The 72089-nt window shown below is 41.9% G+C and overlaps 1 protein-coding gene and 1 long non-coding RNA gene across 2 annotated transcripts; one reads left to right on the top strand and one right to left on the bottom strand.

Annotated features, from left to right (window-relative positions):
• The first annotated feature begins 25838 nt into the window (after positions 1-25838).
• LOC123101239 (uncharacterized) lies at positions 25839-31857 on the top strand. The gene is made up of 7 exons (XM_044522779.1): positions 25839-25937; positions 26990-27067; positions 28072-28236; positions 28329-28382; positions 28477-28626; positions 30324-30620; positions 31843-31857. The coding sequence occupies exons 1-7, from the start codon at positions 25839-25841 to the stop codon at positions 31855-31857; spliced, it is 858 nt and encodes a 285-aa protein (XP_044378714.1).
• A 7480-nt stretch (positions 31858-39337) lies between these two features.
• Positions 39338-44077, bottom strand: LOC123106647 (uncharacterized). The gene is made up of 4 exons (XR_006451423.1): positions 43825-44077; positions 43343-43730; positions 40823-40937; positions 39338-39680 (listed from the first exon to the last, which is right to left on the bottom strand). It is a non-coding gene; the product is annotated as an uncharacterized lncRNA (long non-coding RNA).
• Positions 44078-72089: the final 28012 nt, after the last annotated feature.

The raw sequence follows: 72089 nt of genomic DNA, 5'->3' as shown, positions 1-72089 counted from the left end.
AAAAATTCTGAATCATTGGGACACCTTTTAACTAAAGTTGACTCATCTCCAGTCCCATCTTTATCAAGATTTATATTGGAAAACAAAGATTCAATAGGAGTCACATCAATCACTTTAAGATCTTCATCATTATTTAAAGATTTTGGTTTATCGGTCATCTTATTTACCAAGGTAGCTTGCTGATGACCCACAAGTATAGGGGGTCTATCGCAGTACTTTCGATAAGTAAGAGTGTCGAACCCAACGAGGAGCAGAAGGAAATGATAAGCGGTTTTCAGCAAGGTATTCTCTACAAGTACTGAAATAATTGGTAACAGATAGTTTTGTGATAAGGTAAATTGTAACGAGCAACAAGTAACAAAAGTAAATAAAGTGCAGCAAGGTGGCCCAATCCTTTTTGTAGCAAAGGACAAGCCGGAACAAACTCTTATATAAGGAAAAGTGCTCCCGAGGACACATGGGAATACCGTCAAGCTAGTTTTCATCACGTTCATATGATTCGCGTTCGACACTTTGATAATTTGATATGTGGGTGGACCGGTGCTTGGGTGTTGTTCTTACTTGAACAAGCATCCCACTTATGATTAACCTCTATTGCAAGCATCCGCAACTACAACAAAAGTATTAAGGTAAACCTAACCATAGCATGAAACATATGGATCCAAATCAGCGCCTTACGAAGCAACGCATAAACTAGGGTTTAAGCTTCTGTCACTCTAGCAACCCATCATCTACTTATTACTTCCCAATGCCTTCCTCTAGGCCCAAATAATGGTGAAGTGTTATGTAGTCGACGTTCACATAACACCACTAGAGGCTAGACAACATACATCTTATCAAAATATCAAACGAATACCAAATTCACATGACTACTAATAGCAAGACTTCTCCCTTGTCCTCAGGAACAAACGTAATACTCAAAAAGCATATTCATGTTCATAATCAGAGGGGTAATAATATGCATATAGGATCTGAACATATGAGGAGTAATCAACACTACTAGCAACCTACTAGCACCAATCCCGGACTTTGAGACAAGAATTGGATACAAGAGATGAACTAGGGTTTGGAGATGAGATGGTGCTGGTGAAGATGTTGATGGAGATTGCCCTCTCCCGATGAGAGGAGCGTTGGTGATGACAATGGTGATGATTTCCCCCTCCCGGAGGGAAGTATCCCCGGCAGAACAGCTCTGCCGGAGCTCTAGATTGGTTCCGCCAAGGTTCCGCCTCGTGGTGGCGGAGTCTCGTCCCGAAAAGTTCCTTCTTATTTTTTTCTCATCGAAAGACTTCATATAGCAGAAGATGGACGTCGGAGACCCACCAGGGGGCTCACGAGGTAGGGGGCGCGCCCTAGGAGGAGGGCGCGCCCCCACCCTCGTGAGCAGGGTGTGGGCCCCCTGGCCTTCATCTTTGGCGAGGATTTTTCTTTATTTATTTTAAGATGTTTCGTGGAGTTTCAGGACTTTTGGAGTTGCGCAGAATAGGTCTCTAATATTTGCTCCTTTTCCAGCCCAGAATTCCAGTTGCCGGCATTCTCCCTCCTTATGTAAACCTTGTAAAACAAGATAAAATAGCCATAAGTATTGTGACATAAAGTGAAATAACAGTCCATAATGCAATAGATATCAATATAAAAGCATGATGCAAAATGGACATATCAACTCCCCTAAGCTTAGACCTTGCTTGTCCTCAAGCGAAAAGTCGATAACAATAAATATGTCCTCATGTTTAGAGGTAGAGGCATCGATAAAAATAAAATACGGACATGAAGGCATCATGATTATTCTCATAACATCAACATATATAGATTTTGTCATATGATTACTTATGTTCAAGTGATGATCTATTCACAATGCAAAAGTATAAACCATAAACCTTATTGGGCTCCGACAAACTATAATCTCAGTCATTGAAGCAATTGCAATTTATCATAACATCGGAAAGAGTCTATGTCAGAGCTAAAAAGCAAGTCCACATACTCAACTATCATTTAGTCCTTCATAATTGCTAACACTCACACAATACTTGTGGTTATGAAGTTTTAATCGGACACAGAGAAAGATAGGGGCTTATAGTTTTGCCCCACAACCTTTTACCTCAAGGGTAATGTCAACAATAATAATTCATGCTCCCCTATATCCAATTATATATATATATATACATATATATATCATGTTCTTTCCAACATGCTGAGCTTGCCAAAGGATAAAATGAAAAAGGAAAGGTGAAGATCACCGTGACTCTTGCATAAGGTAGAAGATAATAAAAAAAGATAGGCCCTTTGCAGAGGGAAGCAGAGGTTGCCATGCGCTTTTATGGTTGGATGCACAAAATCTCAATGCGAAAGAATATCACTTTATATTGCCCCTTGTGATATGAACCTTTATTATGCAGTCCGTCTCTTTTATTACTTCCACATCACAAGATCGTATAAAGCTTATTTCTCCCACACCAATCAATCATACATATTTAGAGCAATTTTTATTGCTTTGCACCAATGACAACTTACTTGAAGGATCTTACTCAATCCATAGGTAGATATGGTGGGCTCTCATGGCAAAACTGGTTTAAGGGTATTTGGAAGCACAAGTAGTATTTCTACTTGGTGCTGAGAATTTGGCTAGCATGAGGGGGAAAGGCAAGCTCAACAAGTTAGAGGATCCATTACAACATACTTTATCTCAGATATAAGAAAGATATAACTCATTACGTTGTCTTCCTTGTCCAACATCAACCCTTTAGCATGTCATATTTTAATGAGTGCTCCCAATCATAAAAGATGTCAATGATAATATATCTATATGTGAAAACCTCTCTTTACTTATTACTTCCTATTAATTGCAACAATGACCAAAGCTATGTCTGCCAACTCCCAACAAATTTTAATCATCATACTCTCTCTATTGAAGTCATTACTCTCAATAAGATCAATATGAACTTTTTGTTTCTTTTTATTCTTTTTCTCTTTTCTTTTATTCACCCAAGATCATGGCAAAATAATCAAGCCCTTGACTCAACACTAATCTTTATTATATATAACTCACGGACTCGATTACATAGAGAGATCAAAAATCAAAACTCAAAACTAGATCATGCCATAAACTTTATTCTACTAGATCAAGATACTACTAATAGGATCAAACTAAGAAAAATGGTAAAGATAGGAGTTGTGATTGTGATACGATATCGGGGCACCTCCCCCAAGCTTGGCAGTTGCCAAGGGGAGTGCCCATACCCATGTGATTATATCTCCTTTGTCAGTGAAGAAGGTGGAGGTGACGGATAATCGCACATCGAGCGTAAAAGGTCCTCCAGCTTACGAATAATGCCCTTGAGTGCGACAATATGCTCCTTCAACAAAATATTTTCTTGTGTGAGATACTTGTTTTGTATACGAGCTAACTCAATCATCTTGAAAGCTTCGATCTCAGTTGGGGTAGGAAGGTTATGATCAAGTTAAAGGATGTCTTTTGCTGCCGGAGCTTGATCCTCCGTGGCCTTCTTGATCCTTTCATCCTTGTTGACCCTCGTGGGTTCTTCCCTCTTCAGATCTATCTTCATTAGCCAAGCATCGTTGTCACCATTGTTGGAGGAGGGAGACGACATGATGCCTAGCCTGGAAACCCTGACAGAAAACAGCTCGAAACAAGAACATAGGAGATTTGCGTGATATGGGAGTCAAAACCTTCGAGAGGTTATATAATGAATTTTTACCAACCAAAATACGTATCTTGCAAGAAAATGGAGTCCGGAAGGCACACGAGGTAGGGGGGCGCGCCCAGAGGGGTAGGGCGCGCCCACCACCCTCGTGGGGCCCTCGTGTCCCTCCTGGACTGCTACTTATTTTTCTATTTTTCTAAATATTCCAAAACGGAGAAATATTGCCTTAAAAATTGTTTTGGAGTCGGTTTACTTACCGTACCACATACCTATTCCTTTTCAGAGTCTGAAACGGTCTGGAAGGTGTCCCTTATGTATTCCTCCGGGGTTATGGTTTCAATAATATTGGTTTCAACATTTATGGGATTACCTGAGATATAATGCTTGATTCTTTGACCGTTTACCACCTTCGGATTTGTGCCCTCGAAGTTGTTGATTTTTATGGCACCGGAACGATAGACCTCTTCGATAACATAGGGGTCTTCCCATTTAGAGAGAAGTTTTCCTGCAAAAAATCTTAAACGAGAGTTGTATAGCAATACATAATCACCTACATTAAACTCACGCTTTTGTATCCTTTTGTCATGCCATCTTTTAACTTTTTCTTTAAACAACTTGGCATTTTCATATGCTTGGGTTCTCCATTCATCAAGTGAGCTAATATCAAATAACCTCTTCTCACCGGCAAGTTTAAAATCATAGTTGAGCTCTTTAATAGCCCAATATGCCTTATGTTCTAGTTTGAGAGGTAAGTGACATGCTTTTCCATAAACCATTTTATACGGAGACATACCCATAGGATTTTTGTATGCAGTTCTATAAGCCCATAATGCATCATCAAGTTTCTTGGACCAATTCTTTCTAGACCTATTAACAGTCTTTTGCAAAATTAATTTGAGCTCTCTATTGCTCAACTCTACTTGACCACTAGACTGTGGGTGATAAGGAGATGCAATTCTATGATTAACATCATACTTAGCAAGCATTTTACGGAAAGCACCATGAATAAAGTGTGAACCACCATCAGTCATTAAATATCTAGGGACTCCAAACCTCGGAAAAATAACTTCCTTAAGCATTTTAATGGAAGTGTTATGATCAACACTACTAGTTGGAATAGCTTCTACCCACTTAGTAACGTAATCAACAGCCACTAAAATATGTGTGTATCCATTAGAGGCAGGAAAAGGTCCCATATAATCAAAGCCCCAAACATCAAACGGTTCAATAACAAGAGAATAATTCATAGGCATTTCTTGACGTCTACTAATATTACCAATTCTTTGACATTCATCACAAGACAGGACAAACTTACGGGCATCCTTGAAGAGAGTAGGCCAATAAAAACCAGATTGCAATACCTTATGTGCAGTTCTATCTCCAGCGTGGTGTCCTCCATAAGCCTCGGAATGACACTTGCATAGGATCTGTTCCTGTTCATGCTCAGGTACACAACATCTAATAACACCATCTACTCCTTCTTTATAAAGATGTGGGTCATCCCAAAAGTAATGTCTCAAGTCGTAGAAAAACTTTTTCTTTTGCTGGTATGTGAAGCTAGGTGGTATAAACTTAGCAACAATATAATTAGCATAATCAGCATACCATGGAGTACTACGAGAAGTACTTATAACATTTAATTGTTCATCAGGAAAGCTATCATTAATAGGTAGTGGGTCATCAAGAACATTCTCTAACCTAGACAAGTTGTCTGCAACGAGGTTCTCAGCTCCCTTTCTATCAACAATATGCAAATCAAATTCTTGTAGCAAGAGAACCCATCTAATAAGTCTAGGTTTAGCATCTTTCTTTTCCATAAGGTATTTAATAGTAGCATGATCAGTGTGAATAGTTACTTTAGAATCAACAATATAAGGTCTGAACTTATCACAAGCAAATAGAACTGCTAAAAGCTCTTTTTTAGTAGTAGCATAATTTCTTTGAGCATTGTCTAGAGTCTTACTAGCATAATGAATAACATTTAATTTCTTATCAACTCTTTGCCCTAGAACAGCACCTACAGCATAATCACTAGCATCACACATAATTTCAAAGGGTAAATTCCAATCAGGTGGCTGAACAACAGGTGCAGAGACTAATGCTTTCTTAAGTATTTCAAATTCTTCTACACAATCATCATCAAAGACAAATGGTATATCTTTTTGCAATAAATTAGTCAGAGGCCGAGAAATTTTTGAGAAGTCCTTAATGAACCTCCTGTAAAATCCGGTGTGACCAAGGAAACTTCTTATACCTTTGATGTCCTTGGGACATGGCATCTTTTCAATAGCATTGACCTTGGCTTTATCAACTTCAATACCTCTTTCAGAAACTTTATGCCCCAAGACAATACCTTCATTAACCATAAAGTGGCACTTTTCCCAATTCAAGACAAGATTAGTTTCTTCACATCTCTGCAAAACTCGATCAAGATTGCTCAAGAAATCATCAAAAGAGGAACCATAGACGGAAAAATCGTCCATGAAAACCTCACAGATCTTTTCACAAAAGTCAGAGAATATAGCCATCATGCATCTTTGAAAGGTAGCAGGTGCATTACATAAACCAAAAGGCATACGTCTATAAGAAAAAGTACCAAAAGGGCATGTAAAATTAGTCTTTGATTGATCTCTAGCCGACACAGGTATTTGAGAGAAACCAGAATAACCATCTAGAAAGCAATAGTGTGTATGTTTGCATAATGTTTCTAGCATTTGATCAATAAAAGGTAAGGGGTAATGATCTTTCTTAGTAGCTTTATTTAATTTTTGGAAATCAATTACCATCCTATAACCTGTGATAATTCTTTGTGGAATCAATTCATCTTTATCATTAGGAACAACAGTAATACCTCCCTTCTTAGGGACACAATAGACAAGACTTACCCACTGACTATCAGCAACAAGATAAATTATACCCGCCTCCAGAAGCTTGAGTATTTCTTTTCTTACCACTTATTTCATTTTAGGATTCAGACGTCGTTGAGGATCAAGAACTGGTTTGGCATCTGCTTCCAAATTTATTTTATGTTGACATAGAGTGGGACTAATGCCCTTAAGATCATCAAGAGTATATCCAATAGCAGCACGATGCTTCTTCAGAGTTTTCAATAATCTTTCTTCTTCATGCTGTGAAAGGTTAGCACTAATAATAACAGGATATATCTTCTTTTCATCAAGATAAGCATATTTAAGATTATCAGGAAAAGGTTTAAGCTCAAACACGGGATCACCCTTGGGTGGAGGAGGATCCCCTAAAATTTCAACAGGCAAGTTGTGTTGCAGAATAGGTTCCTGTTTAAAGAATACTTCATCTATTTCCCTTCTTTCATTCATGAACATATCATTTTCATGGTCTAGCAAATAGTGTTCTAAAGGATCACTAGGAGGTACGGCAATAGAAGCAAGACCAATAATTTCATCCTTACTAGGTAATTCTTCCTCACGATGTTGTTTACTAAATTTAGAGAAATTAAACTCATGAATCATATCATCCAAGCCAATAGTAACAAAATTCTTTTTGCAATCTATCCTAGCATTAACAGTGTTCAAGAAGGGTCTACCAAATATAATGGGACAAAAGCTATCTTGCGGAGAAGTAAGAACAAGAAAATCAGCAGGATATTTAGTTTTCCCACACAAGACTTCAACATCTCTAACAATTCCAATTGGTGAAATAGTATCTCTATTGGCAAGTTTAATTGTGACATCAATACCTTCTAACTCAGCAAGTGCAATTTCATTCTTAATTTCTTCGTATAAAGTATGCGGTATAACACCAGCACTCGCACCCATATCACATAAGCCATGATAACAATGATCTCCTATTTTAACAGAAATAACAGACACGCCTACCACAGGTCTGTGTTTATCTTTAGCACAAGGTTTAGCAATTCTAGCAGTTTCACCTTCGAACTGAATAACATGCCCATCAATATTATCAGACAAGAGATCTTTAACAATAGCAATATTAGGGTCTACTTTAACTTGCTCAGGGGGTGTATAAGTTCTAATATTGCTTTTACGAACAATAGTTGAAGCTTTAGCATGATCCTTTGCTCTAACAGGGAAAGGTGGTTTCTCAACATAAGAAGTAGGAACAATAGGATCATTATAAGTGACAGTCTTTTCTTCAACTTTAATAGGTGCAACTACTTTTACTTCTATGGGGGGATGATATTTAAACCACTTCTCCTTAGGGAGATCAACATAAGTAGCAAAAGATTCACAGAAAGAAGCTACTATCTCAGAGTCAAGTCCATATTTAGTGCTAAACTTACGGAAAATATCGGTATCCATAAAAGATTTAACACAATCAAACTTAGGTGTCATACCTGACTCCTTACCTTCGTCGAGGTCCAAATCTTCAGAGTTGCGTCTAATTATATCCAATAAATTCCATCTGAATTCAATAGTCTTCATCATAAAAGAGCCAACACAAGAAGTATCGAGCATGGTTTGATTATTATGAGAAAGCCGGGCATAAAAACTTTGCATAATTATTTCTCTCGAGAGCTCATGATTGGGGCATGAATATAACATTGATTTAAGCCTCCCCCAAGCTTGAGTGATGCTTTCTCCTTCACGAGGCCAGAAATTATATATATAATTGCGATCACGATGAACAAGATGCATAGGGTAATACTTTTGATGAAATTCCAATTTCAATCTTTTATAGTTCCATGATCTCATATCATCACATAGCCTATACCATATCAATGCATCTCCCTTCAAAGATAAAGGGAAGACCTTCTTCTTAGCAACATCATCAGGTACACCTGCAAGCTTAAATAATCCACAAACTTCATCCACATATATTAAGTGCTCATCAGGATGCTTTGTTCCATCTCCTGTAAAAGGGTTAGCTAGCAGTTTTTCCATCATACCCGAAGGAAATTCAAAAGGAGTTCCATTTTCAATAGGTTCAGTTGGTTGAGGAGAAATTCTTTGCTCTACTGGACGGGGTGAAGATACCCTGAACAAGCCCCTCAGAGAATTACTTTCCATAGTAGCAAGTGACAGTAAATTTCAGCACACTATATAAATTTTTCCTTACCAAATTCCACCTACCAAAGGCGCTACACTCCCCGGCAACGGCGCTAGAAAAGAGTCTTGATGACCCACAAGTATAAGGGATCTATCGTAGTCCTTTCGATAAGTAAGAGTGTCGAACCCAACGAGGAGCAGAAGGAAATGATAAGCGGTTTTCAGCAAGGTATTCTCTGCAAGTACTGAAATAAGTGGTAACAGATAGTTTTGTGATAAGGTAAATTGTAACGAGCAACAAGTAACAAAAGTAAGTAAAGTGCAGCAAGGTGGCCCAATCCTTTTTGTAGCAAAGGACAAGCCGGAACAAACTCTTATATAAGGAAAAGCGCTCCCGAGGACACATGGGAATATCGTCAAGCTAGTTTTCATCACGTTCATATGATTCGCGTTCGATACTTTGATAATTTGATATGTGGGTGGACCGGTGCTTGGGTGCTGTTCTTACTTGAACAAGCATCCCACTTATGATTAACCTCTATTGCAAGCATCCGCAAGTACAACAAAAGTATTAAGGTAAACCTAACCATAGCATGAAACATATGGATCCAAATCAGCCCCTTACGAAGCAACACATAAACTAGGGTTTAAGCTTTTGTCACTCTAGCAACCCATCATCTACTTATTACTTCCCAATGCCTTCCTCTAGGCCCAAATAATGGTGAAGTGTTATGTAGTCGACGTTCACATAACACGACTAGAGGCTAGACAACATACATCTTATCAAAATATCAAACGAATACCGAATTCACATGACTACTAATAGCAAGACTTCTCCCTTGTCCTCAGGAACAAACGTAATTACTCACAAAGCATATTCATGTTCATAATCAGAGGGGTAATAATATGCATATAGGATCTGAACATATGATCTTCCACCAAATAAACCAACTAGCATCAACTACAAGGAGTAATCAACACTACTAGCAACCTACTAGCACCAATCCCGTACTTTGAGACAAGAATTGGATAGAAGAGATGAACTAGGGTTTCGAGATGAGATGGTGCTGGTGAAGATGTTGATGGAGATTTCCCTCTCCCGATGAGAGGAGCATTGGTGATGACGATGGTGATGATTTCCCCCTCCCGGAGGGAAGTATACCCGGCATAACAGCTCTGCCGGAGCTCTAGATTGGTTCCGCCAAGGTTCCGCCTCGTGGCGGCGGAGTCTCGTCCCAAAAAGTTCCTTCTTACTTTTTTTCTCATCGAAAGACTTCATATAGCAGAAGATGGACGTCGGAGACCCACCAGGGGGCCCACGAGGTAGGGGGCGCGCCCTAGGAGGGGGGCGCGCCCCCACCCTCGTGAGCAGGGTGTGAGCCCCCTGGCCTTCATCTTTGGCGAGGATTTTTCTTTATTTATTTTAAGATGTTTCGTGGAGTTTCAGGACTTTTGGAGTTGCGCAGAATAGGTCTCTAATATTTGCTCCTTTTCCAGCCCAGAATTCCAGCTGCCAGCATTCTCCCTCCTTATGTAAACCTTGTAAAATAAGAGAGAATAGCCATAAGTATTTGTGACATAAAGTGAAATAACAGTCCATAATGCAATAAATATCGATATAAAAGCATGATGCAAAATGGATGTATCACTTGCTTATCAGAAATTTGGCCCAATAAATTTTCAAGATGAGCAAACCGAGATCTTAGGCCATAAAATTCCTTAGACATATCATCAATTTCTTTATTCATGTAGTCCATAAAACTTTTTTTGCTCCTTGAGCTCGTTTCTAAAGAAATTATTATGCTCAAATTGCAAAGACATGAAGCTTGTAACATTAATTTCAATTTTGTCCAACCTCCTAAGGTGAGGGTCAATGATTTTTGGTGGAGCCATTGCGACAAAGCAGACAATCAAATACACGAGCACACAAAAAGCAAGCGAAGAAGACGAAAGGAAGAGGGGCGAAGAAAAGGCCAATCTTTTCGAAAATTGTTTTAGGAGTAGGGGAGAGGAAAATGAGAGGCGAATGGCGAATAATGTAATGCAAGGGATGAGAGTTTATGATGGGTACTTGGTATGTCTTGACTTGACATGGATCTCTGTAACGCCCCGAGACTGATGTGCCAGATGTCCTCCAGTTATTCGCTGCTGTTGCCTTGTCATTGCTTGCGTGTCATGCATTTCATATCATGTCATCATGTGCATTTCATTTGCATACATGTTCGTCTCATGCATCCGAGCATTTTCCCCGTTGTCCGTTTTGCAATCCGGCGCTCCTATGTCACCTGGTGTCCCTTTCTACCTCTTTTCGTGTGCGGGTGTTAAACGTTCTCAGATTGGACCGAGACTTGTCATGCGGCCTTGGTTTACTACTGGTAGACCGCATTTCAAGTTTTGTGCCATTTGGACTTCGTTTGATACTCCAACGGTTAACCGAGGGACCGGAAAGGCCTCGTGTGTGTTACAGCCCAACACCCCTCCAAAGTGGCCCAAAACCCACCTAAACCCCCTCCATCATCTCGGTCGTTCGATCACGATCGCGTGGCTGAAAGCCGCACCTCATTTGGACTCTCCTAACTCCCTCTACCTATAAATATGTGCTCTCCTCCGAAATTTCGCGCAGTCTAACCCTAGATCCAACTCCCTCCGCGCCGCGGGACATGTCCGTCCGCACCGGACACATCCACTCTGAAGGAAATATGCCCTAGAGGCAATAATAAAGTTATTATTTATTTCCTTATATCATGATAAATGTTTATTATTCATGCTATAATTGTATTAACCGGAAACATTATACATGTGTGAATACATAGACAAACAGAGTGTCACTAGTATGCCTCTACTTGACTAGCTCGTTGATCAAAGATGGTTATGTTTCCTAACCATAGACATGAGTTGTCATTTGATTAACGGGATCACATCATTAGGAGAATGATGTGATTGACTTGACCCATTCCATTAGCTTAGCACTTGATCATTTAGTTTGTTGCTATTGCTTTCTTCATAACTTATACATGTTCCTATGACTATGAGATTATGCAACTCCCGTTTACCGGAGGAACACTTTGTGTGCTACCAAACGTCACAACGTAACTGGGTGATTATAAAGGTGCTCTACAGGTGTCTCCGAAGGTACTTGTTGGGTTGGCGTATTTCGAGATTAGGATTTGTCACTCCGATTGTCGGAGAGGTATCTCTGGGCCCTCTCGGTAATGCACATCACTTAAGCCTTGCAAGCATTGCAACTAATAAGTTAGTTGCGGGATGATGTATTACGGAACGAGTAAAGAGACTTGCCGGTAACGAGATTGAACTAGGTATTGAGATACCGACGATCGAATCTCGGGCAAGTAACATACCGATGACAAAGGGAACAACGTATGTTGTTATGCGGTCTGACCGATAAAGATCTTCGTAGAATATGTGGGAGCCAATATGAGCATCCAGGTTCTGCTATTGGTTATTGACCGGAGACATGTCTCGGTCATGTCTACATAGTTCTCGAACCCGTAGGGTCCGCACGCTTAAAGTTTCGGTGACGATTGTATTATGAGTTTATGTGATTTGATGTACCGAAGGTAGTTCGGAGTCCCGGATGAGATCGGGGACATGACGAGGAGTCTCGAAATGGTCGAGACGTAAAGATCGATATATTCGACGACTATATTCGGACATCGGAAAGGTTCCGAGTGATTCGGGTATTTTCGGGGGTACCGGGGAGTTACGGGAATACGAGGAAGAAGTAATGGGCCTCATGGGCCAAGTGGTGGAAGAGAGGAGGCAGGGCGCGCGGCCCCCCTAGCCCAAACCGAATTGGACTAGGGGGTCGGCCCCCCTTTCCTCCTTTTCCTCCTTCTCCTTCCTTCTCCTTCTCCTCCTTCCTTTCCTCCTCCTAGTAGGAGTAGGAAAGGGGAGTCCTACTCCTACTAGGAGGAGGACTCCTCCTCCTGGCGCGCCCATAGAGGGCCGGCCGGCCTCCCCCCTTGCTCCTTTATATACAGGGGCAGGGGGCACCTCTAGACACACAAGTTGATCAGTTGATCTCTCCCAGCCGTGTGCGGTGCCCCCCTCCACCATATTCCACCTCGGTCATATCGTAGCGGTGCTTAGGCGAAGCCCTGCGTCGGTAGCAACATCATCACCGTCACCACGCCGTCGTGCTGACGGAACTCTCCCGTGAAGCTCTGCTGGATCGGAGTTCGCGGGACGTCATCGAGCTGAACGTGTGCTGAACTCGGAGGTGCCGTGCGTTCGGTACTTGGATCGGTCGGATCGTGAAGACGTACGACTACATCAACCGCATTGTGCTAACGCTTCCGCTTTCGGTCTACGAGGGTACGTGGACAACACTCTCCCCTCTCGTTGCTATGCATCACCATGATCTTGCGTGTGCGTAGGAATTTTTTTGAAATTACTACGTTCCCCAACAGTGGCATCCGAGCCTAGGTTTTATGCGTTGATGTTGTGCACGAGTAGAACACAAGTGAGTTGTGGGCGATATAAGTCATACTGCTTACCAGCATGTCATACTTTGGTTCGGCGGTATTGTTGGATGAAGCGGCCCGGACCGACATTACGCGTACGCTTACGCGAGACTGGTTCTACCGACGTGCTTTGCACACAGGTGGCTGGCGGGTGTCAGTTTCTCCAACTTTAGTTGAACCAAGTGTGGCTACGCCCGGTCCTTGCGAAGGTTAAAACAGCACCAACTTGACAAACTATCGTTGTGGTTTTGATGCGTAGGTAAGAACGGTTCTTGCTAAGCCCGTAGCAGCCACGTAAAACTTGCAACAACAAAGTAGAGGACGTCTAACTTGTTTTTGCAGGGCATGTTGTGATGTGATATGGTCAAGACATGATGCTAAATTTTATTGTATGAGATGATCATGTTTTGTAACCGAGTTATCGGCAACTGGCAGGAGCCATATGGTTGTCGCTTTATTGTATGCAATGCAATTGCGCTGTAATGCTTTACTTTATCACTAAGCGGTAGCGATAGTCGTGGAAGCATAAGATTGGCGAGACGACAACGATGCTACGATGGTGATCAAGGTGTCGCGCCGGTGACGATGGTGATCATGACGGTGCTTCGGAGATGGAGATCACAAGCACAAGATGATGATGGCCATATCATATCACTTATATTGATTGCATGTGATGTTTATCTTTTATGCATCTTATCTTGCTTTGATTGACGGTAGCATTATAAGATGATCTCTCACTAAATTTCAAGATAAAAGTGTTCTCCCTGAGTATGCACCGTTGCCAAAGTTCGTCGTGCCCAGACACCACGTGATGATCGGGTGTGATAAGCTCTACGTCCATCTACAACGGGTGCAAGCCAGTTTTGCACACGCAGAATACTCAGGTTAAACTTGACGAGCCTAGCATATGCAGATATGGCCTCGGAACACTGAGACCGAAAGGTCGAGCGTGAATCATATAGTAGATATGATCAACATATTGATGTTCACCATTGAAAGCTACTCCATTTCACGTGATGATCGGTTATGGTTTAGTTGATTTGGATCACGTGATCACTTAGAAGATTAGAGGGATGTCTTTCTAAGTGGGAGTTCTTAAGTAATATGATTAATTGAACTTAAATTTATCATGAACTTAGTACCTGATAGTATCTTGCTTGTCTATGTTTGATTGTAGATAGATGGCCCGTGTTGTTGTTCCGTTGAATTTTAATGCGTTCCTTGAGAAAGCAAAGTTGAAAGATGATGGTAGCAATTACACGGACTGGGTCCGTAACTTGAGGATTATCCTCATTGCTGCACAGAAGAATTACGTCCTGGAAGCACCGCTAGGTGCCAGGCCTGCTGCTGGAGCAACACCAGATGTTATGAACGTCTGGCAGAGCAAAGCTGATGACTACTCGATAGTTCAGTGTGCCATGCTTTACGGCTTAGAATCGGGACTTCAACGACGTTTTGAACGTCATGGAGCATATGAGATGTTCCAGGAGTTGAAGTTAATATTTCAAGCAAATGCCCGGATTGAGAGATATGAAGTCTCCAATAAATTCTATAGCTGCAAGATGGAGGAGAATAGTTCTGTCAGTGAACATATACTCAAAATGTCTGGGTATCATAATCACTTGACTCAACTGGGAGTTAATCTTCCTGTTGATAGTGTCATTGACAGAGTTCTTCAATCACTGCCACCAAGCTACAAGAGCTTCGTGATGAACTATAACATGCAAGGGATGGATAAGACAATTCCCGAGCTCTTCGCAATGCTAAAGGCTGCGGAGGTAGAAATCAAGAAGGAGCATCAAGTGTTGATGGTCAACAAGACCGCCAGTTTCAAGAAAAAGGGCAAAGGGAAGAAGAAGGGGAACTTCAAGAAGAACAGTAAGCAAGTTACTGCTCAGGAGAAGAAACCCAAATCTGGACCTAAGCCTGAAACTGAGTGCTTCTACTGCAAGCAGACTGGACACTGGAAGCGGAACTGCCCCAAGTATTTGGCGGATAAGAAGGATGGCAAGGTGAACAAAGGTATATGTGATATACATGTTATTGATGTGTACCTTACTAGAGCTCGCAGTAGCACCTGGGTATTTGATACTGGTTCTGTTGCTAACATTTGCAACTCGAAACAGGGACTACGGATTAAGCGAACACTGGCAAAGGACGAGGTGACGATGCGCGTGGGAAATGGTTCCAAAGTCGATGTGATCGCGGTCGGCACGCTACCTCTACATCTACCTTCGGGATTAGTTTTAGACCTAAATAATTGTTATTTGGTGCCAGCGTTGAGCATGAACATTATATCTGGATCTTGTTTGATGCGAGACGGTTATTCATTTAAATCAGAGAATAATGGTTGTTCTATTTATATGAGTAATATCTTTTATGGTCATGCACCCTTGAAGAATGGTCTATTTTTGATGAATCTCGATAGTAGTGATACACATATTCATAATGTTGAAGCCAAAAGATGCAGAGTTGATAATGATAGTGCAACTTATTTGTGGCACTGCCGTTTAGGTCATATCGGTGTAAAGCGCATGAAGAAACTCCATACTGATGGACTTTTGGAATCACTTGATTATGAATCACTTGGTACTTGCGAACCGTGCCTCATGGGCAAGATGACCAAAACGCCGTTCTCCGGTACTATGGAGAGAGCAACGGATTTGTTGGAAATCATACATACAGATGTATGTGGTCCGATGAATATTGAGGCTCGTGGCGGATATCGTTATTTTCTCACCTTCACAGATGATTTAAGCAGATATGGGTATATCTACTTAATGAAACATAAGTCTGAAACATTTGAAAAGTTCAAAGAATTTCAGAGTGAAGTTGAAAATCATCGTAACAAGAAAATAAAATTTCTACGATCTGATCGTGGAGGAGAATATTTGAGTTACGAGTTTGGTCTACATTTGAAACAATGCGGAATAGTTTCGCAACTCACGCCACCCGGAACACCACAGCGTAATGGTGTGTCCGAACGTCGTAATCGTACTTTACTAGATATGGTGCGATCTATGATGTCTCTTACAGATTTACCGCTATCGTTTTGGGGTTATGCTTTAGAGACGGCTGCATTCACGTTAAATAGGGCACCATCGAAATCCGTTGAGACGACGCCTTATGAACTGTGGTTTGGCAAGAAACCAAAGTTGTCGTTTCTGAAAGTTTGGGGCTGCGATGCTTATGTGAAAAAGCTTCAACCTGATAAGCTCGAACCCAAATCGGAGAAATGTGTCTTCATAGGATACCCAAAGGAAACTGTTGGGTACACCTTCTATCACAGATCCGAAGGCAAGACTTTCGTTGCTAAGAATGGATCCTTTCTAGAAAAGGAGTTTCTCTCGAAAGAAGTGAGTGGGAGGAAAGTAGAACTTGATGAGGTAACTGTACCTGCTCCCTTATTGGAAAGTAGTACATCACAGAAACCGGTTTCTGTGACACCTACACCAATTAGTGAGGAAGCTAATGATAATGATCATGAAACTGCAGATCAAGTTACTACCGAACCTCGTAGATCAACCAGAATAAGATCCGCACCAGAGTGGTACGGTAATCCTGTTCTGGAAGTCATGCTACTAGATCATGATGAACCTACGAACTATGAAGAAGCGATGGTGAGCCCAGATTCCGCAAAATGGCTAGAAGCCATGAAATCTGAGATGGGATCCATGTATGAGAACAAAGTGTGGACTTTGGTTGACTTGCCCATTGATCGGCAAGCAATTGAGAATAAATGGATCTTCAAGAAGAAGACTGACGCTGACGGTAATGTTACTGTCTACAAAGCTCGACTTGTTGCAAAAGGTTTTCGACAAGTTCAAGGGATTGACTACGATGAGACCTTCTCACCCGTAGCGATGCTTAAGTCTGTCCGAATCATGTTAGCAATTGCCGCATTTTATGATTATGAAATTTGGCAAATGGATGTTAAAACTGCATTCCTGAATGGATTTCTGGAAGAAGAGTTGTATATGATGCAGCCAGAAGGTTTTGTCGATCCAAAGGGAGCTAACAAAGTGTGCAAGCTCCAGCGATCCATTTATGGACTGGTGCAAGCCTCTCGGAGTTGGAATAAACGCTTTGATAGTGTGATCAAAGCATTTGGTTTTGTACAGACTTTTGGAGAAGCCTGTATTTACAAGAAAGTGAGTGGGAGCTCTGTAGCATTTCTGATATTATATGTGGATGACATATTATTGATTGGAAATGATATAGAATTTCTGGATAGCATAAAGGGATATTTGAATAAGAGTTTTTCAATGAAAGACCTCGGTGAAGCTGCTTACATATTGGGCATTAAGATCTATAGAGATAGATCAAGACGCTTAATTGGACTTTCACAAAGCACATACCTTGACAAAGTTTTGAAGAAGTTCAAAATGGATCAGGCAAAGAAAGGGTTCTTGCCTGTGTTACAAGGTGTGAAGTTGAGTAAGACTCAATGTCCGACCACCGCAGAAGATAGAGAGAAAATGAAAGATGTTCCCTATGCTTCAGCCATAGGCTCTATCATGTATGCAATGCTGTGTACCAGACCTGATGTGTGCCTTGCTATAAGTCTAGCAGGGAGGTACCAAAGTAATCCTGGAGTGGATCACTGGACAGCGGTCAAGAACATCCTGAAGTACCTGAAAAGGACTAAGGATATGTTTCTCATATATGGAGGTGACAAAGAGCTCATCGTAAATGGTTACGTTGATGCAAGCTTTGACACTGATCCGGACGATTCTAAATCGCAAACCGGATACGTGTTTATATTGAACGGTGGAGCTGTCAGTTGGTGCAGTTCTAAACAAAGCGTCGTGGCGGGATCTACATGTGAAGCGGAGTACATAGCTGCTTCGGAAGCAGCAAATGAAGGAGTCTGGATGAAGGAGTTCATATCCGATCTAGGTGTCATACCTAGTGCATCGGGTCCAATGAAAATCTTTTGTGACAATACTGGTGCAATTGCCTTGGCGAAGGAATCCAGATTTCACAAGAGAACCAAGCACATCAAGAGACGCTTCAATTCCATTCGGGATTTAGTCCAAGTGGGAGACATAGAAATTTGCAAGATACATACGGATCTGAATGTTGCAGACCCGCTGACTAAGCCTCTTCCACGAGCAAAACATGATCAGCACCAAGGCTCCATGGGTGTTAGAATCATTACTGTGTAATCTAGATTATTGACTCTAGTGCAAGTGGGAGACTGAAGGAAATATGCCCTAGAGGCAATAATAAAGTTATTATTTATTTCCTTATATCATGATAAATGTTTATTATTCATGCTAGAATTGTATTAACCGGAAACATAATACATGTGTGAATACATAGACAAACAGAGTGTCACTAGTATGCCTCTACTTGACTAGCTCGTTGATCAAAGATGGTTATGTTTCCTAACCATAGACATGAGTTGTCATTTGATTAACGGGATCACATCATTAGGAGAATGATGTGATTGACTTGACCCATTCCATTAGCTTAGCACTTGATCGTTTAGTTTGTTGCTATTGCTTTCTTCATAACTTATACATGTTCCTATGACTATGAGATTATGCAACTCCCGTTTACCGGAGGAACACTTTGTGTGCTACCAAACGTCACAACGTAACTGGGTGATTATAAAGGTGCTCTACAGGTGTCTCCGAAGGTACTTGTTGGGTTGGCGTATTTCGAGATTAGGATTTGTCACTCCGATTGTCGGAGAGGTATCTCTGGGCCCTCTCGGTAATGCACATCACTTAAGCCTTGCAAGCATTGCAACTAATAAGTTAGTTGCGGGATGATGTATTACGGAACGAGTAAAGAGACTTGCCGGTAACGAGATTGAACTAGGTATTGAGATACCGACGATCGAATCTCGGGCAAGTAACATACCGATGACAAAGGGAACAACGTATGTTGTTATGCGGTCTGACCGATAAAGATCTTCGTAGAATATGTGGGAGCCAATATGAGCATCCAGGTTCCGCTATTGGTTATTGACCGGAGACATGTCTCGGTCATGTCTACATAGTTCTCGAACCCGTAGGGTCCGCACGCTTAAAGTTTCGGTGACGATTGTATTATGAGTTTATGTGATTTGATGTACCGAAGGTAGTTCGGAGTCCCGGATGAGATCGGGGACATGACGAGGAGTCTCGAAATGGTCGAGACGTAAAGATCGATATATTGGACGACTATATTCGGACATCGGAAAGGTTCCGAGTGATTCGGGTATTTTCGGGGGTACCGGGGAGTTACGGGAATACAAGGAAGAAGTAATGGGCCTCATGGGCCAAGTGGTGGAAGAGAGGAGGCAGGGCACGCAGCCCCCCTAGCCCAAACCAAATTGGACTAGGGGGCCGGCCCCCCTTTCCTCCTTTTCCTCCTTCTCCTTCCTTCTCCTTCTCCTCCTTCCTTTCCTCCTCCTAGTAGGAGTAGGAAAGGGGAGTCCTACTCCTACTAGGAGGAGGACTCCTCCTCCTGGCGCGCCCATAGAGGGCCGGCCGGCCTCCCCCCTTGCTCCTTTATATACAGGGGCAGGGGGCACCTCTAGACACACAAGTTGATCAGTTGATCTCTCCCAGCCGTGTGCGGTGCCCCCCTCCATCATATTCCACCTCGGTCATATCGTAGCGGTGCTTAGGCGAAACCCTGCGTCGGTAGCAACATCATCACTGTCACCATGCCGTCGTGCTGACGGAACTCTCTCGTGAAGCTCTGCTGGATCGGAGTTCGCGGGACGTCATCGAGCTGAACGTGTGCTGAACTCGGAGGTGCCGTGCGTTCGGTACTTGGATCGGTCGGATCGTGAAGACGTACGACTACATCAACCGCGTTGTGCTAACGCTTCCGCTTTCGGTCTACGAGGGTACGTGGACAACACTCTGCCCTCTCGTTGCTATGCATCACCATGATCTTGCGTGTGCGTAGGATTTTTTTTGAAATTACTACGTTCCCCAACACACCCCCGCCGCCAAGTCGTTCTGGCCAATCGGCGGCCGCCATGTCGTCACCGCCGCCTCTCTCCTCCACTCCCAGGCCGCCACCTGTCCAGCATGCCGTCTCCACTGCGCCGGTCCGCCGGGCCCATCACGGACCCGCCCGGCCCGGTTCATCTCCGCCGCCTCCCACGGGCTCCCGCGTCCCGTGGAGCCTCGCGCCACCGTCCGCCGGGGCGCTTCGCCGCTGCCGCGTCGGTCGCCTCCCGCCGCCGCCCGCGGACCCGTTCGCCGCGCCGCCCGGATTCGTCTCCTGCTCCACCCACCGCCTTCCTCCTCCTCGCCGCTGGCCGCCGCCTTCACCGCGCTCTGTCGCCGCTTCGCCTCCGCTGTAGAGCTCGCTGCGCCACCGCACCACGCCGCCGCCGCGGAGCGCTGTCGCCCGCGCCTCGCCCTCCACCGCGGCCATCCTCCGGCCATCTCCGTCGACTCCAGCGAGGTCCGATGGATCGGGACAAGATCCACCGCCCCCTCCATCCAAACATGCCTCCCCTCGTCCCGATCTACTCCGTCCCGGAACCGCTCCGTCCCGCGTTGACTTTCGCAGAGGTATAATTTTGGCTAAGTCCCCAGATCCTAGTTTTATTTTGCATTTTTCATCATGTCATAACTCCGTCACCGTTGCTCCAATTCGTGCATGTAGCATATCAAAATGTTCGTCTCGACAAGTAAATCATTTCATCTCATTGCATCATTTTTATTTGAGCTCATCTTGATGCCCGAAATGCTGTTGGAAGAGGGCTATGTGATGATTATGTCAGCTTTGTGTCAGCAAATGGCCTTTTGTCATTTTTGCCATGATTAATGTGTGCATGCTATGATCCTGAGCTCTACATGTGTTTTGTTATATGCCATGCCATCTTTACAGGGGTGTATGCCATGTATTTTTGTGATCTTTGTGGTGACTAGCACAAGCATGCAAAGTAGCTTACTCGATGATGCTGATTTCAGGGACTTGGAATTTCACTAAGTCCTTGTCCTGATATTGTTTTTATGCCATATGTTCATGTTGTTTCCTAGTGATCCATGCCTCTTTTGAGGATGATCAGTAAGGATGTTTTGTTAATATTGTTGTGCTCTATCCATCCATGTCTTTGTTTGCATTTATGGATCACCCTAGCTTGAGTCAATCGAGCTCTACTTTTGCTATAAATTGTTCTTGGCAGATTGTTGACTTGTTTAGCAATTTTGCCAAGCTTGTTGTTGTTGATCCGTGCATGCTATATTGTTGTAATTGCCATGTATAGCTTCTATGACATGTCTTTTTGATGGGTGTATGCTTAGTTTGTCATGACATGCCTTGTAGTGAGTGCATCGAGCTCGTAAACATGCCTACTTGTTAACTGTTTTGCATGCTCCAGTTTTTCACTAAGTCTGAATCTGTTTATGTTTTTGCTATGTTCACATGCTTGCAATTGTATTTTCTGATCCCTTTTGGCTCATGGTCACTAAGGGACTTTTGTTATATGCTTAGTGTAGCTTCATGCCATGCCTTGATTTGCCATGATATGTTCTTGTAACATGTTGTTTCATTGCTCTAAACATTGCTTCCTGATGATAAATTCCTGACATGCTGTTAATTTCACCAAGTCTGAAACCAGTAATCTTTTGCACTTTTTCCATGCTTGTTTGAACCTGTTAATGAGTGAATTAGCCATAACTCAGTGTTCGTCTTTTGTCAAGCATCATGAGTGGATCCCTGCCATGTATTTTGTTGCCATGTTTGAGTGCTGTAGCATATTTATCTTGATGCATTTAGTTGGCTACTTGCTGTTTATCGCAGACCGGTGCCATATTTGTTTTGCTTGCCATTTCCAATCCGTGCATCCGATTCCGGTGATCCTTATATCAATTTCAACCGAAATGAACTCCCCTTTCCAGTGGCACTCTTAGATTTCCAGATTGAGGCCAGGTTCAATCATTCCTTTCCAAATCATGCATATGCATCGCATACCGCATCCCGCATATCATGCCATGTTCATGTGTGTTTGTTTACTATGTTGTGTGCTTCTTTCCGGTGTTGCTTCTTCGGGTTGGTTCCGATAACGTCACATTTGTGAGGAACCATTCGACTATGTCCGTTTGTCTTCTTCATGGACTCGGACTTCTTCCTTGCGGGATTTCAGGCAAGATGACCATACCCTCGAAATCACTTCTATCTTTGCGTGCTAGATGCTTGCTCTTTTGCTATGCCTATGCTACGATACCAACCACTTGCTTATCATGCCTCCCATATTGTTAAGCCAAGCCTCTAACCCACCTTGTCCTAGCAAACCGTTTTCTGGCTATGTTACCGCTTTGCTCAGCCCCTCTTATAGCATTGTTAGTTGCAGGCGAAGATTGGAGCTTGTACCATGTTTGGAACATGGATATTTTGTTGGGATATCACAATATCTCTTATCTTAATTAATGCATCTATATACTTGGTAAAGGATGGAAGGCTCGGCCTTATGCCTGTTGTTTTGTTCCACTCTTGCCGCCCTAGTTTCCGTCATATCGGTGTTATGTTCCCGAATTTTGCGTTCCTTACACGGTTGGGTTATAATGGTAACCCCTTGACAATTCGCCTTGAATAAAACTCCTCCAGCAATGCACAAAATTGGTTTTACCATTTGCCACCTAGCCTTTTCTTTCCCTTGGGTTCTACAGACTCAAGGGTCATCTTTATTTAAACCCCCCTGGGCCAGTGCTCCTCTGAGTGTTGGTCCGACCGAATAGACTGCGAGGCCACCTCGGGGCAACTTGAGGGTTGGTTTTACTCGTAGGATGTCTCATCTGAGTGTGCCCTGAGAACGAGATATGTGCAGCTCCTATCAGGATTTGTCGGCACATTCGGGTGGTGTTGTTGGACTTGTTTTACCATTGTCGAGGATGTCTTGTAACCGGGATGCCGAGTCTGATCGGATTGTCTTGGGAGAAGGAATATCCTTCGTTGACCGTGAGAGCTTGTGATGGGCTAAGTTGGGACACCCCTGCAGGGATTTGAACTTTCGAAAGCCGTGCCCGCGGTTATGGGCAGATGGGAATTTGTTAATGTCCGGTTGTAGAAAACCTGAAGTTTACCTTAATTAAAATACATCAACCGCGTGTGTAACCGTGATGGTCTCTTCTCGGCGGAGTCCGGGAAGTGAACACGGTGTTGGAGTTATGCTTGACGTAAGTTGTTCTAGGATCACTTCTTGATCATAGTTTCTCGACCGTGCTTTTGCCTTCTCTTCTCGCTCTCATTTGCGTATGTTAGCCACCAAATATGCTAGTCGCTTGCTGCAGCTCCACCACATAACTTTTACCCTTCCTATAAGCTTAAATAGTCTTGATCGCGAGGGTGTGAGATTGCTGAGTCCCCGTGACTCACAGATACTTCCAAAACCAGCTTGCAGGTGCCGATGATACCGTGTAGGTGACGTAACCAAGCTCAAGGAGGAGCTCGATGAAGATCTTGTCCTTTGTGTTGCTTCATTCTAGTTGATCAGTAGTGGACCCCAGTTGGGGTAGATCGGGGATCTGTGTAGCATTTGGGGTAGTCTTCTTTTATTTTGACTCCATAGTCGGGCCTTGATTGTAACTGGTTGATGTAATGCTTTATTCATGTATTGTGTGAAGTGGCGATTGTAAGCCAACTATGTATCTCTTTTCCCTTATGTATTACATGGGTTGTGTGAAGATTACCTCACTTGCGACATTGCTTTCAATGTGGTTATGCCTCTAAGTCGTGCTTCGACACGTGGGAGATATAGCCGCATCGAGGGCGTTACAATCCCAGGCAACGACGCCAGAAATTTTACCTGCTACCTCTTGAGCTTGCGTTGTTTTTTCCCTTGAAGAGGAAAGGGTGATGCAGCAAAGTAGAGTAAGTATTTCCCTCAGTTTTGAGAACCAAGGTATTAATCCAGTAGGAGACAACACTCAAGTCACCGAATACCTGCACAAACAAACACCAACTTGCACCCAACGAGATAAAGGGGTTGTCAATCCCTTCACGGTTATTTGCGAAGTGAGATCTGATAGAGATGGATAAACGGTAAAGTAATATTTTTGGTATTTTTGGTTTATGGAACGGAAAGTAAAGGATTGCAAAGGAAGTAAATAGGAAACTAAAATAGTAGATCGGAAACTTATATGATGGAAAATAGAAGATTATATGATGGAAAATAGACCCAAGGGCCATATGTTTCACTAGAGGCTTCTCTCAAGATAGAAAGTATTACGGTGGGTGAACAAATTACTGTCGAGCAATTGATAGAAAAGCGCAAAGTTATGAAGATATCTAAGGCAATGATCATGAGTATAGGCATCATGTCTGTATCAAGTAGACCGACTCCTACCTGCAATATAAAGAAAGTATACTGGTGGAGGAGATATGAACAAAGAGGAACAAAATCAATGGGAACGTGAAGGGGGTTCACAAAATATAATGATTTTGAGTATGTTATATCTATATAACTTTTATCTTCCAAGCAAGTCATAATCAATAGCTTAAGGCTGTGTGAATTGAAAAATTAACATAGGGAAAGGATACACTTGAATATTTATGGAAAATGTGTATTAGATGGTAGTATTAGCTTGGTTCCTAGGCTGCTATATGCATCTAATGAAGTGAGATTGTAGGGTGCAAAAAAACATATCAACATGGCTACCATCACGTAAACCATTAATGCGAGGAAATAATATTGCATTCAATAAACTAAAATTAATTGGTTATTTGTTCTTCCAAAGATTAAATTTTAGGAAAACTCCAGGCATATTGTGATAGTTTATAAATGTGTATTATGTGGTAAATTCCATCAAATTTTGATAAAATATGCTGGTGAACATAGTGTGGAAGTGTGCATATCCTTGTCATGGTCTTCCCAAGAAGGGTAATTGCTGAAATTGGTAAGAGAATAAATCAAGTAGGGCTACCAATCTTACCAAAAGTTCTTCCAATCCTCATTTGATTATGAAGATATGAAAAATAAATGTTTTGACCTACATTTATTGAGGGGGAAGTGCGGTGTGTTAGATTACGTGTCGATCACTAGGGGTGGCTTGATAAGTGTTTTGCATCTCCAGCTCACTTAAAAGGTGTCATATTATTTACTTGGCCAGAGGAATAAATGTTTGACCTGGGTGTACATAGAGGGGAAATATTAGTGTGGTAGACTACGTGCTTGAGAACTAGCGGTGGCATGACACATGTTGGGAGTTCCCACATTCCTTTGGCAAGTGTCATATTTTTTATGACACTTGGCAAGACAGTGTGGAGATAATATGACACTTGGATAACAAAGTCCAACACATGTCATGCCACCCCTATCAAACAAACATGTAGTCTACCTCATGGCTCTTTCCCCTCTATAAAAGTAGGCTGAACGTCTATTCTTCATCATCAAATGTGGATTGGAAGAACTTTAGGTAAGATTACTGGCCCCCCTTAATTTCTTATTTAGCCAGTTTTAGCAAATACGCACATTTCTTGGGAAGACTACAACCAATATATGCATACTTCCACACTACGGACACCATACCTTATTAGCTCTTTTGACACCATACATATATGCATACTTCCACACTATGATGACCAATATATTCATACTTCCACACTATGGCCATCCCTATGAAACCAATATAAGTATACTTCCACACTACAACCAATATATACTATCAAAATAGCCCAATGTTTTCCCAAATTTTACACTTTTGAAGATGAAGAATAACCAAGTTCTTATAAGAATATTGTTTCTCATAGCAATGGATTACATGGTCGTAGCCATGTTGATATGTTTCTTATGTGCATCTGGCGATCTCCCTTCAGTAGATGCATATGGAGACATGGGAACCAATGGGACGGTAATACTACAGTCCAATATATATTTTCTATAAATTTTCAAGAGCTATCCTTTCCCTAGGTTAATTCTTCTATTCAGTAAGGTTTAGGATATGGATCATGACTAGCATTTTCTCTTTATGCAAAGTCTCTAGGTGTTTTTCGTAAAGGGGTTGCTACTTTCTAAAAGTGAACTAATGCCATCGTGCCAAAAATACCTATGTTGTTTTAAGAAAAACAAGATACACAATTGCACAATTATAATTTTTGAATGCAATTCATATATGTACATTGCAGAATAGTACATGCACCTGCAAAATTTGAAGACCGAATCAATCCATTCACCTTCTTAAAAGAAATAATGGATGAAAGGCTCTCATTAAATAAATATAATTTGTTTTACCAACTCTCTATATACATTTCAAACCAAATTTTGTGGGTGCACTTCTTATTTCACACATTGCATCTTTTTAAAACACGCACATGACCATATGATCCATTCATGCTTTCAAATTTGAACAAACTAAATGTCAGTTCAACCTAAGTTGTTTCTACAAACCGACTCGGCTCACCTAAACTACCTTATGGGTACTACATTTAATCTATGTGAACAGAATTTACAAACAATAGAAAGTACAGATACCTCGAGGAACTAAAGTAGGAGAAAAATTGCTTGGAATTATCAAAACAATTCTTGAGCTTATGGGGAGTAAAATGATTTTTTATTGTGCATGTTTTCTAATATAATTACTTAGAGTATGTTTGTTATGCATGCGAGTCATCTTTGTTGGAAGTTTGGAATAATACTCTCCTAGTTCTCCAACACCTGGACGTTTTAAATAAGTAATAAATAAATATACTTATACGTCTATAACTATTCACATAGGATACATAAAACTTATATGTGTAGGCCTGTCCCAAATAGCACTACCATCTAGTATTATTGATCATAAATACAATAAAGTAAAATTGTGGGTCAAAGTTAGATCTTGTCCCTATGATTTACTTCACATAGTTTATGTTGTTTCATCCATTTGTTGAAAAGCAAGTGACAATATTGCTATTCTCTTGACAGTTTTTAACATCACCAAGATCAGCACTGTTTGTGTTAGCTGGGAGGAATAAATACAAAGGCAACAATGATGTCAATCTTGTAAAGCAAATCTCAATGTCCTCTATTCTAGTCTTTTTGTTTTTGGTCTATTTAATGATGAAATTTTACATTTATCCAAAACAAGGGGTCAACTTTGGCCTCGCAATGGGTTATAGATACTAGATCTTCATTTTGTTTTGAGCCTCTTTATAATTCTAAAGATTTTAATACTCCCTTTGACTCGAATTAATGATGTTGTATAGAGGTTGCGTCAATTAATTCAGACGGAGGGAGTATAAAGGTTGGAGGGTTTTCTTCTTTGGAAATCTCACTAAATATATAATTTAATTGGAGGGAGTATTCCATAGAAAAATTCTAGGCATTTGCTACTACCTCTTTTTTCACAATCCAATATATTGAAAGAGTATAAGTTTCGTGTATTGTAACCCTTATTTTGCATAATTTTTTCTGCGATATATGTTTTTAGAACCTAGTAAAACTTAGAAGTCCTTATGCACAACTCATATGTCTATGCTATATGAGGACGATATATGCTCAATCTCATATTATTGCTATATATTATTTAATATGAACCTAGTAAACCTTACCAGTCCTTAGTACAAAGTTAGTATAACTTTGTACTAAACCAACGTCAATTAATATGGATCGGAGGGAGCAGCAATATTTTTACGAGGACCAAAATAATAAAGTAGTAGTAGTCTATGATAATACATCCTGAGTGCTAAATATCATGAACCAGTATCATATTGTCACTTCATTCATTCCATTGTAAAATCGCAATACAACATTGGGCTATGATCTATTTCTTATTAACTATTGACATTTGACTCACTATGATACTGTATCATAGTATGATACTAGAATCTTTTTCACATTCTTAATTGTAGTGCCACATCATTTTTTTCTTAGGTGATAGTGCATGATACTCTTAGGGTATTTTGAACTGTCAGAGGTCTAAGAGTGTAGTATTTATTTTCCAATAGCCAAATGTATTATCATGTATATGAGCTAACAAGCCTATTTACTTTATTTTTCGTTACTAGATAGTTGGATGGGGCACCAGGCTGAGCAGCTACGGCGCGCGAGTTAAAATAGGTATATGGAGTTCACAAGGACAACATCATTCCCAAGAATCTGGGGCATCAATATATATCAGCAGTATTGATCTAGATCGGTCCTCCTTTAGTTCTATCGAAGCTGGATTTCATGTAATTGTAAACATTTGCAAATATTATTTTCAACATCATTATGAACTCAAGCACTACCAGAAAATAAACACTTGCAACTATGGTTGATGTAGGTACTTCCCGAGTTATATAATAATAATAATGTCCATTTCTTTATACGATGGACGGTAAGTCTATATTAATTTATTATCATCAGGGTAAATGTAAATGGTGTCGTTTGCATATATTTAATAATATTACAATTCATTTTTCATCCTACAGAAAGACAATTACAAACCAACGGGCTGTTATAATTTGGACTGCCCCGGTTTTGTGCCTGCTAGTGGAGCTGCACTTGTTCCAGGCCAAGCTGTTGCTCCTCCCTCAACCTACGACAGGGACGATCGCTACATAACAATTAGCATGCACACTGTATGCCCTTGTACTACTACTCTCATAATCTCAGTTTGTCTACCATGTAGAATATGAGAGTTTTATTTTTGTTCATGAAATCTGAATGTGTAGGCAAATATTTCCCCAACATAAAAATTCCATCGCCTGTTGTTGCCAATGAAATTGAAAATTATTGAAGTAATATGAACATGCAACAAATCCAGTTCTAAAATACCCTATAGTACATTCAACGTATTTTTACATAGTATAAATTGATGAAGTATGTGTGTGATTTATAAATATAGTCATAGTTATAGCTTATTCCACACAACCACTAAAATCCATGACATGGCAATTATTTTAGGGTGTATTAGGGCATATTAATCTTGAATTGATCTAGCGAAATAACATGTACATGTACCCTTTGGTCTTACCACAGGACGTACCTCACCATAATATAGGGAAAATCCAGAAAACAAATTCAAACATTCATGCAACACATATTTAGCCAGAGCACATAGCTGTTACTGTTACTTGTGACTCGTGTATGCTTGGACAAGAGTAGCACATGTACTCCACCCGACAAATATTTTGGAACATATGTGTTCAAAAATATATATTTTGGAACGTAAAGAGTAATATATATATATATATATATACATATATATATATATATATATATATATATATATATAGTGCGGCGAATCTTGCACCCGGGCTTAGCTGCACCCCCGCTCACAGGAAAAATCAAAACAAATACAAAAAAAATTCAAAAAATTCCAATTTTTTTTGTGTGATAGATAATTAGATGCGTGAGGTTCTCTGAAAAATTCAACTCGTTTGGACATTTGAGCAAGTCTGTGCAAAAAAGACAAAATCGGGGTCTGTAAAAAAGTTTACTGTTCACAAACTGTTTTGACCCGATTTGTCTTTTTTGCCGAGACCTACTTAGATATCCAAATGAATTGAAATTTGAAGCGGACCTCACGCATCAAATTATCTACGACACAATTTTTTTTGGATTTTTTTAAATTTTTCTAGTATTTGTTTTGAATTTTTTTGCTAACCGGGAGCAGCTGAGCCCGGGCTCCAGGATGAATTATCGTGTATACACACACACACACACACACACACACACACACACACACACACACACACACACACACACACACACACACACACACACACACACACACACACACTATACTTAAACAGAACGTAAGGTTCTATGTTTCACTTTTGTTCCCACCACCTCTTCGTTCAACCTTCCCCGTATGATAGTCAATCACTTTAATTTACTTACCTTTTGAACCAATTACATTTTAATTTACTTACCAAACGTCTCATTAAACTATAAGGTAAATCAAGGGCAGAATTTGATAAATATTTATTTACACAATCACAATAATATAGACAGGTAAAGCACAAGCTAACATACTAAAATATTTGTATCAGTTGCGACACATGGGCATTATCCTAGTAAATAAGTAAATATGGTACAAAGTGTATTAAAGCCACCACAATTAATATGGAGCGGAGGGAGTAGCTTCTTTAGTGAATACGTAATTATTGTTGAAAAACATATTATTTTACTATGGAATTCCTTTTTCCACACATCAATAGTTTTTTAGTACCATATTACTCTCTATGTGCATCCTAGAAAATTTCAGTACAAGGGTATTGATTTTTCGACGGATAACTGACCATTTGTTTTTATCATTTTCCGTAACTCATAGGACCCAAACACGAGAGATTGGGTGTTGTATCGAGATGACTTGCGTAAACCTCAATTTTTGGGGCACTTTCCAAAAGAGCTTTGTCCTAAACTGTATGGTATAGCTCCCGGAGTAGCGTGGATTGGATTTGTTAAGGATAGGGATCAAGGTGGTCCCGCAATGGGTAGTGGTCATTTTCCAGAAGAAGGCCAAAGGAAAGCAGCATACTTCAAGAATATCAAGCTCTTTGATTCCAAAGCTAATGTGTATGATCCGAGTGGCTTGGTTACACTTGTCACCAGGCCAAACTGTTACAAGGTAAGTGAGCTTATGCATGCTAGAAATGACGGATATATGTTTTACTATGGAGGTCCAGCTGGTTGTATTGGTTGAGTGTATCAGTTCTCGGATATAATAAAAATGATAAAATGTGTAATTTAGGTATAAAATGTGGACTCAAACCCTTTTCTACAGGGCACAACATGTCAGCAGTAGTAAAATACTCTCTCTGTCTCATGATATAAGAGCGTTTTTAAAACTACAAAACGCTCTTATATTATGGAACGGAGGGAGTAACTGGCAAGAGCTAGCATGACTTAGTAGCTAAACAAATACCAGTACGTAAGCAATGAGACGACAATAGTTGGTAAGTAAAGGAGCAGCACACCACCATTTGTAAATCAAGCCATCCAGCCTGAAATCAAAGGAAAGTAGTAGTAGTAGAGCTGAGAGAGGACGTCCTGGACGCAGCGATATCTGAACGCAGATATCCAGCCGCACGGCCAGGCGAGGTGATCAGTGCACTGAACGTTTGTGAAAATGGCAAAAGGCACCATACGTCGTTGCAGATGCGTGAATACCGTGTCCACAGTTAGCTAGGTGGGCTCGGCCAGGGCTGCACATATGACGAAAAGGATAGGCGTACATGGCTGTACTTTTTTCCTAGTCGTGTCGTTCGAGCAGTGAGGCCTGAAGTTGGCACTACTGCTTTCCGCCAACTTGACACCTCATTTGCAATTTCAAAAAAGTGTACTGGGAGTGCGTATCTCATGTTTATTTCTGGGTGTTGTATTGCGACTTATTTGGACTTGAAATCTGTATTTCTAAGCTATATGTGCCAGCTTTGATTTAATTATAGTCCTCTGTTAGCTTTGTTCGTGACAGTGGTGTGCCATCCGATAATTTGAACAACTTGGAAAATGATCGCTTTTGAGGACTTGTGTTTTTATCAAGGTTGATAGGGAAAACTTATGATCTGCGTGGACTTGGGTATAAAAGGGGGCCGCTCATTTGACGGAGACCTAGCCGCCTCCTCCCTCGCTCGCTCCTGCAGCCGCCTCCCTCCCTCCCTCCCACGCATAGATAGGACGCGCCTTGCATATACATAAAAAGAAAATATTGCTGTGGTTCTCAAGTTTCCTTTTTTGGGTTTGCACACAAATCCCAAATCTTGCAGTTTCTTTCGAACCCCATGTTTGTGCATGTCTAATTTTTAGGAAAGATTTGCCCATTGCATTGTGTAATACTATCTATTATACAGGTGTTTCTGAATTAGTATACTCTATTTTGATAAGCCAAGAAAAAATAATCCAAGAGGTCCGGATATTTATGGGAAGTGGATCTCATGTTCCTTCTTCTGTTTCTTCTTCTTTTTGAACAATCAAAGACAGTAGGAGAGGGTCCTACTGACGTATTTTTATATAACACAACAAGGTTACAAGATATCCACCATCCATGGTATTAGTGTCATTTTCGGCCCCTAACTTTGGGAGGCCCACTAACACTTTACATGTGGATGTGGTGGTGAGTACATGGGGTATCAAAAGTGTTTAATTTACAGAAGCTACAAAGTTTTGTATTGGCGCCACTAGGGAAGCTTTGACCCTATGAGTGAGTAGGATCAGGTCTGACTTGAGTCTTCTTTTCCAGGAATGGAGGATTCTTCTGTTTCTTCTTGCTGAAAGGAGGACTTTTTTTCTCAGGCTACTGTGGCTGCTTTCTGGTTCTTTGTTCCTTGAATTTTGATTTCTCCGTTCCCTCTTTCCTCTTCTTCTTTCGATCTTCCTATGTGCAAAATAAATTTAGGATGTTGCCTAATTGACTGTATGTTGTATGAATTAAAATACAAAGTCGATTTTAAAACTGTCGGTTATTCATATGGCATTAGTTAGATAAACAAACATGTTATTATGTATCCATTAGACAAATAAGTTTTGCTAAACTTGGCATGCAGAACAACGGTACCAGAGAAACGTTCTTTTAATTCTAATAGCGATAGTGCCAGGTGGATCTGCCTATTTTTTCTGTAGTCTAGGTGAAAGTGAAGAAGTGCATAACTTAGTTGGCACATGGATGTAGCCCCGTATGGTGAAATTGTTGCCCTCGCATGCACAGTCCTCATCTCTGATTGCATGTCGTCTTTTAGGAGCACAGGACACGACATAAGAAAGTCAATAACACTGATTACTAAAATTTGGATGGTTAGAGCCTAACTGAATTAGTAGAATGTAGCCCTTCTAATATGGATGGGCATATTATACAAATAAGGATCAACATTTGACTTGGTGCTATAGAATAAGAATGGTACCAAGAAATTGGTGAAGATGTGATAAAAGCTACTCCCTCCATTCCATCTTAAGTGGCGTTGATTTAGTACTAAATTAGCGACACTTAATATGGAACAGAGGTGATTTAGAAAACCAGTCTATACTATTGCATCTAATCAATGGCCGAAAGATTAAAAAAACCAGCCTACACTATTGCTTTTAAAAAATAGGATGTTTACCAAAGTTATTATCTAAGATGTGATCAATGCCCAAGTTACTATCTAAGATGTAATCAATGCTTTATTTTGGGTCTGACTGAGTCAAAGATAATAGTGCATCAAGCTTTATGTGGTTTGCTATCTAAGATGTATGGAAAATAGGGTACTTGGGCCATTTTGGGTTGGCCCTGTATGTGGTTTGCTTACTCAATATTGACCTCACTGCCACTATGCTTGCTTCTGAAACTCTTTAGCACAGAACTATATGCTCTGTTGCTCTTAATAATCAGGCTAAATGCTTTTGCTTTGTACCGAACTTTATGCCCTGCTGCACTTGCTAAATCCTTCTGCTTAATCGTTTGCATTTGAACAAAGGTCTACTATTCTTACTCATTTGACGCCTAATTTATATGGTTTGCACCATTGTATGCCATTGAAGAACCATATGAATAAGTTATCTTGGACTACTACTATGATTGCCTTTGGTGTATCATGCTATCTTTTGAACAGAGGGATACAACTCTTACTCATTTGCCACCTAATTTATATGGATCACTGATTTATATGTTTCTTTATGGCATAGCAGAAGTGTCCTGCTATGAACTAATCCCTAATTTATATGTTTTTTCTATGCTATCTTTTGAAGTAGGCGAAGGCGTCTGTCTGAAAGAAAGTGCTATGCTTTGGTGTTGTTATAGGTTCAAGAGGGGGCTGAAGAGGAAACCATTGGTTTTTAGAATATCACAAAAATGTACTGTTTTAGTGTCCAGTTCACTGCCAATTCTCTTACTGCTTTTGTCGTGGCCATGCAAATCAATTATCCTATGGATTGACTATGCCTTGCTTACCTTGCATTGGGTTTATTTTGCTGTTTGTGATATAGTAAACTCATCTATCATGGATGGTTACTTTGATTTTTTAGATGTAAATAGTTTCTCAAACCTTCCTACTAACTTCATCATTACCTGCTTAATTACAACGTTTGGACCGGCACCTTCGCACCAAGGCGCACAGCCGGCTCGCCGCAAGTATACCTACACCGTCGCCTCCCCGGGGGGCTGCAAGGTGAAGTGGACGGCCGAGAAGAAGCCGCACGGCGGGACCGGGCTCTCAAGTGGGAGGCGGAGCTCGCCTCCCCCCAACGACGTCAGCTTTGATCACAAGTGGAAGTGCGAGCCCAAGTCCAAGCCCGGTGCCGCCGGCAAGGCCAAGACCAAGCTCGAGGAAACGAGCGAGGATGAGAAGAATAAGCCGGCAAGGAAGTGCACGCAGATCGAGGAGGTCCTCGCCGGCTGCGACGCCATCCGCAAGGTACTCAGTACAAAAGATGAACTTTTTTGGGGGGTTTCCAGTAGATTTCCGACTGGTTACAGTAGTTTAAAGACTGCAGTGGAATTTCAATATAATGCCAAGTCAACTTACTCAAAGTTTGCATACTGCCAAGTTAATTTACTCCATTCTTAAATGAATACTGCTAAGTTCCACAGATGCATGAGTAGATTTAAGAGAAAGATTGCAGTAGCTTAAAATGGAACTTCACTTCACTGTTTTGGAATATTCAGTAGCTCAAAGATTGCAGTAGATTTTGACTTGGTGCTGTACTGAAACTTGCCTTGTTAGATTGTTAACTTGCTTTTATACTTTCTTTATTGTGTTAATTTTGTGGAGTATTGTATCTCATGCTTAGTGCTGCACCAAGATTCAGTATCTTGAACTACTCCAGTATTGCTTGAACTACTCCAGGAGATCATCTTAATTCTGTTAATTCTATGGAGTAGTTTCAGTGGTTTTACAGCAGCAGTACTCTTGCCTGCATATCCTTTTCTAAAACAATTATTTTATCCTTGACTTTCCTCTACAGGATGATGACTATCTAATGGTGATTCCCTATTCCCACATTTTTTGCCCTCATGTTGCAAGCTCTAAAGCTGCCCCTGCAATTTACCATCACAAGACATGTCTGGGCAGCAAGTCTCCTGTGACGGTTACTTTTAATTCGTCGTTACAATTATTTGATGGTTTGCTTGTTCCAACCTCGATATCCGCCTTTAGATTCCCGTTGTTGTCTTTGTAGTGGAAGGTACAACTTGGTGGTATGTTGCTATTTTCACTTTGTTCTGAACAAGGCATGTATAGATTTTAGATTTTAATTCCTATCTCTCTGTCGTAAAAAGTAATGTATGGTCCTATGTTTTACCTCTAGTTGTATGAAAGCACCGAGCTTGATTCTGTCTTATAACCTGATGTTCATCTTCAGTCCCATTATGTTTTGCTTCTAACACAATTGGTTGTCTACACATACTATTCCTGGGCTCTTACCGACAAATTGTAACATGTTTTGTCTAAACGTTCTGACCGGCACCCTCGCGCCACGACGCGAACCCGATCTAGTGTTTATGCACCTGTTACACTTCCTCGGCTAGATACTCTCTTCTCCTCGTCTAATACTGGCAAAGCTACACATCTAGTAGTTTATGCTAACAATTGGCATCCAAGGCTTATTAAGGGACCATGACAAGAGTTGGGGGGCAACAACTTCAGCCTCGGGCGGCTCTAAGACGTCGTTGCTGCAGTGACATCGCTCATCAAGTCGCCGGTGTAGTAGGACATGGCGTGGCACGGGCGGTGAGTCATGGTAAGGGAGACCGTGCGCGAGATCGGTGGTGGTAGCAACACCAACCTCTCCTTCCCGATGATCACCTGCACCAACTACATCAACTATGGGTTGTTGATGGAGGAGAACCTGCAAGCGGCATGAGGCGTGGGCTTCGATCAAAACCCATCACCTCGACAACTATTGTGTGTGGGAGGAAACGCGCAATGGCTATGGGCAAAGTTCGAGACCATTGTCTTCAAGGATGGCGAGCGGGCCGATGACTCCGCCATCGTCAGCTGATCTGACAGGGCCGCACCATCCTCGCCCGTGTTTCTCCCCTGTTGGGAGCCCACTATCTTCGTCATATCCTCTTGTCTCACAGGGATGGTGGCGGGCCTAGACGGACATGGATGGGCCAAACAATCCCGTCTTTTCATCATTGTAGTGCATGCCTCTCCCTGACAGTGATTGCACCCATGCAGTACCGCCACGGACTGACCCTCTGCTACATATAAATTATGTTGGGATTTTCCCCGAAGAGAAGAGGTGAAGCAGTACAATAGAGATAAGTATTTCACTCAGTGAGAACTAAGGTTATCGAACCAATACGAGAACCACGCAAACTCTCGTCTTTAGCACCTATGCACACAAAAGCAAATACTTGCACCCAACGTGGGCAAGAGGGTTGTCAATCCCCTTGAATTCGTTATTTGCAAGGATTAATTCTAATAGTGATAGATAGATAAAAAGAAAAGTAAAATAAAAGGTATAAAATTGCAGCAAGGTATTTTTAGTTTTAATAATATGATAAAAGTAGACCTGGGGGCCATAGTTTTCACTAGAGGCTTCTCTCTCGAAACAATAACATACAGTGGGTAAACAAACAACTGTTGGGCAACTGATAGAAAAGCGCATAGATATGACATATTCATGGCAATGATTATGTATACAGGCATTACGTACGTGACAATTAGACCGACTCCTGCCGACATTTACTACTATTACTCCACCAATCGACCGCTATCTAACATGCATATATGGTATTAAGTTCATGATAAACAGAGTAACATCTTAAGCAAGATGATATGATGTAGACAAAGTATACTCAAGCAATATCATTAAACCCCGTCTTTTTACCCTTAATGGCAACAATACTATACGTGCCTCGCTATACCTCTTGTCATTGGGTGAGGGCACCACAAAATTGAACCCATTATAAAGCACCTCTCCCACTGAAGATAAAACAATCTAGTTGGCCAAATCAAACGGATAGATTGGAAGCAAATTCAAAGCTATAACAATCATGAATAGTGAAGTTTAAAAAAGACTCCATTACTTTCAGTGAATAATCTGATCATAAACTCACAATTCATCAGATCCCAACAAACACACCATAAAATAAGATTACATCAGATAGAATTCCAAGAAGATCGAGGAGAAAACTGTATTGAAGATCAGAGTGAGAAGAAGCCATCTAGCTACTAGCTATGGACCCGTAGGTCTGTGGTAAACTACTCATGCATCATCGAAAGGCAGCAAGGATGATGTAGAAGCCCTCCGTGATCGATTCCCCCTCCGACAGAGTACCGAAAAAGGCCTACGGATGGTACCGCGAAAGAACGGAAGCTTGCGGCGGTGTAAAAAGTGTTTCGGGTGGCTTTCTATTGGTTTGTGAATATTTGGGAATTTATAGAGGTGAAATAAGGTCAAACAAAGTTGCATGGGGCCCACGAGCTCAGGGGCATGCCCTACCCTCCGGGGCACGCCCTGTAAGCTTGTGGCTCTCTTGTAGCTCTTTTGGCCGACGTTTGGGGCCGGTTTGAGGAGGCCAAGCGGGTCTAATTTTTTGGCCGGTCAGTGACTGGTCTGTCAGCCCGGGCGGTTGGGAATGGTTTGAGGTGCCCGACTGTAGATGCTCTTAGCGCGGTCATAGATTATTTTTTCAGGGCTCGCCCTCCTGATCCGATGGAATGGGTTGTATGGGTATGGGTGATCACTCCCATGTCATTCATACCCTGGGGTGCCATATCCACCATCGTCAGCTGATCTGACAGGGCCTCACCATCCTCGCCTGTGTTTCTCCGTTGTTGGGAGCCCACTGTCTTCATATCCTCTTGTCCAATCAGGCTGGTGGCGGGCCTAGACGGACATGGTTGTACTATTGCAATAATAATAGCATATATGAATCACTATATGTCTAATCAGTGAGTCACATTCTTAGTTATTTATTACTATAAGATGCAGAGCAACACACCAGAAACTGAATACTACGGTACTTAGCAGAGTCAGAAAGCCAACGAGGGGGTTCGGCAATACCTTCATGATGCCAATGACGGTGCCGCGGACGGGAAAGTTCTCGACAACGGTGTTGAGGAATTTCTGCACGTGGGCGGCGAGCAGCATGTAGAGGCAAATGAGCGGGGGCGGGGCCGACGCGACACCCACGATGTTGAGCATCTGTCAAGTCGGAGCAAAGCATAAAAGGCTCCCAGAGTTGGAAGACATTCTCATCGGCGGTGACTAAGGGCATGTACAATGGAGGCAGTACCATGCTACTGCCCCATCTTCCAACTAGATAAAAAAAATCTGAAGCTACATGCATTACAAAAGTTACCCAACGCATGGGTGGTCTCATGCATGTTACCAGGTCCCACGGTGACTCTTCCTCCATCAACTTTACTTGCATGTTGTTCGGTTTTTCCTCACAGCACACTCTCTCTCTCTCTTACCTTTCTCACCTGGAGGACCACACTTTTTGGCAAAGAACCTAGCTCCTCTGCAAGCTACACCAGGCCTTTGCAAGATATAGTCTTTTTCACCGATTTTCTCCACGACAGCATGCATCTGATGTGGAACCATGGGGCAGCTGCACAAGCTGGACCATTGGCCATGTCCTAATCGAAGGTGAGTGTCATGGGTCTCTTACAGAAAAAGAATCAGCAAGACGCGTGTATTTACTACTAGTTTGGTGGCACGCTTTTTTTGAGACACTGGTGGCGCGCTTTTGTGGCTAGACTCCATTTGCTGGCCCAATTTCTGCAAGTTGATGACTAAACAAATAAATACTCCCTCCATTTCTTAATATAAGTTTTTTTAGAAATCCCAATATGGACTACATACGGAATAAAATGAGTAAATATACATTCTAAATATGTAGTTTGTATTGAAATTTCTACAAAGACTTATATTTAGGAACGAAGGGAATAAGTAGCATGGGAAAGACAATTGATATCTATAAAAAAATGATGAGTGAGGTTATTTTGCAGCCTAGCAATAATTCGGTTATTTCTTCTGACACTACAAGGTTGTTCATTTCTTCGGCTCATCGCCCACCACTGTCCAACAACTTGTAAATTCAGACATTTGGTCATGGTTTCAACATAACTAGTCTGATGCAATTAATCAAGAAAATATCCCCAATAAATTCAATGTAGAGTAATTTACTTCCATCAGAATTGCTCACAAAAGGACACACTAAATGATATGCATGCTGATTTTCAAACGTAACTAGTTCTTGAACCAGCCACAAAACATTATGCACCCTCAGTTTTGCAGTATAGTGGCTCACTCATCCCACCCTGACTGAACCAACTACTTGCTAATAGATCCCATAATTCCAAAGTTCACATCTTAGATTCATGCACACAATGTGTAACTAGAAATTTGCAGGTTTGCAGCAGCTATTCAAACCTTTCGCTCAACAAAGGTTTATTACAGAGATTTCATTTCATTGCATTACTTTGTTCGGACAACACATACATGAAACAGAGAAATACTTGAATTTCCTTTCAACACTAGCTAATATCACCACCCATGCCAACAATTAACATTTCACCAGAAAACAACCAGACAACAACAAATTGTACAGATTAACACGCCCGACCCCCGTCTGGCTCGCGTTGTCATTTCGTCTGGTGCTTGCAAATCTCAGATCTAGGAGGTACTTCTCTCCTCGGCACCTCGCGACATCCTCATGCATCATCAATCTCAATGGCGCCAAACCGTAAATGCCATGCATCTTAAAGCACAACATGTGTCAGCTATAGTTTAATATTAATATCTCGCAAATCATAGAATTTATAAAAGGAGACATATAAAACCAGTCAGACACAACATATTACTTGTAAATCTGGGAAAGCAAGCTCATCATGAGTCAAACGATCATGTTACTCACAACACAACTTCATACAGTAGTCATATCAAGAGAGGCGAATAAGAAGTACTCCCTCCATCCGGAACAACTTGTCCCTGAAATGGATGTATCTAGCACCAAGTTAGTGCTAGATACATCCATTTGAGGAACAAGCTTGAGACAAGTTTTTTCGGACAGAGGGAGTACGATGCATACATCTAAACTTAGTGAAACATACAAAATCTAGAAACAAAGATGGCAACCTAGGAAATATTTTGCTTCCATAATCTTCGTTATGAAACTGTTACAATATAGCCACAGAGCATTTCCTTCTAACCAGTCAATAAGTAATTTAAACTGCGACATGCAAATCTTCCTTTAGACCATATTTAAATTGACTGCATGTTTTCTTTGTATTTGGGCCCTTTCTCATTAACATAATGGTAAAACGGAGAAAGAAGTATGATGACAACGCAGGAACTAGTATAACATACAAAATCCAGGACAAAAGATACAAGATGGTAATTTTTCGCTACCATCAACTTGGCTATAAAATGTTTCGGTATGACCATAGTGAGGGACTTCCATTCTAAAAAATAGATGTACTTAATTCTGACCAGTCAAGCTCCTCTACAGACCTCCATGATCTATCTATATGCCTACAAGACGACCACATCACTATTTTTCATAAAGAACAATATCAGTGAAGAGGAATGACATCAGAAAATGGCCACATCAAGGGTTACAATGCTGACACACTTGCGATGGATAAACAAGAGAAAAGTTCGCTCAAACATATGCATCACTTTGATTGTATGCCTCACAGTCACACCAACAAGGCAGATAATGAGACAAACTAAAGCATACACTGATTGGAGGTCCGCTAAGCTAATATTATGGATGATCATCACGAAAGATACCACCATACCGGACCTATCCACATGTTCTTGAAATGTAGCACCATTTTCTTGAAATTTAGCATGATTAAAGGCATGAGAGAGAGCATAGGACAGAAACTGGTAGCTTACTTGTGCTGAAGTAGAAGAAGCGCCGTTGGAGCAGGTCGACGGACTCACTAGCTGTAGCGACTCAACCTCAGACGGTCAAGCCTCTGTGTATCCGTGCCATCCCTGGATTAGTATGCTGGCACACATAGTACATTAATGTATATATCAAAGTGCAATCACATGTATAAATAACATAAAACTGATATATATACCTCATAAGTCTTAGCGGAAACAAACAATCGGGTGTGGAGTCCCATGAACACCATCGGCAAGTTGAGTGTAGACCGTAACCCAACAACGAAACTCACTCGTCATAGAAATAATCCCGCAACATAATACGTTGCGGCCGTGTAGGTTAGTACATTGAATGTACCGGCAAGATCACTATAAGAAAAAAAGATGATAAACTATACTATACGCAATATGGCTTTGTGGCTCTGTATCCGAGTTTTGTTTGCGTAAAAGCTGGTTTTATTTTCCCTACATCACAGGAATATCATGAGTCTGTACTACGGAGTTTTCTATCATGACATGGTTCCGCCAACCGATGTCTCATAACCCAAAATCATCATAAGTTGCCCACAATTAAGTTATCAGTCTGGTGTTGAGAGTTCTGAGATGGATCCAAGTCCAGAGGCTCAAATTTTCCGTAACCGAGACATGGCTAATCGATTAGGTTTTAACCCTCTGTAGAGGTTTGCACACTTTACCCGTAAGATTCGGTCCCTCTTTTTACATTCTCGCACTTTAGGGTGTTTGAGAATAAGACGACTGAAACATGGTCTTCCAAAGAGTTCCTGTGACCACTGTCTGGTGCTCATCCAATCCTACCGTAGTTCTACAACTGCTAGCACCGTCCCAGCCAGAATCACAACTAAGGTCAACCAAGCCAGAGCCCATAATGACTTGCAGTTGCACAGGTAAGCTTCTGGGCATGAAGTATTCTTCCGTCTCTTTGAGTACAGGTGAAGCTTTCCGCAAGATGTCATGGCGCTTCTCCATGCATCCCGACCATGCATCCATTGCTTGATCCAGGGTGCCCATCAAATCCATCCTTCACCCAGTAGTGTGTATTGAATTCTTGTCTTGAGTCTCAAAATCTTGAGGTCTTGAAGTCTTGAGGTCCTGAAGATGCAGTCATTGACGTAGAGTCCTCCTTCTTCACACCACTCCCTAGCACTCATACCAACCCCGTCTACTATTGCGTAGCATTTTAGAACTAAACAACGTCCCAGGCTTGGTAATAGGGAGATGGGCTTCCTACCTCATGCATACTACTCAACTACAAGGATTCAATATCACTACTGGAGGGATTATGAATGGTGACACTAAATGCAATAAAAACATAGGTATGAAAAGCATGGTCAAAGTGAATTTGCCTGGTAAGTTGATGAAGATAATAACGCTCTTGAAAATAACTTTACTATCCATCACTCGATGTAAATCTAATAAGTCAAACATAGCATTCACATAAGCAAAACACTCCAGCAATCAATTCTATCAATCAAAATTATCAATAAAAAACAAAGAAATCAAATAAAAAATCCAAATAAAATCCAAAGAACTTCAAGGAAAACTACGATAAAAACTTCTAAGGAAAAGTCTAAGACTTTACGACAAACAACAAAAATCGTTTTCTTTGTCCTACATAAAACTAAACATAAAAATAAAGCTTTAAACTAATAAATTAACAGAAAAGAAAATGTAAAACAACTAATTTAACAGAAAGTATTTTTCAAAAAACTTTATTTGCAAAAAAGAAACAAATAAAAAGCTATTATAAAACTATAACTATGACCTATACAAGTTTTCTTACAAAACTAAAGAAAATAAATTTCAAATAAAAAAATATTCTTCTTGTTCAACAGAAATAAAACTAAATTTGTCAAAAGTGACAAAATAAAATTAATTAAAAACAACTAAAACTATAAAGAGAAGACTAAAACAAAACTAGAAGCTAAAACAGTACTGTTTTGCTTAAAACCCTAATTTAAAATAAACGAAAAATAAATCACTATATGCTAATGGATGGACAAAACAATAACAAAACATTAGCAAAAAGAATCAATCAAAAATATTTTATAAAACTCAAGATACGACCAAATTAGTGATTTGAACAAATTTCATCAAACTCAAATTTGAAAAATAATGGCATAAACAGAAACTTCATAAAATTTTGAATCTACTTCAAAAAGAATCACTTAATTTGGATAAGCACACAAAAGGATATTAAATATCTAAGATTAAAACTTTTCTATTTTTAAAACAGAAACGAAAATAAAAACTGATCGGACAGGTGCTACGCGTCGGGCTGCTATTAGGCCTAGAGAATGTGCGATCCGATCTATAAAACACTCGGCCGATACTTAACGAAACCTCACGTCCTTGTAAAGGATAAACCGACCGGCTAAACCGATAAGATCTAAACCATAAATAAACCAAAGTTAAACCGATCTAGTATAAAAACCTAACTGTTCAGATTAGATCTAATCTAAGGCGTTCATTTTAGATCGAACAGTGGAGGGAGAGTGGAGAGCTCACCACGGTGGAGGTAAACTCCGTCTAGGTTGTCGGCGGTGGTGGCGGCTCAGGGTTGACGCAGGCGGCTCCTCCCGTGGGTCTCCGGCTTTAGGGAGGGCTCCGTTCGACGTGGGCGACGGTGGCGAGCACGAAGGTCTCTTTGGCGTGACTCAGGGATGGCGGGAGCGACGGCGGCGAGTGTGACAGCAGTGATGACGTACGGTGGTTGACGGCGAGCGCGTTCCGGTGGTCGAGGCGCTCCGGCGAGTGCACAGGCGGAAGCGGCGGAGTGAGGGGGTCCGGTGGTGGTGCGTACAAGGGCCCCAGACGTCGTACGACGGTGAAGCGAAGTTGGCCGAGCTCCTCTGCTCCCTGGCTCCGGCAAGATCGGACGAGTTCGGGCTCGTTGCTGCGGGGTTAACAAAGGGGATAAAGCATGTCAAAACGAGGGAAGGCATCAAGAGACGTCGATGGAGGAACGGAAGGGCTTCGGGGTATCTCACCGGCGACGGAGACGACGGCGTTCTGAAGCGTCGGTGGCGGAGATCCAAACTGCGAGTGCGTGCATGAGAGAGAGTTTTGACAAGGGGTTTTCGAAGGGTTCGAACGAGGGGAGTGCTGGCTATTTATAAGACATAGACGTGCGTGAGGGGAAGGGCTGGGATCGCGATCCTGAGGAACTCGGGATATGGCGGCGGGCGCGCGTGCTCTGGCTTGGGCAAGGCGAAGAAGAAGACGTGCGGGGCCTGCTGCCAGTGACCGTGGGGGAAAGAGAGAGGGTTGGGCGACCGAGGGGAAACGCCTTCGGGCGCGAGAGGTGTGGAGGTGGGCTTTGGCCAAAAAACGCTTTCATGTTTTTTATTAAATAAACAGAGAGTAAAAGACAATAAATAAAAATAAAAATAAAAAATTTACCTAGGCATATGATATATCAAAATTTTCATAAAAGGAAATGCTAAAATGTGAACATATTTTCAGAGGCAAATAAAATTCAGAAAGAATCACAAAAGTCCAACAGTGCCGCCATTGCAATAAAACATAATAAAAATCATTTTCAAAATACCAAAATGATTCCAAATTTATTTTCTCCTAATTTTGCATTGAAGGGAATCATTTTACCCTTATTTCCATTTGTTTATCTTTAGGAGAAAAATAATTTGAATAAAACCCAAATAACTCTTAAATGGTTTTAAATTTGAATTTCAAACCACTTTCAAACCTTTCTGTTTTTTCCTCATTCAAATATATTTCAAATTTGCCCCTGGTTTGGAGGGTCATATTGCTCCTCTCTTTATTTTTAAGTGGGTCAGAGGAATTTGAAATTATTCAAATGGGAAGGATTCCAAAATGGAATTTCAAAGGTGGTTTAACTCCCCACTCTCTTTCATTTAAACTTTGGAGAAGTTATTTCATCTCCTCTCTTGAAAGTCCTTGAGTGGCATGAAGTTTGCATTACTTTCAAATGGGGTTTCAAATCATTTCAGATGGAAACACTTTTGGGAAAGACCGTTTGTTCCCTCTCGTTCAACTTTCAAAAAGTTTCAAATTTCACTCAGTTTCACACAAGCAATCACACCACAATCAAACAGACAATGCAAAATATTTATTTAATATAACATTCCAAAAATTAGAATTTTTGGATGTTACAAACCTACCACACTTAAAATGAATCTTGTCCTTGAGATTCGAAGAGGCTAGCAAGAGAAGGGTTAGGGTTTGAGGGTCTTGCAGCATATCAATTGATCGAAAACCTCTAGTATGTTACCACACTTAAAATCAGGGATGGTTCTAACCAAGACCCGTGTACTCCATCCTTCAAGTTGACGATGTCGGTCTTCTCATATTTTTTGGGATAACTCTGGCACTGAGGCTCTTTCGGTAGGGAACCTTTTCTTCAAAATCTTGTGTCCTTTCCTCATGGTAAGATTCTTCCGAGACTGGATCTTCATATCTGACAGGTCTGTCGCCAATACTAAAGAACTATCGAAAACCTCATCGTGGTCAACAATTACTGGATTTGCAGAAAATAGGGTCTGGGTTGAACCTCATCGTATATCCTACGATTGGCAACGGTTGCCTGTACAAGGTTCCATCATCCTACCATTCTATGGTTTTATGGCTTGACGTGTCGACACTCTTCTATGGTTTTCAACTGTCAACATATAATAGTTCATGATAGAAGTCTCCGGTATGGGGGCCAATCCATCCCGTACTTGAATCATTACCACATACGTAGACAGTGAATCACGTATTCTAACACTTGAGCATCCTCACATGCATTGCAGAATTTCTCTTATCGATGAACTTAGTTCGGATATATCCATTAATTCTGCAAGCTGAACAAAACATCTATCGTTCTTCACAAATCTCAGGTTTTCGTAACCTCCTAAGGAAATGTCTGTTGATGGAATCATAGTTTCTTCCCACTTTCTTCTTCCAGGGAGTGCTTGATTCCTATTAATTTCCTGGGCCTGTGTGTTATGGATCCACTTCAACACCGGTATGGCTTTAACTCATCATGGGAGTTACAATTGTTCCATATTCTAACATTACACCTCCTTTAAGTCCAATATTACTTCATTCCTTCATACTCCTGAGTTAACCGACATATCGGAATAAACCTCATACCTATTTTGTCCAAAATTCACTCCGCGGAATACATTTTCCTTTCCATGGGTTGAGTGTCCTCACAGGGTACTACCACCCTTAAAAAGTAACACACAAATCCATCCGTAGACCATATTTCTCATATCCTCGAAAATGGTGAACATATGTGTTCGTAAAGTAATAACTCATACAATTCAACATATGAAATCATGACACATTAACTTTATTGATTCATGAATTCATTACAAACTCTGAGGCTTCCATTACATAATTCAACTCATCGAACTTATGAAAATAAAATTGCTTTCTAGTACTCTTGTTATCCATATCAAACTCTCAACTACTCAGCTCCAGCTTTCATCTTGTCGGGACATTTAGTAGCATAATGCCCTGCTTCCCTACCACAAAAACAAATGACTTCCGGTAAGTGTTTGGTCTTCTTGGGAATGGTGTCTGCTCTTTGGGTTCTTGGGTTCTTCTCTGTACATTTATTAGTGTAATGACCTAAATCCTTGCACGTGTAACAAGTGATATGACTCAGGTCCTTCTCTACAGAAATTGAGTTGTTCTGGGGATGCCTTCGTTTTCTCTTCCTGGATTTCTCCGTAATGATCTTCTATTTCCGGAGGGTCAAACTTCACTTCTGCTGTCGGCAAGTCTCCGGACTCTTCTCTTTTCATTGTGCAATACTGGGAATAATGTCCTTCTCCGCAGGAATAGCAGGCATGAGCGTAAAATCTGTTTAGACCTTCTCCATCAGGGTCTTCAAGAACTTCCTCCATCACGGATTCTTCTAAACTATCCCCGAAGGCTTCTTTCTGGTGCTTGGTAATTTCTTGTACCTTGGGGTAGATTTGGCACTCAGCCGGGAAATGAGTAGCTCCTTCACACAGGAAACAAGTAACCTGCCCAGTTGTGCATTCTTTAGCTGGGTGATTTCCTTCACAATGAGGGCATCCATCCTTGTGTTCTTCATTGGTGTGCCCTATTTCTCCGCAAATCTTGCAGGCACAAGGTTTCTTCATCGGGTTGTCCCAATGCTTCCAGATGAGACGAGATCTCAACAGAGTCTTCTTGAATTCCTCCCAAGTTCTTGCTCCGTTACATCCTTGTATGGCTTGATGCATTTTCCACCAGGTTGTAGCACTTTTTGTAAAGTACCGAAGAGCATATTGAACCTCATACTTGCTTCCAATCAAGTTGTTCCTGAAGTGATCCTCCATATTCTGAATCCATAGTTCTACCTTCGGTTGAGTCATCGATTCAGAGAATACCAATCCTTCATTCATCATCTATTGGTTCCAATGGTTTTGGGATGAGATACAGGAGGCAGAGAGAGATACACACAATACAAACAAAAAATTTGAAATGGGTTTTATTTATGGCTGTCAAAAAAAACATCAGACAAATGACAGCTCACAAATCGTCGCATCTAACGTAAGTATATACAAGGGGTTTGGTCTTCTAAAGGTCGAATAATTCTTCAGATTCTTCAAGTCTTCGCAGTCTTCAACTGTTGTAGCTTCAACTCTTCCAATGCATGGTGAAATCCTCATTACTTTGAAGAGGCCATCAGTTGTTCGATATCTGGTCTTTCTTGGAGCTACTTCAGTTGATCCTCCATGTGGTCAAAAGGGACAAGGGTATATTCTAACTATTTGAGGTAAGAGGGAATATTTTATAAAATCAGAAAAGATGATAAGTAAAGGATGTTTTTGAGAATAAAGTTTTAGAGATTTCCTGTCCTAGGGGCTTTTCGATTTCTATGGTCACATCCTACAGTCAACATGTACTCTGATACCATATCTGTAGCGACCCGACCTCAGACGGTCAAGCCTCTATGTATTCGTGCCATCCCTGGATCAGTATGCTGGCACACACATTACATCAATGTATATATCAAAGTGCAATCACATGTATAAATAACATAAAATTGATATATACCTCATAAGTCTCAGCCGAAACAAACAATCTGGTGTGGAGTCCCATCAATGCCATCGGCAAGTTGAGTGTAGACCGTAACCAACAACGAAACTCACTTGTCATAGAAATAATCCTGCAACATAATATGTTGCAGTCGTGTAGGTCAATACATTGAATGTACTGGCAAGATCACTATAAGAAAAACAGATGATAAACTATACTATATGCAATATGGCTTCGTTGCTCTGTATCTAAGTTTTGTTTGTGCAAAGGCTGGTTTTATTTTCCCTACATCAAAGGAATATTAGGAGTCTGTACTATGGAGTTTTCTACCATGACATGGTTCGGCCAACCGATGTCTCATAACCCAAAATCATCATAAGTTGCCCACAATTATGTTATTAGTCCGGTGTTGAGAGTTTCGAGATAGATCCAAGTCTAGAGGCTCAAATTGTCCATAACCGGGGACATGGCTAATCGATTAGGTTTTAACCCTCTGCATAGGTTTGTACACTTTACCCGCAAGAGTTGATCCCTCTTTTTACATTCTCGCATTTCAGGGTGTTTGAGAGCAAGACGACCGAAACATGATCTTCCAAAGAGTTCCCTTAACCACTATCCGGAGCTCATCCAATCCTATCATAGTTCTACATCTGCTAGCACCGTCCTAGCCAGAATCACCACTAAGGTCAACCAAGCCAGAGCCCATAATGACTTGCGGTTGCACAGGTAAGCTTCCAGGCATGAAGTAATCTTTCGTCTCTTTGAGTCTGGGTGAAGCTTTCCGCAAGATGTCATGGCGCTTCTCCATGCATCCCGACCATGCATCCACTGGTTGCTCCACGGTACCCTTCAAATCCGTCCTTCACCCAGTAGTGTGTATTGAATTCTTGTCTCGAGTATCGAAATCTTGAGGTCTTGAAGTCTTGAGGTCCTGAAGATGCTGTCCTTGTAGATTCCATCATGAAGTTGTCGTCATTGGCGTAGAGTCCTCCTTCTTCACACCACCCCCGAGCACTCATACCAACCCCGTCTACTATAGCGTAGCATTTAGAACTAAACAACGTCCCGGGCTTGGTAATAGGGAGATGGGTTTCCTACCTCATGCATACTACTCAACTACAAGGATTCAATATCACTACTGGAGGTATTATGAATGGTGACACTAAATGCAATAAAAACATAGGTATGAAAAGCATGGTCAAAGTGAACTTGCCTGGTAAGTTGATGAAGATAACAACGCTCTCGAAAATAACTTGATACTATCTGTCACTCCGATGTAAATCTATTAAGTCAAACATAGCATTCACATAAGCAAAATACTCTAGCAATCAATTCCATCAATCAAAATGATCGATAAACAAAAAATAAATCAAATAAAATCCAAAGAACTTCAAGGAAAACTACGATAAAAACTTCTAAGGAAAAGTCTAAGACTTTACTACAAACATATTTTTTTTCTTTATCCTACATAATACGAAACATCAAAATAAAGCTCTAAACTAATAAATTAACAGAAAATAAAATGTAAAACAACTAATTTAACAGAAAGTATTTTTCATAAAACTTTATTTGCAAAAAGAAACAAATAAAAAGCTATTATAAAACTCTAACTATGACCTATACAAGTTTTCTTATAAAACTAAAGAAAATAAATTTCTAAAGTTAAAAAAATTATTTTTCTTGTTCAACAGAAATAAAACTAAATTTGTCAAAAGTGACAAAAAGAAAATAAATTAAAAACAATTAAAACTTTAAAGAAAAGACTAAAACAAAACTAGATCTAAAACAGTACTGTTTTGCTTAAAACCCTAATTAAAAAAAACTAAAAATAAATCATTATATGCTATTGGATGGACAACACAATAACAAAACATTAGAAAAAAGAATCAATCAAAAATATTTTATAAAACTCAAGATACGACCAAATTAGTGATTTGAACAAATTTCATAAAAGTCAAATTTAAACTACTAAAATTTGAAAGTAATGGCACAAACAAAAACTTCATAAACATTTGAACCTACTGCAAAAAGAATCACTTAATTTGGATAAGCACAGAAAAAGATATTAAATATCTAAGATTGAAACTTTTCTGCTTTTAAAACAGAAACGAATAAAAACAGACCGGACAGGTGCTACGCGTCGGGCTGCTATTAGGCCTAGAGAATGTGCGATCCGATCTATAAAACACTCGGCCGATACTTAACGAAACCGCATGTGCTAGTAAAGGAAAAACTGACCGACTAAACCGATAAGATCTAAACCGCAAATAAACCGAAGTTAAACCGATCTAGCTAAAAAAACTAATTGTTCATATTAGATCTAATCCAAGGCATTTATTTTAGATCGATCGGTGGAGGGAGAGTGGAGAGCTCACCGCTGTGGAGGTGAACTCCGGCGAGGTTGTCGACAGTGGTGGCGGCTCGGGGTTGACGCAGGCGGCTCCTCCCATTGGTCTCTGGCTTTAGGGAGGGCTCCGTTCGACATGGGCGACGGTGGCGAGCATGAAGGTCTCCTTGGCGTGACTCAGGGATGGCGGGAGCGACGACGGCGAGGGTGACAGCGGCGATGACGTACGGTGGTTGACGGCGAGCGCGTTCCGGTGGCCAAGGTGCTCCGGCGAGTGCATGGGCGGAAGCGGCGGAGTGAGGGGGGGTCCGGTGGTGGTGCGTACGAGGGCCCTGGGCGTTGTACGGCGGTGAAGCGAAGTTGGCCGAGCTCCTTTGCTCCCTGTCTCCGACGAGATCGGACGAGCTCGAGCTCGTCGCTGCGGGGGAAACGGAGGGGATAAAGCATGTCAAAACGAGGGAAGGCATCAAGAGACGTCGATGGAGGAACGGAAGGGCTTCGGGGTAGCTCACCGGCGACGGAGACGACAGCGTTCTGAAGCGTCGGTGGCGGAGATCCAAACTGCGAGTGCATGCATGAGAGAGAGTTTTGACGAGGGGTTTTCGAAGGGTTCGAATGAGGGGAGAGCTGGCTTTTTGTAAGACATAGACGTGCGCGAGGGGAAGGCCTGGGATCGCGATCCCGAGGAACTCGGGATATGGCGGCGGGCGCACGTGCTCTGGATTGGGCAAGGGGAAGAAGAAGACGGGCGGGGCACGCTGCCAGTGACCATGGGGGAAAGAGAAAGGGTCGGGTGACCGAGGGTAAACGCTTTCGGGCGTGAGAGGTGTGGAGGTGGGCCGGCTGGCGCGGTTCGGCCCACTGGGTGGGCTTTGGCCAAAAAAACGCTTTCCTGTTTTTTATTAAATAAACAGAGAGTAAAAGACAATAAATAAAAATAGAAATAAAAAGTTTACCTAGGCATATTATATATCAAAATTCTCATAAAAATATATCCTGAAATGTGAACATATTTTCAGAGGCAAATAAAATCCAAAAAAAATCACAAAAGTCGAACAGTGATGCCATTGCAATAAAACACAATAGAAATAATTTTCAACATACTGAAATGATTCCAAATTTATTTTCTCCAAATTTTCCATTGAAGGGAATCATTTTACACTTATTTCCATTTATTTATTTTTAGGAGAAAAATAATTTGAATAAAACCCTAATAACTCTTAAATGGTTTTAAATTTGAATTTCGAACCACTTCCAAACCTTTTGCTTTTTCCTCATTCAAATATATTTCAAATTTGTCCCTGGTTTGGACGGTCATATTGCTCCTCTCTTTATTTTGAAATGGGTCAGAGGAATTTGAAATTATTCAAATGGGAAGGATTCCAAAATGGAATTTTAAAGGTGGTTTAACTCCCCACTCCCTTTCATTTAAACTTTGGAGAAGTCATTCCATCTCCTCTCTTGAAAGTCCTTGAGTGGCATGAAATTTGCATTACTTTCAAATGGGGTTTCAAATCATTTCAGATGGAAACACTCTTGGGAAAGTCCTTTTATTCCCTCTCATTTAACTTTCAAAAAGTTTCAAATTTCACTCAGTTTCACACAAGCAATCACACCACAATCAAACAGACAATGCAAAATATTTATTTGATATAACATTCCAAAATTTAGAATTTTGGGATGTTACACTAGCGATATTCACCGGGATCCCGTGCCCCTGCATGTCCGGCTCCTTTGCAAACTCTTCAATTAACCAAAAAGATGACACTTTTAGTTACTAATTGTGAAAAGAATGTGGGAGTATCAGAGGATCAGAAATACAATAGTCAACTTTATAATCTCAAAAAAAGAAAAGCTTAATTTTATTTGTATTCTGATGATTTTTGACCAACTTGTGTACTTTGTTGAGTTCATCTACTGCAAGGAGGTTATGGATCAATACACGGCTTAAGGCGCTCAATCATAGACACAATGTTTCCATGCAAAACAATTTACAATTTCTGCCACCAAATCGTACAACATGATGCTATGTACCTCTCTCATTAGGATACATACAAGTTACTCCCTCCGTCCCATAATATAAGAGTGTTTTTACACTAGGGTAGTGTCAAAGATGCTCTTATATTATGGGATGGAGGGAGTAGACGCCTATCATCTCGAATGAGACAGATAGGCAAGATGATGTGCTACCTCTTGAGCACTGCGTTGGTTTTCCCCGAAGAGGAAGGGATGATGCAGCAAAGTAGCATAAGTATTTCCCTCAGTTTTTGAGAACCAAGGTATCAATCCAGTAGGAGGCTACGCGCCAGTCCCTCGTACCTGCACAAAACAGATAAATCCTCGCAACCAACGCGATAAGGGGTTGTCAATCCCTACACGGCCACTTACAAGAGTGAGATATGATAGATATGATAAGATAATATTTTTGGTATTTTTGCGATAAAGATGCAAAGTAAATAAAAGCAAAGTAAAAAGCAAAGGAAATAACTAAGTAGTAGGAGACTAATATGAGGAAGAAAGACCCGGGGGCCATAGGTTTCACTAGTGGCTTCTCTCGAGAGCATAAGTATTCTACAGTGGGTGAACAAATTACTGTTGAGCAATTGACAGAATTGAGCATAGTTATAAGAATATCTAGGTATGATCATGTATATAGGCATCACGTCCAAGACAAGTAGACCGACAACTGCCTGCATCTACTACTATTACTCCACTCATCGACCGCTATCCAGCATGCATCTAGAGTATTAAGTTAATGAAAACAAAGTAACGCCTTAAGCAAGATGACATGATGTAGAGGGATAAACTCATGCAATATGATGAAAACCCCATCTTGTTATCCTCGATGGCAACAATACAATACGTGCCTTGCTGCCCCTACTGTCACTGGGAAAGGACACCGCAAGATTGAAACCAAAGCTAAGCACTTCTCCCATTGCAAGAAAGATCAATCTAGTAGGCCAAACCAAACTGATAATTCGAAGAGACTTGCAAAGATAACCAATCATACATAAAAGAATTCAGAGAAGATTCAAATATTGTTCATAGATAGACTTGATCATAAACCCACAATTCATCGGTCTCAACAAACACACCGCAAAAAGAAGATTACATCGAATAGTTCTCCACAAGAGAGGGGGAGAACATTGTATTGAGATCCAAAAGAGAGAGGAAGCCATCTAGCTACTAACTATGGACCCATAGGTCTGAGGTCAACTACTCACACTTCATCGGAGGGGCTATGGTGTTCATGTAAAAGCCCTCCGTGATCGATGCCCCCTCTGGCGGAGCTCCGGAACAGGCCCCAAGATGGGATCTCATGGATACAGAAAGTTACGGCGGTGGAATTAGGGTTTTGGCTCTGTATCTAGTCGTTTGGGGGTACGTAGGTATATATAGGAGGAAGGAGTACGTCGGTGGAGCAATAGGGGCCCCACGAGAGTGGAGGGCGCGCCTGGGGGGGGGGGAGGCACGCCCCTACCTCGTGGCCTCCTCTTTTGTGTCTTGACGTAGGGTCCAAGTCTCCCGGGTCCTGTTCGTTAAGAAAATCATGTTCCCGAAGGTTTCATTCCGTTTGGACTCCGTTTGATATTCCTTTTCTTCGAAACCCTAAAACAGGCAAAAAACAGCAATTCTAGGCTGCGCCTCCGGTTAATAGGTTAGTCCCAAAAATAATATAAAAGTGGATAAAAAAGCCCAATAATGTCCAAAATAGTAGACAATATAGCATGGAGCAATCAAAAATTATAGATACGTTGGAGACGTATCAAGCATCCCCAAGCTTAATTCCTGCTCGTCCTCGAGTAGGTAAATGATAAAAACAAAATTTTTGATGCGGAGTGCTACTTGGCATAATTTTAATATAATTCTTCTTAATTGTGGTATGAATATTCAGATCCGAAAGATTCAAGAGAAAAGTTAAATATTGACATAAAAATAATAATACTTCAAGCATACTAACAAAGCAATCATGTCTTCTCAAAATAACATGGCTAAAGAAAGTTATCCCTACAAAATCATATAGTCTGGCTATGCTCCATCTTCACCACAAAAAATATTTAAATCACGCACAACCCCGATGACAAGCCAAGCAATTGTTTCATACTTTTGGTGTTCTCAAACTTTTTCAATCTTCACGCAATACATGAGCGTGAGCCATGGATATAACACTATAGGTGGAATAAAATGGTGGTTGTGGGGAAGACAAAAAGGGAGAAGATAGTCTCACATCAACTAGGCGTATCAACGGGCTAGGAGATGCCCATCAATAGATATCAATGTGAGTGAGTAGGGATTGCCATGCAACGGATGCACTAGAGCTATAAGTATATGAAAGCTCAACAAAAGAAACTAAGTGGGTGTGCATCCAACTTGCTTGCTCATGAAGACCTAGGGCATTTTGAGGAAGCCCATCATTGGAATATACAAGCAAGTTCTATAATGAAAAATTCCCACTAGTATATGAAAGTGATAACATAGGAGACTCTCTATCATGAATATCAAGGTGCTACTTTGAAGCACAAGTGTGGTAAAAGGATAGTAACATTGTCCATTCTCTCTTTTTCTCTCATTTTTTGGTTGGGCCTTTTCTCTTTTCTTATGGCCTCTTTTCTTTCTCTTTTTCTTTATTTTTCGTCCGGAGTCTCATCCCGACTTGTGGGGGAATCATAGTCTCCATCATCCTTTCCTCACTGGGACAATGCTCTAATAATGATGATCATCACACTTTTATTTTTCTTACAACTCAAGAATTACAACTCGATACTTAGAACAAAATATGACTCTATATGAATGTCTCCGGCGGTGTACCGGGATATGCAATGAATCAAGAGTGACACGTATGAAAGAATTATGAATGGTGGCTTTACCACAAATACGATGTCAACTACATGATCATGCTAAACAATATGACAATGATGGAGTGTGTCATAATAAACGGAATGGTGGAAAGTTGCATGGCAATATATCTCGGAATGGCTATGGAAATTCCATAATAGGTAGGTATGGTGGCTGTTTTTAAGAAGGTATATGGTGGGTGTATGATACCGGCGAAAAGTGTGCGGTATTAGAGAGGCTAGCAAAGGTGGAAGGGTGAGAAAAGTGCGTATAATCCATGGACTCAACATTAGTCATAAAGAACTCATATACTTATTGAAAAAATCTACAAGTTATCAAAGCAAAGTATTACGTGCATGCTCCTAGGGGATAGATTGGTAGGAAAATACCACCGCTCGTCCCCGACCGCCACTCATAAGGAAGACAATCAAAAAATAAATCATGCTCCGACTTCATCACATAACGGTTCACCATACGTGCATGCTACGGGAATCACAAACTTTAACACAAGTATTTCTCAAATTCACAACTACTCAACTAGCATAACTTTAATATCACCATCTTCATGTCTCAAAACAATTATCAAGTATCAAACTTCTCATAGCATTCAACACACTCATAAGGAAGTTCTTTTATTATTCTTGAATACCAAGCATATTGGGATTATTTAAGTAAATTACCATGCTATTTAAGACTCTCAAAATAATCTAAGTGAAGCATGAGAGATCAATAGTTTCTATAAAACAAATCCACTACCGTGCTCTAAAATATATAAGTGAAGTACTAGAGCAAAACTATATAACTCAAAAGATATAAGTGAAGCACATAGAGTATTCTAACAAATTCCAAATCATGTATGGCTCTCTCAAAAGGTGTGTACAGAAAGGATGATTATGGTAAACCAAAAAGTAAAGACTCAAATCATACAAGACGCTCCAAGCAAAACACATATCATGTGGTGAATAAAAATATAGCTCCAAGTAAAGTTACCGATAGAAGTAGACGAAAGAGGGGATGCCTTCCGGGGCATCCCCAAGCTTTGGCTTTTAGGTGTCCTTATATTATCTTGGGGGTGCCATGGGAATCCCCAAGCTTAGGTTATTGCCACTCCTTGTTCCATAATCCATCAAATCTTTACCCAAAACTTGAAAACTTCACAACTCAAAACTTAAAGTAGAAAATCTCGTGAGCTCCGTTAGCGAAAGAAAACAAAAGATCATTTCAATGTACTGTAATGAACTCATTATTTATTTATATTGGTGTTAAACCTACTGTATTCCAACTTCTCTATGGTTTATAAACTTTTTTACTAGCCATAGATTCATCAAAATAAGCAAACAACACACGAAAAACAGAATCTGTCAAAAACAGAACAGTCTGTAGTAATCTGTAGCTAGCGCAAGATATGGAACCCCAAAAATTATAAAATAAATTTATTGACGTGAGGAATTTATCTATTAATCATCTGCAAAACGAATTAACTAAATATCACTTTCCAAATAAAAATGGCAGCAGTTCTCGTGAGCGCTAAAGTTTCTGTTTTTTACAGCAAGTGTAACAAGACTTTCCCCAAGTCTTCCCAACGGTTCTACTTGGCACAAACACTAATTAAACACAAAAAAACACAACCAAAACAGAGGCTAGATAAATTATTTATTAATTAACAGGAGAAAAAAAATCAAGGAATAAAAATAAAATTGGGTTGCCTCCCAACAAGCGCTATCGTTTAACGCCCCTAGCTAGGCATAACAAGCAAGGATAGATCTAGGTATTGCCATCTTTGGTAGGCAATCCATAAGTGGCTCTAATAATAGATTCATAAGGTACTTTAATTTTCTTTCTAGGAAAGTGTTCCATGCCTTTCCATAATGGAAATTGGAATCTAATATTTCCTTCCTTCACATCAATGATTGCACCAATCGTTCTAAGAAATGGTCTACCAAGAATAATAGGACATGAAGGATTGCAATCTATGTCAAGAACAATAAAATCTATGGGCACATAATTCCTATTTGCAACAATAAGAACATCATTAATTCTTCCCATAGGTTTCTTAATAGTGGAATCTGCAAGGTGCAGGTTTAAGAGCAATTATCAAAATCACGGAAACCTAACAAATCTCACAAAGTCTTTGGAATCGTGGAAACACTAGCACCCAAATCACATAAAGCATAGCATTCATGATATTTAATTTTAATTTTAATAGAGTGTTCCCACTCATCATAATTTTTTCTAGGGATAGAAACTTCCAATTCAAGTTTTTCTTCATAAGATTGCATCAAGGCATCAACGATATGTTTAGTGAACACTTTATTTTGACTATAAGCGCGAGGAGAATTTAGCACGGATTGCAAAAAGGAAATACAATCAACCAAAGAGAAATTTTCATAGTTAAATTCCTTGAAATCCATAATAGTGGTTTTAGCAACATCTAGGGTTTTAATTTCTTCAATCCCACTTTTATCAATTTTAGCATCAAGATAAAAAATTCCGAATTCTTGGAATGCCTTCTAGGTAAAGGTGGATCATATTCAGTCCCATCATTATCAAGATTCATATTGCAAAAAAAAGATTAATAGGGGACACCTCAATAACTTTTAGATCTTCATCTTTATTTTCATAGGAACTAGAAGAACAAGCTCTTATAAAGGCATCTTTCTTAGCACGCATCCTAGCGGTTCTTTCTTTGCACTCATCAGTGGAAATTCTCATGGCTTTAAGAGACTCATTGATATCATGCTTAGGTGGAATAGATCTAAGTTTCAAAGAATCAACATCAAGAGAAATTCTATCAACATTCCTAGCCAGCTCATCAATCTTAAGCAATTTTTCTTCAATCAAAGCATTAAAATTCTTTTGCGAAGTAATAAATTCTTTAATATTAGATTCAAAACCAGAGGGCATCTTATTATAATTTCCATAAGAATTGTTGTAGGAATTACCATAATTATTAGAGGGATTACTAGGATAAGGCCTAGGATTGAAATTTCCTCTATATGCGTTGTTACCAAAATTGTTCCTACCAACAAAATTCACATCCATAGATTCATTATTATTCTCAATCAAAGTAGACAAGGGCATATTATTAGGATCAGAAGAAGCACTCTTACTAGCAAATAATTTCATAAGTTCATCCATCTTTCCAATCAAAACATTAATTTCTTCTATCGCATGCACCTTTTTATTAGTAGATCTTTCTGTATGCCATTGAGAATAATTAACCATAATATTATCTAGGAGTTTAGTAGCTTGTCCTAAAGTGATTTCCATAGAAGTGCCTCCCGCGGCCAAATCTAAAAGATTTCTGGAAGCAAAATTCAATCCGGCATAAATTTTTTATATAATCATCCACAAATTTGAACCATGAGTAGGGCAATTACATATCATTAGTTTCATTATCTCCCTAGCTTGTGCAACATGTTCATTATCAAGTTGCTTAAAATTCATAATATCTTTTCAAGAGAGATGATGTTAGCGGAAGGAAAATACTTAGAGATAAAAGCATCTTTGCACTTGTTCCATGAATCAATACTATTTTTAGGCAAAGACGAAAACCAAGCTTTAGCATGATCTCTAAGCGAAAAAGGAAATAGCTTCAATTTAACAATATCATTATCCACATCTTTCTTCTTTTGCATATCACACAAATCAACGAAGCTATTTAGATGGGTAGCGGCATCTTCACTAGGAAGGCCGGAAAACAGATCTTTCATGACAAGATTCAGCAAAGCAGTATTAATTTCACAAGATTCAGCATCGGTAAGAGGAGCAATCGGAGTGCTAATAAAATCATTGTTGTTGTATTGGTGAATTCACACAATTTAGTGTTATCTTGAGCCATCGTGACAAGCAAGCAAAGTAACACAAAAGCAAACAAAAAGCAAGCGGGCAAAAAGAGGCAAATAGAGAAAGAGAGGGAGGATAGCGAGAGAGGGCGAATAAAACAGCAAGGGTGAAGTGGGGGGGGGAGAGGAAAACGAGAGGAAAATGGCAAATAATGTAATGCGGGAGATAAGGGTATGTGATGGGTACTTGGTATATTGACTTTTGCGTAGACCTCCCCGGCAACAACGCCAGAAATCCTTCTTGCTTCCTCTTGAGCACTGCGTTGGTTTTCCCCGAATAGGAAGGGATGATGCAGCAAAGTAGCGTAAGTATTTCCCTCAGTTTTTGAGAACCAAGGTATCAATCTAGTAGGAGGCTACGTGCCAGTCCCTCGTACCTGCACAAAACAAATAAATCCTCGAAACCAATGTGATAAGGGGTTGTCAATCCCTACACGGCCACTTACGAGAGTGAGATCTGATAGATATGATAAGATAATATTTTTGGTATTTTTGTGATAAAAATGCAAAGTAAAATAAAAGCGAAGTAAAAAGCAAAGGAAATAACTAAGTAGTAGGAGACTAATATGAGGAAGATAGACCCGAGGGCCATAGGTTTCACTAGTGGCTTCTATCGAGAGCATAAGTATTCTACGGTGGCTGAACAAATTACTATTGAGCAATTGACAGAATTGAGCATAGTTATGAGAATATCTAGGTATGATCATGTATATAGGCATCACGTCCGATACAAGTAGACCGACTCCTGCCTGCATCTACTACTATTACTCCACTCATCGACCGCTATCCAGCATGCATCTAGAGTATTAAGTTAATGAAAACAAAGTAACACCTTAAGCAAGATGACATGATGTAGAGGGATAAACTCATGCAATATGATGAAAACCCCATCTTGTTATCCTCGATGGCAACAATCCAATACGTGCCTTGCTGCCCCTACTGTCACTGCGAAAGGACACCGCAAGATTGATCCCAAAGCTAAGCACTTCTCCCATTGCAAGAAAGATCAATCTAGTAGGCCAAACCAAACTGATAATTCGAAGAGACTTGCAAAGATAACCAAACATACATAAAAGAATTCAGAGAAGATTCAAATATTGTTCATAGATAGACTTGATCATAAACCCACAATTCATCGGTCTCAACAAACACACCGCAAAAAGAAGATTACATCGAATAGTTCTCCACAAGAGAGGGGGAGAACATTGTATTGAGATCCAAAAAGAGAGAAGAAGCCATCTAGCTACTAACTATGGACCCATAGGTCTCAGGTGAACTACTCACACTTCATCGAAGGGGATATGGTCTTGATGTAGAAGCCCTTCGTGATCGATGCCCCCTCCGGCGGAGCTCTGGAACAGGCCCCAAGATGGGATCTCGTGGATACAGAAAGTTACGGTGGTGGAATTAGGGTTTTGGCTCCGTATCTGATCATTTGGGGGTATGTAGGTATATATAGGAGGAAGGAGTATGTCGTTGGAGCAACAGGGGCCCATGAGGGTGGAGGGCATGCATGGGGGGGGGGGGTAGGCGCGCCCCCTACCTTGTGGCCTCCTCTTTTGTGTCTTGACGTAGGGTCCAAGTCTCCCGGGTCTTGTTCGTTAAGAAAATCACGTTCCCGAAGGTTTCATTCCGTTTGGACTCCGTTTGATATTCCTTTTCTTCAAAACCCTAAAACAGGCAAAAACAGCAATTCTGGACTGGGCGTCCGGTTAATAGGTTAGTCCCAAAAAATAATATAAAAGTGGATAATAAAGCTCAATAATGTACAAAACAGTATATAATATAGCATGGAGCAATCAAAATTATAGATACGTTGGAGACGTATCATGATGCTACAACCCACTAAGACTTGACAAATGTGGTACATCTTGGGCATAGAAAATCAGTCGATAGAATCATGCATGCCATTTGGTTAGCCCGAAGCAGTAACATATGGCACCAAGAGCAACATGTAATTTTTTGACAACCATATATCATATCACAGAGCATTAGAGAGAGAGAGAGAGAGAGAGAGAGAGAGAGAGAGAGAGAGAGAAGAGGAACTGTGGCTTACATGTGCTGGAGTAGAAAAGGAAGCAGCCGCCAGAGGGAGACGTCGGAGTGTGTGCCAGTGCAGGCCTACGGAGTCTCTAGTGATGTTCTGCACCATGCACACTTGTGCTCCCGACCTGCATGAGCAAACCGCGTCAGGGTAGCATGATTAAAGGCTTCGATACAAAAGTTAGCATTATATGACTCCAGGGGAAACCTAAAGACAACTAGGCATAATCCAGCAGCCTATAGAACTGTCAACTTGAAACTAAAACACGGCATCCTGGTGACCATTACCTAATCTATCATGTAATATTCAAATAACTGAGTCTCCACCAATGGACACAACACAAAGCATAACAAAATTTAAGACTAATAACCACATAGCCAGTCACAACACACATTTGTTCTTGCCTAATCTTATCAAACAAGACCAGCAAACATCTAGGCAGGAAATATTAAACTCTAAAGGCCAACCTCAGCATGGCCAGGAAGCATATCCATTCAAAGTCAAACAATAGCATGCCAACTTCAGGAAATTAAACATAGCAACATAATTTGGAAATAAAGAAGCTATACAAATTACTCCACATAAATTTAAATTGATTAAAATACAAAGCCATGTAAAGAGGGAAGAACCATAACGATAGATAGTGAGGAAATCAACTAACTTAACAGTAACCCTAACCAAGAACCTTATAATTATCCATGGCATAGAAAGGACATAACCAGCAAAGATCTACAAGAGATCAATTTCATTGACAGGAAAGATCAACTGATGTGGTGACCGGAAGACCACCACCCCATATCCAAGCACTATATCATCGGCTCAACGGCCAGCACCATGGTTACCGATGGCTCAATGGCGAGCACAGAACAATGAAGTTGATAAACGTTGATTGCTTCAAGGCAAGCTTATCACATATCTTTCGTTAGAGAGAGAGAGAGAGAGGGAAAGGAGGAACCGATGACTTATCAATGCTGGAGTCGAAGAAGAAGAAGCCACCAGAGCGGCAGCACAGGCCGACAGACTCACTGGTGATGTTGGGCGCCTTCTCCACTGCACGCACCACATGGCGTCTCTTGTGAACCTGTGTGAGGAAACCGCATCAGGTAAGAAGAGCAAATCTTTCTTTCTATCAAACTTAACAAGAGATACAGTCTGGTGTCTTTTCTTCCTATCAGTTTCAGTATTGCCCTACACATACACATGATTCATAGCAACACTGGATAGGTAACACAGCGGCGCTACACAATACACAAGCATTTTGGTGTATTTGATAGTCACTGCCCAAGCAAAACTAGAGCATAGGGACACTAACAAACAAAAACACAGACCATTACCAAACCCTGTAGCAACAGTAGCATGGAGTAGAAAAAGGGCCTAACTAGCACACATAACTACAAGAGATCAGTTCCCTTGTAATCATCAAATGATGGTGTTGGCCACAAGAACACCACTACAAATCTGAGCACTAAATCATCGGCTCAATGGCCAGCACCACGGTTGCCCACGGATCAATGGCCAGCACAGAACAATAAAGTTTATAACTTATAATTTTTTCTTCAGCGACACATAGGCACATTCAGTGGGTTTTTATCATTTATGCCACTAGTTGTGTCTCACTACCCACTTTTGCCATTATAAGTTACAACTACTCAAAAATGCCATCGATCCATGAGATGCTTGCTAAAAAATGCCATTGTTCCGTTAGATGTTTGCTCAGAAATGCCATTAGACATTGTTATTTTCATGTCAAACCCGTCGACCATGTTATATGACAAAAATAAGCCTAGACTCACATGTCGATTCTATCTATTTCACAATGATAAGTGTGGCCCCACTTGTCAGGAGTAACCAAGCGAATAATTCTACAGGAAAATAAGAACACTGTTGGGATCAAGTAGGCCCCACACTTTATTGCAGTGACATAGAGGGAGAGTTGGCATGCTGGTCCATAGGTATTTATGTCATTATAACATGGAAAAAGAGATTTGAGATCACAATAATGGTGTCCACTAGCATTTTTGAGCATGTGTCTAACGAGGCGATGGCATTTTTGAGCGGTTGGAATTCCTAGTGGCAAAACTGAGTAGTGGGACACAACCGGTGGCATAAATGATAAAAACCCTTCAGTTAAGCAAGCTCATTGGTTTGGTAAGCTTTAGTGGCAACTTTATATGCTAATGCAAGATGCCCACGTCTCACTAAAAAAAACCAAACTAGAGCATGTGGTCCAGGTGCACCTTACTCAATTTTATAAGCAAGACTTAGTTTCATGTGATGGATCATAACCATCAGTAATTATTTAAGTAAGTAAATGACCAAAAGGATGGACTGAATTTTTGGTTAGGAGAACAAGCACTGAATTATGTGTATTTTCGCTCAAGCTTCCTTCTAGAAAACATCATGATTCACAAAAGCAAATTGAGCAAGTGCCCTGCCAGAACATAATGGCAAATAGATGTTTGAGTAAAGTGTATGCAGAACATAAGGAGCATGTGCAAGCAAGGGCAGTGCAGACATCATCACTAAGTAAAAAATGCTTCCAGCTCTATGAAGACCATTAGATGAACTGAACCATGTAGGATCCATCACCATTATGTGCATGCAGAAAAATATGAAAATATTTGCACCAACACACATAGATCACTATATTTATGTTATTTTTGCTTTCATAACAAATTAAGTAGACTGATTGTCGGTGGGAAACGATATCTATGGGGTCACTGGGATCCCTTCTACGGTTGGCGGGCGCGGGGTTGTGCAAAGAGCGGGTCTGGCGGTCAGCACACGAATCATTTACCCAGGTTCAGGCCGCGGAGACACGTAAAACCCTAGTCCTGCTTTGATGTATATTTAGGTGTCCTTGTGTTCTTGAACTAGTTGCCGTGGCTCTCTAGTCCAAAAGATCCGAATCCCCCTCCAGTACGCCTCCGGCCTCCTTTTATAGACAAAAAGGGTTGCCACAGTGGCACACAAGTGGTGGAAAGGTGTACAGGGGCTGAGTCTATCCCCTGGCATCGTCGGACAAACGCATTTAATGCGCTGCCAACATGCCCCTCTTGCTTTATTGGGGACGACAAAGAAGCTCGTCCCAGCTGTCGTCGCCTCGCCTGGCTCCGACGCGCGTCCAAGATGACGAGGCGTTGTAGCGCCATGTTGGCTGGCTGCTGGGCTGGCGCGGTGGTGGAGCCTTCATGAAGATCTGCATGCCACCACACATGTACTTGCTGACTTGGTGTAGAGGCCATGCGCTGCCACGCAGATGCCTGCTCAGCTGGTTGAGCTGGCAACTGTACGGGAGCAGCGGTGGAGTCTTGTCGGACGCGGGCCTGGCTGCGGCCCCATAGGCGTCCTCGGCAAGGGTCTTGCCGGGGGCCCGGCAAGGGTCTTGCTGCGACACCGCGGTCGTCCCCGACAAGGATCTTGCTGGGGGTCTCATGGATCTCCTTAGCAAGGATCTCGCCAAGGATCGTCGTCTTCTGGTTTCCATCTAATCTTGTGTGTCTATGATCTCTACAAAGATCTGCATGCCACCACGGAGGTGCCTCCCGAGCCTTGGTTCCAATATGGCATGGGAACCCCTTGGGCTCAAGAGTGGCGCAGTCTGCTGGCGTTAGCCAAGTTTCCCCGACAAGGATCTTGCCGAGGCTGCGGAAGCGACCCCGACAAGGGTCTTGCCGGGGTAGTCCACCTCGCCCTCTTGCTCTCTTTGCGTCTCTGGTCTTGGCGTTTCTCTGATCGTCTTGTGCTCCGGCATCCCTCCTCTGCCCTGCTTAGTGTGGCCATGGGCGTGGCTTTGACTGCCCGTGCACAAGTAAATGGGTGCAAAAGGAGAGCCCCTACTTTTGTACACCGACAGGAGCCCCCGGGCCTGGGCCACACATAAGCGTGACACGTTGTTGGGCTAGGCCCAGAACGGTGCGCGGGCAGGTGGGGCGGATTTTTACCGTAGTAATTTCTCTGTCCGCTGCGCTTCCCCACGACCCGCGTTGAACGCGCGATGTGGAGGGTCATGCATGACGTGGGGGTCGTGCGTGGGGCAGTTTCTGCACGCATGTGTCATATCGTTGTAAAGAGGCGGCTCACGCCTTCCCCGTAAGAAGAGGAAAACACAGAGGCGCGGCTCATTTACTGAGTGGGCTCGGGTCATGGTCTTCAAGGCGCTCGCGCCCCACGATCACGGGGTGGAAAACGACCATCTCATATGTCCCCTCGATTTCTGCTCGCCCGCCATGTGTCCCCCGTGCTCTGAAGATGGTAGGCGGTGGGTGCGGGCCTTGAATGGTGAGGCGGGGAAATGGGCCACTGCTGATTGGGGCAGTGGGTCGGCCTCGATTCTCTGCGCCCCTGATGGTCGGATTGGCTGAGTCGGGCGGCCGAGTCCCGACCCCGCCCCTTTATAAGAAGGGGGAGGGGGATGGCACCCCACAATCTTTGATCATCCCTCTCCTTCCACCTCGGATCCGCCCTTCCATCCGCCATGGTGAGAGGGGGCGCCACTCCTTCGACGGTGGCGGCGAGGGTCTCTGCTCGACAGCGCGTCCCTCCTTCCCAAGAGCTTGTGGCGTTGGAGCCGACCACGAGAGGAATGGGGAGGGGGCGAGGCCGAGGCCGACGTGGCGCTCGGGAAGAGGGGGACGGGGCTGTGCACCAGCCTTGCCTCCGCCAGTGATGCCTCCTCCGATGGAGGGCCACGCCGGGACCAACCTCATGAGTTCTTCATCAGGCTGCGTCGGCCACAGCGTCATCGCCTTCGTCTTCCTGCGCTATTCGCTCGGGAGATGGAGCTTGATCCGCCCTAGACCCTGAGGTTGCACATGAGGGGCTGCGGGAACAGCGGCACGCGGGTCGACGTGGACTTTCCCGCCCCTCAGGTCATGTATCTTCGCCGCGGATGGGAGACCTTCGCTCGCATCCATAGCCTGACGGCGGGGCTCGTTCTCTATTTCGAATTAGTGGAGAATGGCCTACTCTCCGTCAAGGTCTTTGGAGACTCTGGGACTCGCTTGAAGTGCTGCGTGGAGAGCTCCTCCGACGATGAAGACTCCTATTCAAGCGGGAGTGATGAGGAGGACAGCGACAGCGACGACGAGAGCGTCGAGCGAGGGCACGTCGACCTCGTCTCAGACTGACCGCGTCGCCACTCCCTCCACCGTGCGCTCTTCCGAGGGCCTTCCTCGTCAAGCTCTCCATCGGCGCGTTCCCCGTCCCTTCCTTTCTGCCTTCACCTGCCGCACCTGGGAGGAAAGGGGCAAGAACGGGGATCATGAGGCACTTATCTTTTCTAGTTTGTAAGCCTGCGGGCACTCGTTAGATTTCAAAATTTGTAATCCCCTTGCTCGTGTACCCATTCCGTATGAATTGTACTTGTTTGCAACGTATGAATGAAAGGAAGGGTGTTTTCCGGGTTTTTTTTGCGTGTGGGCGAGGGCCACACCGAGGAACGCGTCCTTGTTATCTTAAGATAAACATGGTCTCCCGGCAGTAGGCCTTGTTGTCCTCCTACTCTACGACCTGACTACGCTCACGCTCTTGGCAGAGGTAGGGGCCGAGTAGGACTAGGCCTTTCGCTCGCCCTCTTCCCACCGCACTACAACCAAGTTCTGGTCCAAAGTAGAGTTTTCGGACACGGGACGGAGGGGGAAAGATGGTACGAGAGCGAGCGAAGCCTTATACGTTCAAGGTTCACACGGGCGCATGGAGTGGGGGAGAAAAACATATATGACGTTGCAGCCCCCGACAACTTTGGTCTGCCGTAGTTAGATCCTTGTGTCTGCAGCCCCCGGCAACCTTGGCTTGCCGGGGCCGGAGCACTGGCCCGTTCTTTTTCCTCCCAATAGCTCAGCAGAAATGTCCATGTACCCTATGAACAAAAGAAGACAGAAAGGAACAGAGTGACTCACACTCGACCTCTATGTTAGGGGTTAGCCGCCGCTAAGCACTATCAACCCTAACTGAGGGAGAAACTTAACCTAGCATGCATGCTATAACTTAGGGCGCCAGGCCACCAGTGCTTCATTTATTTATGTTCAGGGTCTGCACCTGGCTTTGTACAAAGGGTTACATGCCTTTCCGGCAAGGCTTGTACAAAAGGTGGTTTGCCGGGGGGCCCAGCAACTGCGCCTTATGGGTATAACTTGCGAAGATGTTCGATGTTCCAGGAGTTGCTCACTGGAACGTCATCTTCGGTCTCCATGCAATGCGAAGCTCCATGGATTCTACCAAGCAGCGTATTAAGGACATGAAATTGATGAAATTGATCATCGCCCGCCGCGAGAACTAGTCTCCACGACCTGCAGCGCATAAAGAAAGTAGAGATCAGTGAGCCAGATCATTGTATGCGTCTTCCTTCTTCTTTTACCCTTGTGTATTTCGGGTGTAGCCGCATGTGTCTTTTTAGTTATCTTCCTAATTATGTAAGACAATTATTATCCACTCTCGTCATTCTTATATATATTCATCAGTCTTGCTATAAGTCGTAGTAGATGCTATATAGGTCCGTCGGATCTTACATCAAGATCCGTGCAAAATTTTATTTTTTCTCTCTTAAATCTCAGTCGAGTGAGATATTGCCACGCCATTAAACAGAGGCTCGGGCACCATTAATGGTACCTTGGGAGAGAGGTGGACGACAGATGGAGGTCAAAGGGCTCTCCTCCCGATAAGCACGCGCAGGGGTCTGATCGCACGCCTCCTGTACTCAAATAGCTACCCTGCACGGTGCCTCCTAGCTAATAAAAAAAGGGGACGCGTGGCAGCACGTAAATGGTAAATATAACGCCCATAGTTTCAATAATACTTGTGTTTCCGATTGTAACATGACAGCACTTGTTCCAAAATGACTTTGTTGATTGTTAATGTGTGCGCCTTTGCAAATTGGACAGCAAAATTACCACAACATGTTGGTGCCTGTCATGGCACCAAGCCAAGTTTCATGATTTTCATGCGTGTTTCGGATTTACAGGAATTAAAAAACCAAGTTTCTCAATGTTTCCAGCCGAGCCATGACGCCCAGATGTTTGAATTTCATTCCCATTTCTGGCATGGGACCTAGAAATTTACCCGAGTACACACATGTGATTTTTCAACCAACTTTGGTGCACTGGAGCATGTGCTTGCATTTAAAATTTGAATTATGCACACAAAGGTGACACGTTCCCTCTCAGAACCACGAGCCTTCTTGAGAGAAGCTCCGGTTTGCAAGAAACTTATACCAAAACTTGTTCCTATTCTGCATTTTTTTACCACATCATGGTAGTACCATGACATGACACCATGCCAAGTTTCATGATTTTCAGGCGTGTTTTGGATTTACAAGAATTTTAAAACCAAGCTTCTCAATGTTCTCGGCCGAACCACGATGCCCAGATGTTTGAATTTCATTCCCATTTCTTGCATGGGACCTAGAAATTCACCCGAGGACATACATGTGATTTTTCAGTCAACTTTGGTGCACGGGAGCATGTGCTTGTAGTTCAAATTTGAATTATGCACATTAAATGACCAGAAACTCAATTAATGTATAAAAAGGCCAAACGAACCTGGAATAATTCCAAAATTTAACAGGGCACTCATATAGTTCTATGTTGCCTCTGTAAAGAAAATCTGGCGGTAGGCAGCGTATATTGTTTCGCACACAAAGGTATAAAGAAATAAATAAATTAGCCCTATTTAATTCTTGGGTTCTTATTATTTATGCCACTAGTTGTGTATCACTACTCAGTTTTGTCATTAGAAGTTACAACTACTCAAAAATGCCATCGATTCGTGAGATGCCTGCTCAAAAATGCAATTAGATATCTAAAAAATGACATCGTTAAGTTAGATGTTTGCTCAGAAATGCCATTAGACATTGTTATTTTCACGTCAAACACCGTTGACCATGTTACATGACAAAAATAAGCCGATTCTCACAATGATAAGTTAATGGTGTCCAGCACAACACAATCCTCAAATAAAACTAAGCACCCTGGAATTCTTTGACAAAACGAAGCACCCTGAAATTCTTTGATAACTAAACAGCTGGCTATATGATGTTGGCCACATATATTGTACGTATATAATGTCAAGAAACGAGTGGTAGTACTATACCAACTAAAACATGAAATGTACGAAATATAACGAGAAGAAACATAACATAGTTCAGCTGCTGGGGGCTCAGCACAACACACTCCTCAAACAAAACTAAGAACACCAGAAATTAAACTAAGCAACTAATCCGGTAGACACTGCATTAGAACCACCATGAGCAACGACACTGCCACCTTACTCGGAGTCCTCATCCTCGTCCTCGTCCACATCCTCGACTTCGTCCTTGTCCCTCTTCCTCTTGGGCGATACTTCTTTGCTTGAACCGCACACTTGGCTCTTGCTCTTCATCCAACCCTTGTAGATATTGAAACAAAGGTAGCCATTCATTGCAGCGTAGTGGATGTGGTCCATATCTAGTACATTCCACTGCCATGCATGATGATGAAACGTGTACGGAGGTTTCTCTAGTTTACCGTATGAAGGATGAATCATGGCTCCTGCCAGGGTCAGCATTGAAGGCTAATCAAGGGAGGGCACCAGCCCTTCCTTCTGGAGGGCGAAGGGGTCACCTACAACGAGACCTATCCGACCCAGGATTTCCTTGTCGTTCCTAAAGTCTACAGTAACGAATTTGACTCGGCCGCCCTTGAGGAACTTCTTAAATTCCTCGCACTCAACTTCGGCATGGCATATGTGGTAGACCAAGCATAAGTCATGCACGCAAACCTGGATCACGGTAGACTTCTTCTTCTCTGCCTCCTTTAGTTTCTTCTCGTTTCCCAGGACTGTGGTGTACTCAACATCTAGCCCAGCGACCCACTCATCATTTGAGTTTTCGAACACGCATTTGAAGCTAGCAAGGCATTCTTTCACCGTTATAGAAGAACGGGTGTAGATGATGTCGAACTCATCGCCGGTGATGGTTATAACCTTGTACTCACCGCCGATCATGGAGATTTGGGACGACACAGATTTGGGAGGAGGGTTAGGATTAGTGGAACTGCCGTAATGTGAAAGGACGGGATGACTAGGAGCGGTTTATCGATTGTAAAAATGTCGAGTGGGGGGGGGGGGCGTGCGAATGGCAGGGTAGTGGCTTGCCTGGTGGATAAATGGATTCATGCACAATACTATGGGGGCCCAATTAGATGCCATGTCTACTCAACGCCCAATTAAATGGCTTTCGATGTCATGTCAAGCATCGGGAAAATTACATGTGATATGAAGCTTTCCATTCTCCCATGATACGAGCTTCTGAGAGCCCTTGGATCTAGGATCGAACGGTTGCATGGCATGATTCTAGACCTATGGGTGAATATCCTACCCTGGAGGGTTATTCTACAAATTTTCAACAACTTAGCATGCGACCGTTCGATCTCAGATCTAAGGGCTGCCAGCAGCCCGTATCATGGTCGTGCCTACCATGACCGTCGCCTCGCTCGCGCGGTCGTGCCCTTGGAGATTTAACACGGTGCGTTAGGCTATCTGATGTTGGCATGTCATACATAGTCATCACTTAGTCACTCATACAACAAGGTTAGCTATAAGGTTGGCTATAAGAGTATTTTTTACTTCTCTCTATCTCTTTCTTCATAGTATTTATTGCATTTGCCAAGGAGTGACCTCTTCCAATGAAATGGTGCTTAGATGAGGTGCTATGGGCATTAAATGGCTTAGCAACTCAAGTCCCCAATGCATAGGTGTTTAGTTTTTTATTGCTAAGTTTGCTTCATCTAGGTACACGCGCTTAGCACCATTTCTTCCTGGGGTCACCAAACTAGTCTCTCTCTTCTTAATTAACTTGCCACATCAGACTTTATGCCTATGTGGCAGGCTAGCACCTATAGGATCAAGTACAATAGTGGGCTATAAGCCCGCTTTACATGGCATTTTTGCATATGTGGGGGAAAGAGGCAAGGAAAAAGTGGAGGAGTGGGCTCTCAAGCAAGAGCCAGCCTCTACATGGTGGAGCATCAGGAGAGGCACCTGTATGGAGGTGGTCAGGAATTGGGAGACTCAAGCCGGTCGTAGCGCCACAGTTAAAATGATAATGGCAAGTCAAATCACCGGGCCCCACCTGTCCAGCAGTAACTCACTGTCAAATCACACAGCCCTATGTTTGCAGCAGCCTACTCCCTCATCTTTTCGCGTCTTTGTCGAACCGACTGGGTGGAACTGCCCCGCCTACCGCGCGGGAAAAGCCCCGACCTCGACTTTTAAATAGTACAGTATACTAATTTTGTATCCATGGATTGCGCCATGGAGCAAAGCCTCAAGAAAACGGCGGTACACATGTACGGAGTATACAGCACGCCCATCGCGTTCGCGTCGCACCCCAGATGGTCGGTCGGTCTGGAACGCCGCTCTCTGAATGGAACGTGCGTCATATTGCATTTGCACACACATGTGGGACCGCAATTGAAAACCGACCATAGGCACACTCCCCGGCCCCGCAAGTCGGCTGAGTTAATAGAAGCACATACTCCACCTTGGTACCTGGATGATCCCTGCAAGACATGGAAGATCAATTCATCCATGCATGTGACCAGACTCCCGCAGACACGCCTGGATTGGCTATTGTCTACATATCGTGCAAGCTATGTTGTACAGGGTTGTAGTTCTGGTGACAAATCTAAAAAAGGTTTCTTGTCATCTTGCAAAATTAGGTGTCATGTGCTTCGGATCACTGCGAGGGTTAAACAGCGACAACTGAGTCGGGCTAGTCATTGGGGGCACATGCACGAAAACTACTCGGCTGCCATCTAGGTCAAGCCGGCTATGTTAATTAGGATATCTATCGACAGACCCCTTTTCTACGAGTTTACCTTTAATTTGAGCTTTGATCCTCGTCTAGTTTGTCCATCGGGATTCATCTTGTCTCCTTTGGGCAGTGAGGTTATGATTTCTTGTCATGTGGCATTTTTTTGTGTTATACGTTATAATCCGGTGCTTCAGATCAAAATGATGACCACTGCGCCTCCAGGGCACGTGCATGAAGACTTCTCGACAGTCATTGCCGAGGTCAAGCCGGCTCCGACCCGTAGACAAAAGAAAACTAGTACTCCACTTTATAGGCAGGAGCCTCCGCGCTTGCTTGCTAGTGTTGCTATCTTCACACTGTCTCGTCCTCTGCAG

This window comes from Triticum aestivum, chromosome 5A, assembly GCF_018294505.1.
Source record: "Triticum aestivum cultivar Chinese Spring chromosome 5A, IWGSC CS RefSeq v2.1, whole genome shotgun sequence".
Taxonomy (NCBI): Eukaryota; Viridiplantae; Streptophyta; class Magnoliopsida; order Poales; family Poaceae; genus Triticum; species Triticum aestivum.
Note: the sequence above shows the minus strand (reverse complement) of the source record. Positions and strands in the feature narration are given on the sequence as shown.

Coding starts and splice junctions, on each gene's coding strand:
- LOC123101239 (XM_044522779.1), top strand. CDS start 25,839: ATGGATTACATGGTCGTAGCCATGTTGATATGTTTCTTATGTGCATCT. Junction 28,383..28,476: donor ATTTCTTTATACGATGGACG/GTAAGTCTATAT, acceptor TTCATCCTACAG/AAAGACAATTACAAACCAAC. Junction 28,627..30,323: donor TAACAATTAGCATGCACACT/GTATGCCCTTGT, acceptor CGTAACTCATAG/GACCCAAACACGAGAGATTG.